Here is a 71,274-nt window from a genome sequence, read left to right as displayed (position 1 = left end):
GGAATTGGGTATCGGATTGCCGGGTATTTGATTAAGAGATATTTTATGTCCCGGACCCGACCCGGAAATTCGTAAAAAATAGACCAACCTGTAAAATTGAATATTTTCATTATAAATACCCGGTAATTTTTAATGGGGTCAGCAGGTTGAGTAATCTGAATCGGATATTTTTGAACACTCTTAAAATTAGTTTGGTTAAAACGGTTGGTCAACAAATTAGTTCGATCGAAGAAAGTTTAATTTTTTTAATATTCAATTAAAGTTAAATCAATTCAAAATCGGTTAATTAAGATTAACTGAAATAACCAGATATATTAAATAAATATTTTAAACTCAAACTCATTAAGAATTAATAACAAACTAATTTTTAACAACACTAAACTCATTAAATGTCAAGACCTAATTAAATTTAACCAAAATAAAAAATATCTCTATTTAATCTAATTTTAAAAAATTATAAAAAAAATTAGGCTAACTTGGCCACTAACCGAATTAACCGAACTTCATTCAGTTCGGTTAATGATTTTCAAAATAAAATTAACTCAATTAACAATCAAAGATGTTTTTTAGGTTAAATCATTTAATGAATATTTGGTTGATTTGATGATCGAATAGACCGTTTAGACATAATGGATATAATTTATTTAAAAAAAGAAAAATCAAAATAATTACTTAATAAAATAGGCATAGGCAGTATTTTAACATTATATAAATAAAATTTGCCTCAAATACTTGTAGTAATCTAAAAATTAAGGTTGAAATATGTTGTTATAGTGGTGACGGATTCACTAAAGAGAGTGTGGGCACATGCCTATTTGAAATTCGTTTTTTTCTTATGTATAATTATTTATTCTATTTATTGTGTTTGTCTTAAAAATTTATTTATATCTATTGATATAAAAATTTTATGTTATTAATATATATATATACATATATATTCTTTTTAAAATTATTTTAAAGATGTATGAATCTAATTTTAAAGATGTTCATATCGAATCTAAAATCGTCTCTTTATCCTCCAAAATCTGAACTACAATCCATTCCATAAAAAAGTAGTATCCTTACCTACAAATTCATTTTATGGATTAAATCCCACAGTTGAGCAAGTTGTCCATTGAATTTATGATAGTGCCCCACGACAAAACTGATGCTTTGTTACTCTTTTATCATTTCAGTATTGGGAATGTACAATAAAAATCCTAAACTTATCCCATTTTCTCCGCCTATCGATTCATTTAATTTGCACTCCACAGCAAGATGTCTACTTTAAAAACCAAAAACTTTGCATCAAACTTCAGCACTTGCTGATCTTCAATCTCCTCACAGCTGACAAGAACATCCTACACAACATACATTATAAGATCAGATTTCGTCTCTGCGGTTATTCGTGAAGCATTGGAATTTACAAACGCAGACAACTTTGTTTACTTACTCCCAAGGAACATCACCAACCATCATCCAATCCCCTTCCTTGTCTTCATACATTAGCACATGATATTTCTCATACTTATCTCCATCCACCTCTGCCTCTGCCCCTGCATTCAAAACTCCCCATTTCTGCTCAGGAAGATACAAATTTCAATAAAAAATAAAGGAATTAAACAGAAACTTACAGATAATGTTTGTATGGAACATGTACTCCAGAGCCCTTATCAGATCATGGTAACTCTCGTGAGCCAACAGGTCTAGTTTTCTCCCAATAGGAATCCCTTCCATGTAAACCTTAACAAAGAATGTTGAGCTGTTGCACTCGTATTCTTCTTCTACCACCGCCTTCATCGGCTCCCTGATATAGGATACAGCAGAGTCTTCATTAGCCCTGTATCTTATTGACTATAATAGCGTCTATTACATTCGCAAGACCAGATAAGTACCTTGCATAAGGAGGGGTAATCGAAATGCTAAGACCAAGGTGAAGATCGGTGCTAAGGTCCATCTGGGAGGAGGAAGAAGAAGAAGCGGTGCTTGAGAAAGCAAAGTGGTTGGTGCTGTCGATGGAAGATGAAGAACTGGAAGCCCTTGCCCGACCCATTTTGAGAGATGAAGACAAATGAGCCGCCACACTGGGTTTAAATAAGGGGGGGGGGGGGAAACAAGACTAGGATTTATAATTCTAATTGTAAATGTTGGAACAATACGAAGAGTGGGAAATTTTGTTGGGACAAACAAAGGAGACAAATCTTTCGTATCACTGCCTCTGGTTGGGTGATATGTTGTCAGGGCAGCCGACACATTTGTACACGTGTCTCGCCATAATCTTTAATAATGTTTTGGAAGCTTCATGTCAAATTAGGATTGGATTAGTGATAAATACTGTGATTAGGATTTGTTTGTTTATTATTCCATCATTTGCATTGCAGCTTTATTTTTTGTGATGCTTCTCTTCACTTTCCTCTTAATCAATTATCAATGTAATTAAGTATAGATTAATGTTTAAGAAAAAATGAATCTTAATCATTTATTCATACATTTAATCGAAGCCTTTACCTAAAACAATTTAAAATATGCAAATAAATAGTTGTAAAGAGTCAATTAATGTGGACAAGTGATGCAGGGATACATAAGCATCTGATTTAGACATAGGAAGTAAACGTAAGCTTGTAAACATATTATGTCCCGAATCAATGTTCAATGGATAGCAAAGGATGACTTGATAATGAGCTTTTCCTCTCTCTCTCTCTCTCTCTCTCTCTATATATATATATATATATATATATATATATATATATATATATATATATATATATATATATATATTCTCACAGACGTAGTATTCGAACCCAAAACCTCAAAAATTAATAATAATCTCTTACCCATTAAGATAATTTTTTTATGCACTCTATGTTGTTGCTATGCATACTAACACTTTGCATCTTTTAATTAGATTTGCATTTAGTATGTTTAATATTGAAACAAATCCCTACTTTTTAAAGTTTTGAACATGTGATTAGATATCAATAAAATACAAATTTCCTTTAATCAAATTCTCTAATATCACACGTGTCTTGTCTCTCCTTAAAACAAAGGGTAAAGTACACACATAACCACTTAAATATGAGTGAAATTTGTTTTAATCATCGATCTTTTAATTTTATCAATCATACCACTTAACTATTTAAATAATGTCAATTAAGCCAGCTACCCTTAACATTTGACATAATAACTGATGTGGTAGTTAAAACTTTGGTATAATTATACAGTTGGTCCTTTTTACTTACTTATTCTATCAATTTATTGAATTAAATTGAAACTAGGAGCAAATTGATTAAATTGTAAATAAAAATGACCAAATGTATAATTATACCAAATTTTTTAACTACCACGTTAGTTATTCCGTAAAATGTTAATGACATTTGACTTGATTGACAACATTTAAATAGTTAAGTGACTTGATTTATAAAATTTAAAAATTGATGGTCAAATTAGGATCCACTTATAGTTAAGTGAGCATGGTTGTAGTTTACCCTAAAACAAACCAATTTGCAAGAGAGAAGGAGATGACAAGGCAAAGACAAGGAAAGGAGAAAGATAAGTAATAAAGAAAGCAAAGCAAAGCAAAGCAAAAGGCAATGTCCCCCACCAGCCCTACCCTTATGTTGCTTCAAATGGTGACCCATGATCCCTCTTTTCTTACTCCTCCAAAACACGCTTTTTCCATAATGTCAAATTTGTTTATTCATCTCCCTTCCATGATGATCTCCATCATCGTGTCCAACTCCCCTATGCCTACGGGTTTTCTTTTTGTGGTCAGTCAAACTTAGGATTCGCATTTTTTATTTCCCTATACAGAAATGTCTCGAGGCCGGCATCATCCCTTTGCTTTATCCACTTTTTGTTCCCTCCATGTTGCCTTTGCCTATCATTTTCACCCGTGGCTTTTGCTTTTGAATTAATCTCTTCGTTTCTACATCTCAATAGGCATAGGTGCCTTTGGTTAAGGACAAGGGAACTAAGAAATCGGGGTATGCAGCACAAGGCTAAAACATCATGCCCCCACACTTATGTCCAAAGTGGATCATGTCTTTTGTCTCTGGCGGTTACTGGAAATCTACCACATTATATCTTTTACTCGTTTTTAAGCGGCTTGCATGGGCGTCGCCACATCTAAATGCAACACCCAATATTATAATAACCTTTGCAGAAGTTGTTGTGATGGGAAGCATAAAGAAGGTTAAAGAAACTTATCAATTACGGACAACAATTTGGTTTAGTGGACAAAACATTAGATTTTTTAGGTAAATAGGTTTGAACAGTGACGTTTACGAATAATACAAACTGAATTGAGAGGGTCACTCCCATAATAGACCTCAACAAAACTCAATCTAAAATAATCGGTCAATAGATGCATACTAATGATTAATTAAAAAGAGAGAGAAACTTATCAATTGAGAATACAAAATTATAAGGCATAATGGTAAAAAATGTATCTAACATCCAATTAAATAACTATTTTGATTTCTAGTCATACTTATAACATTTTGACCTCAACATTTTATTTTGGTACAAAAAAACTTTTTTGTAGGTGAAAATCGTTCGTCAACAATCTGTCAATACCAGTGATGAATTCAAAAATATTTTTTAGGGTGGAAACATATATAAATCACACAAAATTTTTGTATTGGTGGACACAAATAAAATTTTAAGATAGATGCAATCAGTAAAATAATTAATTAATTGAAAGAAATTTAAATTTTAGTGTAGGTATTCCACCCTAACGTAGGTGTGTATCTGCCACTGGTCAACGTTCCAAAATAGAATCTTTTTACCTTATGATAAATTTTTTAAGGTCCAAAATGATCTAAAAAATAATAAGGGATAAAGTTGTTATTTACTTAAATGTTATAAGTTTCTTTGCCTTAAAATAAAACATTAAATTCAAAATGCTAAAAAAATAAAATAGATACTAGAATAATTATTTATAAGTCAAAAGTTAAGGGCATTTTTTTAGTATTATTCCAAATTGTAATTTCAGTAGTTATATTAGAAGTTTAGGAGCATGTAATTATAAAGTTTCAGAGGTTCAAAATTGAATTATCAATTAAAATATAAATGAAATATTATTTTTGGTGCTGTCGTACTCCAAGCACCTACTCAATTCATCTCTACTTAGGTCGATAATAGACGCACATGCTGAAAATTATTATTCTGGGTTCCTGGAAAATAAAGAGTGGCTAAGGGAGTTGCCTGAGAAATGAAAGACAAGGATCTGTCAAACGGCATATTATTTCTTTGCGATAAGTGTAGCAAATGCAATTCGATGCCAAAAGAAATAAATACAAGTTAAGGACTTACCGTTGCTGTCGTAAATGACATGTTAATGGCAAAAGTTGGTGGACAAGAAGCAGAATCCGAAGAATATGTTGTGGCATCAAGGGGAAATATTAAATACAAAAATGAAATACAAGAGACAAACATGAAGCATTTTGTGCCAACATTATTTTAGCACACGCTTCTTATCAAAACCTTTCCAATCGATTCTTCACAAAACAATACTTGGTACCGATGAACAGTACCAAATGTATATATACGTGTCCAAATTGAAATCCAAATTTCTTTATGTTAATTGTTATTTTACATATAATCTTCACCCTAAAATTATCTAAGAGGTATCTATCTTCACTACTAGGTTCTAGATAGATACATCTTGATATTCTCATTATATGGTATTAGGAAACAGGCCGGTGTGCCTTTGCCTCGAAGGATTGCAGTGGACTCTAGAGAAAATTGTAACCATGACATTATCAGTGGTAGGGTGTTATTGGAAGTAGCATCAACAAGGTTGTGTTTGAGAAAGATTCTCCCTCACTTGGAACTGAAGAGAGGCAATGAATGCCTAAAATAGTTAGAGTTTAAGGCAAATGCATGTGCTTATGTTGCCTCTAATTGTAAGGAGGCCTGGTTTAGTGGGATAACATAGCAATTCATGGGTCGTTAACGTCAAGTTCGTGGCGGTCACCCTCGAGTGATGAAAAATTAAACAGCACTTAGTCCTGATTTTATCCCATCATCCCACATCCAATGTCAAAGTTGATCTTTCATGTCGATTGGATAATGCGAATGTGATGCAAGATCGATTATGTCTTAATTTATTATTTTTATTATTCTCTCCGTATCATTATTTTGGTCCAATATTGACTAAACACATCATTTTAGAAGATAAGTTTTTCTTTTTGGTTGCCCTTTTGATTTCAAGGGTTTGTCCTAATTAATCCGGATCGACCCACGTCGCAAACCTAGTTTTGGTGATGAGTCTCGCAACAGGAATTTATGTATACACAAGACATCGAACTCGAGACATGCTTAAGCGATATCAAGCGTAAAAGACAAACAAGCTTAACCAACCCCCATTGGTTAGAAGATATGTTTGACCACATGTTAAGTTATATAAAATGAGAAGAATAATAAAATTATTCTTAAAAATTGATTGATAGATTTGATAAATTTATTTTAATAAGCGTAAAATAGTGGGACATATAAGGGTGAAAGAATATTAAATGTTATTGTTTGTTTACTTTTCTAATATGATAATTTGAATGAGATAATTTTAAAAAGTAAAAAAAAAAGTTTAGTGTGACGGAAAGAGTATTATTTATGAAAATTAATCATGTGTATTGTGGAATTACTTTTTAATTTTGAAAGTTATATACATAATAATGTGTATGACAATGAGATGATGACCTTTCTTTCGTTCAAAGACAGAGATTATGCCCACTTCTTGTTTCAAAAAGCTGGTTTATTTAGAATCTTCAATATCCCAATCCTTGTGAACATCTTTAGCTTATATCTTGTCTCTTAAATTATTTTTTCCCGAGTTTAGTGGTTTATTAACTTTATTATTGAAATTATGGTTTATTTTAATTTTAACATATAATTTTTATTTTTTGGATAATTAAAATTTATTATCGTTCATTAAAATTGATCTCTAAACTTTTAAATATTTTATTTTCGTCCTTAAACTATGACTATCATTCTAAATTAATCTTTAAACTTTTAATTTTATCCCTAAAATAGAGCCTTATTTTTAAATTGATCCCCAAACTTATCGAACATTCCAATTTCATTCCAAACTATACATATATACTAATAACATTCTTTATTAATAAAATTTGTAGCCCAAGTTATGTTATTATATGTTTGAAAAAAACAAAATTTATGTTAAATTATGGTTTGAAAATTTAGGTTAAATTATACTAATAACATCTCGATTATAGGGTGTTGTTTTATTGAATCCCTTTACTATTAAAAGTTACAAAACGGTCACCCAAATAATTTTATAACTTTTAATAGTCGATGGAATCAACAAAACAACACCTAATAGTCAGGATCATTTAAATACTTTATCCTAAATTTAAAATGATAATAAATGATTGGCGGTGTTTTTTTTGTTTTTACAGTCACCCCAATTTATACGTGGCTATTTCTTTAGCAGCGAGTAATCGTATCCCATAAAGGTCCCAATCGCATATATATTCAAAACTGGCCTCTATATTTGCTTCGTTTTGGTTCCATCTTTTAATCATTGAAATGCCTTCCAACTTGTATGGGTCAAATATTGTAGGAATGCGACATGTCCTTTGTTATAGTGATTGAAGTTGATGAATTCTTTTGTTTAATGATAAAAGGCTGAAGTTTCAAGCTTAAATTTTATTGTAAGAGGAGAAAGAAAACGATACGAAAATAGAAATGGCGTGTGTATGAGGGGGCAAAGGTGGCGTGTGTATTTCTCGTGCTGATTGTACACTTTGTCATTCTTGTCGCTACCACGATACTTCATCTGGCAAGATCATCCTCACATTGCCATGATAGAACCTCCTTATGTAACACCCTCATATCGATACGGGCAATCCAATCCCACACATTAGAGCCACCGGAGCAATTCAGACTGAAAATCCTAGAAAATTTAAAAATTTTGTTAATCCATTTAAACTGTAAAATAATTTATAGATAGAATGAAAGTCCAGAAAAGTATTTATATATTAAAAATTGAATTCAACAATATTCAGTAATAAAACAAGTTTCAGACTCGAATATAAAAATATAATACAACCTAAATGCCCCTTAATTACGTGCACTGTACTCCTCAAGCAATGTCGGTGGAACTCCTTTACTGGTGTCAATAAAAGCACAATCTCAAACTTTTTAACCAGAAATGGTAAATAACAGAGTGAGCTTTGGGAAGCTCAGTAATACAGTACTACCAGAAGAATGCAATAGGCCATCGAGTATAAGGTAAAGCATAATTTTTCTTAACGATACAGACATCATCAGGTTCTAGCAACGAGCTCATATTTCATTAATTATTTCTTTAGGTAACAATTAGGAAATTAAAATCTAAAGGCAATGTTCAGAGAGACAGATTCAGGAGATTGAGATGAGGAGTCTAGTGTGTTCCAACAAAACCAGAGAAAGTGTACAGATTTTTTAAAACAGTAACAATTTAAAACATATTTTTAAGACCACAGTAATACCCTCCAACCGAACACCAATATGCAGTTCCCCAAAACTTCATCCATAAGGACCTACCCTAGGCCCATTGGGTGTAGGAGCATACTTAAGGAAGTATATTGGGGCCTGAAAGCCTACCCAAGAGAGTACCTTAGGGCCTAAAAGCCTACCCACGGGAGTACCTTGAAGCCTTAGAGCCTACCCAAGGAAATGCCTTGGGGCCTCAGAGCCTACCCAAGGTCACCTTAGGTCCGTAAGGAATTACCAACTTGATCAGAGTTGAACCTCCATACTCCATAATCCTACCCAGACAATATCCCAAGAATCGGTTCATATAGTAAACAGTAAATTCTATGATCCATAAATCAGGCATAATTATATTTTCCAGTGAAAACAGGTAACCAGAGAGCATATATATCATGTAGCCATAGTTTATAAATAGTAAATCAATAAATCAGTAATTTAGAATATCGAACAGTTAAAAGACTCAGTAAATCAGTGACTTCAGTAAATCACATTTCAGGACATAAAACAATTATATAGAACATAGGGAACACACTAAAGGATCCAATTATGTTTTGGAGGTACTTGGTAATTATCAAGCGGGGAAAACACGAAACTTCTGCAAACTGATCGAACTTTGGAAATGAGATCCGTTTTTAAAGAGTTCAATAACTAACAGATTAATCAGTCATTAGGAAAGTGATATATTATGATCATATAATATTCGGATATATAAAGGATATTCAGGAACTGTTACATCAGAATTTCTTAAGATTTAAAATTTCTTGGGTGATTCCATTAATAGGACTCATAAGGACATTTTAGTCTTTTGATTCCCGAGAAATTTTGGTAATTCAGTTTGATAATGGTAATGAGTGATTTACAATATTTCATATTTCAAGCATCTTATCAGGCTTCCAAGTTTGATCGAATTGTACCGATCCCAACACATGTGATACTTACCAAGTATGCAGGTAGAGTAACTTCACGACTATTCATTTCTTATTATTGACTACACTATAGAGTTGAACTGGTCACCTTTAGAACCATCATCTGACGGATCTTGAGGAGACGAACGGTTATTCAGGTTTTATTTATTTTATTCTCATATTGTAACAGTAGCAAGCATAGACGATATGCTTGGGACGTGTTTCAACCCTTAGGGGTGATACAACCTTTATTTATATTTTTATCAATATGTCCAAAATTTATCCAAAGGCATTCACTTATTCTATACCATGAAGGTATTTAGGTCATTTCGGTACTCGAGGTTAATTTAGTCATTTCAGGACTTGATGGTATTTTATTCATTTTGAAATATAAGGGTATTTCGATCATTTCAAGGTTTTAGAGATATTTCAATCATTTCAAGGTTTTAGGGATATTTCGATCATTTCATCATTTAGGGTATTTCAGTCCTTTCATTCAATCCAATCTTTCCATTTAATTCAAACTTGTCAATTGCTTCAGTCATTTTGAATAATCCTGACAATAAGAGTACTTTCAATAAGTTAGTCTTCAGGTGTTTGCTCATAAATCATAAATTTTAGGTCTAGTGCCTTCTCAGAGCTTACGAACTGATAATTATAAATTTTCTGAACAAAACATGAACTTAACAGTTAAATCAATAATTATCAGATTAAATACAAACTCTCAGGGTACTTTCTCAATTGAGGTCAATCTAGGTTACTTTTACCTCTCAAGGGCAATTCCATAATTTCTTATCTAGGTATTTTCGGTGTTTCAATTTTTAACAAGAGTAATCAAAATTTAAGGGTTATGAGGTTAAATGTTTCACTAGTTAATCACTGAACTTGGAATTGTTCATTATCAATCTTCTAATTTCTTATACAAGCCATCAGAGTTTCATTCAGTTACTTACTTTTTATCGTATTTGGATCGAGTTTAGAAATAATTAATTATACAAATGAGACCAAACATATTCATACATGCACTTAGCAACACCAACATGTACCGTAAAACATGCATAGGGTAGTAAATTATACCTCGATTCTCGAGCTACACCGGTCGAACATTTAAACTCTATTTGATCATTCTCAAACTTGAATCCAACGTCAAATAATATCTCGGATACATATCAAAAGAAATTATATCATAAATGGAGTTTAATTGTGAAAACGTATCGAATTGGGAGGTTAATTGGTGAAAAACAACTTATCGACTTCAAAATTGGTGAAACGAACCTCAAAACAGACTCAGGACGTCGAAAAATATTAAGATATGTGTTCCCGTAAGAAGTTAACAGGGGTCAACGGTCAACGCATGGTCAATGGCTCGACTAGGCTTAGCTTAGCTTGGTGTGGCTCTACTTAGCTAAGCTCAAACGGATCAGTCCAGACCGGTTCAGTCGGTCAACAGACTCCCCTGGTTGACATACGACGCCCACGCGCAGGGAGCTATGCGTGCGGCGACTCCGACCGTCGGTTCGACGTGAAATTTTCCAGTCTTGTAGATCGACACCTCGGGGGTCTCGTGCAAGTGATATTTTGCAACGAAGAGCATACCAATTTACGAACGGTCGAAACCTCTTCAACTTTCACTCCCCACGACGGCGATACGACGATGCTGAAGGACCAAAATGGCCGGGTTTTGATCGGACAACGACAGGGAGTCCAGTGCTGGGGGCGGTGAGACTAATGGAGTTCAAAAACGGCGGGAAATTAAAGAAAAACGACGATGGTCAGTAGGTTTCGACGAACGTTTTGAACACTAATTCACTAAGAACAACGACGGTCTTCAACGAACGGTTTGAAGGGGTTTGGTCGCGACTGGATGACGAACACTTTTGTGTTGGCGGTGCACGTCACCGATAGCCGGAGAGAAAACGGTGACGAGGGAGATGTGAACGGCGCTTTGATGGCTTGGGGGGCTTTTTAATATGATATAAGTTAGTTAAAATAGCATATTTGTTAATTTGAAAACCTAATTAGTGATTTAGCCTAATGGTTGAGATATCTATGATCATACCTATAGATCACGGTTTCAAGTCTTGATATCCTTGTGTTTTTGTTTTCCTGACTGGAGTTTCAAATTTCTAACAAAATGGGTAAATTACGCACAAGGCCACTGTTTTCTTTAGAGTTCATCCTTTTGGCTCAAAGTTCTTTCCCGAATGCAGCTTAGTCAAATATTCCATAGTTTCCAAACAAGTTGAATTTCGAACTCTAGTATTTCACACTTGAATCATTGAATTTAATTCGAGGTGATACACCTTATTTTCTTTCTTCTTCAACCTGAATCAACCAACCACAAAAACCTTTCCAACAACCGATCAAAGCAAAAATTAAAGTAAATTAAGCGCAACCAATCTATAAAATGAAATGTTATGCAATAACAATGTAATAATCTAAAACATGCAACTAAAACATTAAGTACATGCAATTAACCAAGTCTAAAGGAATGATAAATAACTCTTTTCGAGATTTAACAGTTTGTAAAAAACGCGTTTGAGTGGAAGGTTGAGAGTGAGATCGGTAGTGAATTTGTTGAGGAAAATGGGAGTAGGGGTTTGATCGAGTCCTTTCCGGGTGGATATGGGAGTAGGGGTTTGATCGAGTCCTTTCCGGGTGGATATGGGATTTGTATTGATCGAGTTTGATTAGGTTGGGCTTAGGTCAGTGATTAGGTCCGATTTTAGGCTAAGAAATCAAGTTCAAACAGAATAAGATGTTAATAATTATGTCAATTTTATTAATTGTCGTGTTATCTATCATCAAATTTTTAACGACAACATATTGATTTATATTTAACCGTGAGAGAAAATAATTGACTATAGGAAACAACTCTTGTGCTTGCATATGATAAGCTCACGATTCACTGATGAGGCATGTCCATACGAGAATCTCTTTTATTTATACACATGTTTTTAAAAAAGGAGAGATCCATATTAATTTATAATTTGATCTCTGTAGACATATGAACTGGGACAGCTTTACTCCAACACGAAAATCCAGAGATGGATCTAGATGGGACTGTGGTCACTAAAAGTTTTAAATTTTTATATATTTTAAATATTCTTTTATCTTTCATTGAAAATATATTTTCGACATTCTAAAATTTTATAAATTATCTCTTATTTAAAATTTAATAAGTTTATATCTCTTAACATAAAATTCTGCCTCCATACGAAAATGAATAAGAAGATGTTACATACTTATAAAATAATAATAATAATAATACAAGGAATCTTCCCATATGAATAAGGAATAGCATAAGCATAACTGTCAGAAGGGACATAGCATAACTTGACTTTACTCATCTTATTCTATATCTATATATGAGTAATCTATTTCGTTCTTAGTTCGATTCGAAAATAATATTATCTTATTTAATTATTATTTTACTGTTTTATTTATTGGATTAATATTTTGTCTAACAGTATGCTACTAAAAATATGAAACAAGAGATTTCAGAGGAATGTGTTGAATGATAAGATAAATACTAAGCACGTAGTCACCTTCAAGGCATTGTAAATACATGAAGACATCAGCTTTTGCAACTTTCTCAAAAATGGAGATTTCCGTGTCAAAGAAAGCAATTCCCATCATGAATTAATGAGAGGAGAAAAGATGGAAAATCCCAAACTGGAAAATTATTTGTGGGGAAACGTGTAGTTTACATCGCTGAGTGGGATTCATCACAATGGGGGAAAGACGTCCTTAATGTGCAGAACATGGCTAAAAGAATTTGATTCTTTCCATGTAATAATGAAAACCATTTCGAAGCTATCATCGACTCCACAGAATATTTTTCCAGAAAAGGAGCCTATCCTGTTTCCTTTAAGACTCTGAAAAAAAGAAACTATTACTTTTGTCTAAATTTCACCATTATGGGGTTATAATTTATAAATTTATACTTGCAATCTTTCGACATAATATAACAGAGATATCCCATGTTGAACTTATTGAGCGATCTCGGTAGATTCAAGTATTGTTTTCTCTAAAGATTTCGAGTTGGGATAACTATATAAGGGTATGTGTATATTATCAACGATTAAGAAAATTTATGAATAAATATTACTTTATAACCCCTCGAAATATTAAAAATAATGACCACCTTCTCTGAAAAAGTCATTTATTCTCAGACCTCTCAGTGGAGAGCTTCCTCTTATATTAATTCAACTCCCTGCTCAGCTGCCACTTCATTTTCGAGCCTCCTTGTATCAATATCCTCTTTTTCGCTCTCTTTTTCTTACAATTTTTCCTCTTACCAGAGTATTCCAAAAACACTGTAAATTCCTAGAATTTCGCCAAGGATTCAGCCACGTTGCTGTTTTCGAGACTTGGTCATTATAATTTGGCGTGGTCTGAAAATGGGGAGGCAGTCTTGCTGTTACAAGCAGAAGCTAAGGAAAGGCCTTTGGTCTCCCGAAGAAGATGAGAAGCTCTTGAGGCATATTACTAAGTACGGCCATGCTTGCTGGAGTTCTGTCCCTAAACAAGCTGGTAATTAATCTTAGAACCAAAAATTCAATTCCTTTTTTCATGTTTGTTTCTTCTTTAAACCATCATGAATTGGCAGGCCTGAAGAGGTGCGGAAAGAGTTGCAGATTGAGGTGGATTAATTACTTAAGGCCCGATTTAAAGAGAGGCACATTCTCTCAAGAAGAAGAGAATCTCATAATCGAACTTCATGCAGTTTTGGGGAATCGGTATTCTTTCTTTCTTTCTTATAACCCTTTTTTATATTCTTGGAAAATTTATACAGAAATCATTAAACATTCATTGTGTTATGTTTGGTTGGATCCGCAGGTGGTCCCAAATCTCCACACATTTACCGGGAAGAACCGACAATGAAATTAAGAATCTATGGAACTCTTGCTTAAAGAAGAAGCTTCGGCAGAGAGGCTTTGTCCCTGTCACTCATAAACATCTCTCGGAGGTTGAAAATGGAGAAGACAAGAGTGAACACACTAATAGCCTGGAAATGGCTTCAGGGGCATCTACTCCCAAACCTGGAACAGCTTTATATGAACAAAGACTTGTTCATCTGTTGGAGATGGAAGGATGTTCCAGCTCCATGACGATCAACTGTATTAACAATTTGATGGCATCTACTCCCAGCAAACACTTGTTTCTCGATAGATTCGCCATCACGAGCACCGACAGCCAGTCTTCTAATTTGGTGGGTCGTTTCCCGATTCAACAATTGAACCACGCATCATCGTCTAATGCAAGGCTCTTGTCTTCTTTAAACCCTACTCCCTGGTTCACTCAAACCAGCAAAGCTTTCGATATCGATTCCGATCTTTCTTCGACTTCCATGTCTACCCTTCTCCCACCATTGACAAGCTCATCGTTCCTCTCTTCCCCTATGTGTTTCAATCCTTCGATGGCTTCGTTTACCGTAAATAACAATTTCGCTTGGGGAATGGCGGATTGTAGCACATCAGAGAAAGAAGGAACTCCAATCAATCTAATGGAAAGCCAAGCCGAAGAAATGAAGTGTCCAGAATATCTCAATAACCCATTGTTAATGGCGGCCGCTATGCAAAATCAAACTCCGCAATCTGGGTTATACAATATGGAGATAAAATCAGAAACACCTTGCTCAACAGATAACAGTTTATCGAACAGTACGTGGCCTCATAATCAACAGCAGCAGCAACAACAAGAAGGAGATGGACATATTTAGCTTTGCATTTTATGGTGACAAACATCTGCAACATATCCAAATCTCTCTCTTTTGTAACATCTTTATCAACCTTTTTCTTTCGCCTTCCCCTTTAAATTTAGGTGACTTTCAGTAAATTGAATCCATTAATTAGTTAGTACCTTCAATTTACATTTTTCAATGGCTTCATTTTCAAGTCTCGAAAGGGAGTTATTGAAACCTTTCCCCACCCCACCACTTGACTTCACATTTTCCTTTGCTCACGTATTACACCCTCAAACCAATAAGATCGAGACATCAAAAGGGGTTACATAAATTGGAAATTAAATGTCAGTGCCTTTGAGATAAGGGTTATGCCACTTCATTCATTCGTAGGTGAAAATTGGGAGTTACTTAAATTCAATGTCCTACATGGTAAAGGGACGGTCAATCAAATAAGGGCCGTATAACTGGTTCTTATGTCTTGTAGCTCTTTTCTGACACTAACATTATCTTAAGAAACATTTTTTATAACGAATAAACTCTCAATTCAAGGGAAGCAGAAAAGTCAATCATGTGGTGAATGCAAATAAAAATAAAACTGGTTGACGAGGAACAAATGGATTTAGTAGGTTAGCATGCTAAATAGATTTGATCGCCAAATTTTGAATTTCACTTTGATATACCATATGGTTTGTTAGAGGTCTTATCTTATCTATAAGTTGTAGTTAGCTCAAAGGTTTTGATGCTTATGTGTATGGATGTCAATGGTCTTCTAGAGGCTCTGATAAGTAGATTTAATACTTGTATTGTAACCCCCTCAGACCGATGTGAGTAATCCGATTTGATCTGGAGTGTCACATTAGGGCCACCGGAGTGACCCACTGTAAAAATAGCGAAAAATTTAAAACTTTTATTAAAACATGTAACTTATAAAATGATTTATCAGTATACAGAAATAAAACAGATTTTCAGACTTGTATATAAAACAAAATACAATTACATGCCCCCTAATCACATGTACCATACTCTGCAAACAACGCCGGAAGAACTCCCTTACTGAAGTCGATAGCTGCACTTGTATAATTCTTTTAACTTGAAAAGGTGAGCAATAGAGTGAGCTTGGGAAAGCTCAGTAATACAGAACTATCAGATGATGCTGAAAAACGTGCAGATACAGATAAACATATATTTCCTTATCGATTCAGACATCTACAGATCTTTATGCTGAGCAGAGATCCTACGGATATTTTAGGTAGTAACAAATAGTAAGCGTTTAGTTTAGGGAAATATTTCAGATGTCTAGGTTCAGGAGATCAGAATAGGTTATCTAGTGTGTTTTCACAAAACCAGTGAAAAGATACAGATCTTTTTAAAACATATTTTTAAAATTCAAAAACCATAGTAATTCCCCCATCCGTCACGAACAAAATGTGTAGAGCACAAAGCCAATGAGCTTGCAAATATTCTTTCTCCAACAATACCCCCAAATAAAACATGTTCCATCCGTAAACGTATATATCAAAATCAAAACATAATTCAGGTCAAGTATCATATCAAAATTCATGTCAAGTATCGGATCAGAATCTAGGTCAAGTATCAGATCAGAATCCATCTCAGGTATCATAACAGAATTCAAATTGGAAATCAGATAAATTATTCAAGTGATTAGGGAACACACCAGAGTTTACAAATATTATTTAAAGGTACTGTATAATCTTGGCAGGCAGAGAAACACGGATCTTCGATATACCGATAGAATATCGAAATTTAGAATCACTATTAGAAGAGTTCAATAACTGACGGAATCATCAATTATTCAGAATGAGACTTGACCTGATAAGGAAGAAATGAAGGTTCAAGACATTTACAGTCTGTATCGATCTATCGGATTATCGAAATAACTCAAGCTGAACAACTCCCAGAACTAATGCCTGTCGACCGGTTCATTCTTTGTCCTTCATATATTTACTCTTTAATAACAACAATTAATGTCCATAAATCATCTTTGGAGTCATCGTTGAATGGTCTTCCAAGGGTCTTTATTTCATTTCCACACTTCAACGATATCATGAAATGTTGACGTACTTGATTTTTTGTTCATAATAGTAATTGTACACTATGTAAACTCATTAGAGTTTCTAGACTTATCCAAATCACTTACTAAATCCTCAGTCATTGAGGTTACCTAGTTCATTTAGCAGTCAAATCCATTCCATTTACTTCGGAGTTTTCCAGATTAAGTTGGACGTCTCTGAATTTCGGATACATGTTGTACTTCCGTTTATTTCAGCTTCGTGGTTGATTTGTCGAACAAATATCTAATTCTTGGTGTTGAATGCGATCTAGAGTTGAGCTGAGCTGAATACTTCCAAAATTATCATCAAGCCAAACTTGAGTAGACGAACACTCATTCAAGTAATATATATGTCGTTCATGTACTGATATATCATTAGGGTTGATCAGCTCACTTAAGTTGTTTTTCATAACTTTTAAGGGTAGTACAACACCCATGTTTATTTGGATTCCTTAATTAATCCAAGACATTTACTTAGTATAGGCCATAAGGATATTTTGGTTATTTTGGTGTTCAATTTTATTCCATTCATTACAGAGCTCGAGGATATCCCATCATTCCTAAGCTTGGTGATATTCTTGGGTCATTTCCATTACAGGGGTATTGTGGTCATTTTACAGATCTGGTGTATTTCAATCATTTCCTTCCATATGATCTTATTATTTAATTCAAACGTATCATCTTTTCCAGACCTTTCGAACAATTCTAACAAAAGGGCACCCTCGATAATTTATTCTTAACTCGGAGATTTTTAGGTCAATTGTCTTCTCAGAAGTTACCAACAGGTTATCAGGAATTTTCTGTACAAAAACATAATCTTAACAATTGAATCCGTAATTTATTGTGTTAAGTACGAATCCTCAAAGTATTTTCTGATTCAAGGTCAAATCGGACTATTATTACATCTCAAGGGCATTTTTGTAATTTCTTAATCAGATAACTTCGGTATTAACTCTTAACGAAAATAATTATAATTTAGAGATCTCATGCTTAATTGTTTTCCCGAACATTTTCTGATCTTGAAATGATTCCCTTAACATACTTCTAGCATCTTGCATAAACCCTCATGGTGTTAAAAACCAGTTATCCAAATCTTCTAAGCAAAACTAGCATTTCTTACGCATATCTGTAATTTTATCGGATCAATATGTCTTTTCAGAGTTATTAACCAACTTCCATGGATAATTCTTGTCATAATTTTACTCTACCGGAGTATTCTCATAATTTTCCATCCAAGTACCTTTGATGAAATAAATTATATGCTACAGATCCAAGCTGATTCCTTTATCACTAATCACAAAACTCATAATTTAATTCTAACAATCCCTCAATTTCTTATATAAGTTATCCGAGCCGTATTCATTTACCGAATTTTTACTGCATCCATATCGATTGTATGAAATAATTAAATACCCAAATGAGACCAAACATATTCATTCATGTATTTATCAATACCAACATGTTTCATAAAGCATGAAAAGGTAGTAATGTATTATCTCGATTTTCGTGCCATTTGTCGACCGTTTAAATTTCATTTGAACTCCCTCGATATTTACTTCAACTTCCAATATTTCCCTCACGATCCAGGCAATCAAAATTACTAACTCGTATCCAAATAATTTCCCTTGCCATAAAAACAACTTATTATAATCTAAATAATAATTTGAGGACTCAGTTGGTAAAACTAAAACCTAATGATGCCATCAAAATATTTAATTACTTAAATTAGTGACTAAATTGATATTGTAAAAACTATTATGCCATAACTATAACCACTTGAAAACTAATAGACAAGGTAAAGATCTTACCAAACTTGGATGATTCACCTTGTGATTTTCCACTTTTTTACTTTATCAATATTCTCAAAACCCACGTGCTCTCTGAACCAAATTTTCATTTCTTATTTTCCCACTTTGTTTCGTTCCCTTCTCCCGAAAGCTAACAAGCAAGCTGCTCATTCAACCGATCACTGACCACCGCTGATCGTTGATGACCACCACGCCGACCACCGTCATTAATCGCTATTCAAGACCTAAAGCACACCATTGGACTCGTCTAGCTTTCCTCATCACAGATATAGCCTTCGTTCACCAAGAATCATGATGAATGATAGTCGATTTAACAAAAATCATTTGGTTTCCTTAACTCCCTCCTTGCGATTGAAGAACTCGACCCATCTCCATCCCTCAATCCCATCACGCCATACGCTTGTAATCGTCGGACCAAATCATTTGGTTTCTCTCTTTTTTTCTAATTATTTCCAACAACTCAGTTTTAAACTAAGCCTTAACACTATTACACCAAAATATCATTCAATTTGTGGTTCCCATTTTCCATATTATAAAAATTAATAATAACAAACAATTTCACATCAAACAAATAATAGCTTTCACGTGAACTATAAAATGTCCCAAAATTAAAGAATAACAATTTACAATTAAGATTATTCAATTTTTTATTTTTTATTTTACAAAATGTCACTCTAATTTAATACTTTATAATTTTTAAATTTTAGCCCCTAAATTGAGGTGTGACTATATGATATTAAATGACTAGTTTATTATGTCAATGAGTATAGAAAATATCATAATTATATATTTAATTTACGATCATAATTATAAATATTTATTGTAATTTTAGATTTTTTATAAAACTATATGTTTCTATTAAAAAAAATAAGTGCATAATATTCTCTAATTTAAATAGTGTAAGGGAGATTTGTATAATATTTGGACATTGTATAAAAATTTTATAATTTAATTATTTTGAGTATGTTTTTTTTTGTTTGATAGAGTTATAACTTATATGTGTTTGTGGGCTGAATTCAGATTAAATTTATGCATGAAATTAACACATTTTATATTTATTTAAGTTCGTTCTTATTTAAAATATGTATCTAAAGTTTTTTTCCAAACGGATATATATTTATGTATTTTATATTTATCTAAGCTCGATGCAACCCAAAATATGTGTTTAATAATTTGTCCAAACTGATTTATATTTGTAAACAACTAAACTAATCGTTTTCTCGGACAACCCATATTGTTTTTATACTTATTATTTTATTTTAAATTTAATATTTAATGATCTTATATGATTTTCCTTTAATTAAATATTTTTGTCTTTTATGCGTGAATAATTTGCAATATTTTTATATTTATATTATAATATTATATATTATTATAAATTTCGTTTTTGTATTATAAAAATGATGTAATTGTAATATAAAGAAATAAAATAATGTATTAAAATTTAAAAAACCGGGTTAACCCGAGACTTTAGTATTGAAACCTGAGCTTAGTCATTATTTCTAGTTGATCTAATATTTTACTTAACGTTTTTCTTTGAGCTTAATACTTTTATCAAAGACCTTCTATATTTAGGAAAAACTGTTTTTTGACAAATAAAAACTTTTAATTTTGAAAGAATAAAAATATCTAATAAAATTATGTTAAGTTTACAATAAATGTCACGTATTGATATATATTACACCAATACGTACTATTAATATGAAATAAAGTAAAATTTATAAATGATTAGTAAATTTTAATAAAATAATTTTATTTGTCATTATATTTTTAAAAATTATAAAATAGACATTAAATTTTAATTTTTTTAAAAAAAAATGGATACCGACCTTTAAATATATTTAACGGGTAAATTAATGAAAATATATTATTTGGTTCCTCAATTATAATTAAATTTTAATTTTTTCTATTGATTTTCAATATTTTTAAGAAAAAAATTCAAAATGAAATAGGAAATTCAGATTTTTTAGAAATATATTAAAAACATTTGTTTTAAAGTTAAATTTTAAAAAAATTATAAGTTTTTGAAATTTTTTCCTTCATCAAACTATATAACTAATTATTTATTTTAATTGTGTTTTTTTAATATAATTTTTTAGATCCAAATAATTTAATTATAAAATAATGAAATCATTTTTTATAAAACGATATGATCCAAACATTTAATTTTTGTTTAAGAAATTTAAATACAATTTAAAAATAATGTTTCATAAAATTATAACATCACATGAATGAGAAAAATTAAATCTAGACTTAAATTAAAATAATCAAAACAATCCTTAACTTTTAATAATATATCAAATAATTTTTATAGTACAAATTCAATATTTATAATATTACACTAAAATATAACATTTAATTTATTTACATCTATTTTTTTTCAATTCATATAACCTAATAAAAAAGTTCAATTAAAATTAAGAGTAAAACAAAATTTTAGTTACAATTGACAGGTCATATAAGATATTTCTTATTATTTTAGAATGTCGTATCATCTCTTTAAGGGCGGCTACTAGCATTGCATCCATTTTGTAACAAAATCTAAAATTTAATATTCATAACATAACTTTTAAAAATTTAGTGTCTAAAAGAATCATTTTGATATAATTTAATGATTATTTATGAATTTTATCCTAAAAAGTGATGAATACCATTCATTCTAGAATTTCTAATAATTCGTTTTTTTTTACTTTGAGTTTGTTATTATATTCTTCCAAAACCATAAAATAATACATATTAATATAAATTATATTAGATATCATTGAACTTTAAGCATTATATCATTTATATTACTGAACTTTCAATGTTATCAATTATAGTATTAAATTTTAATTTTCGTTTAATTATATATTTGAATTGTTAAATTTTTAACGACATGATGACGTAGTTGACAGCTATTGACATAAATGTCACCCCAAAATGACATCTTTAATCGTATTATTTTGATGCTCGAGAAATTGAGAAAAAATCACAAATGCACCCAAAAAAAAAAGAGTTTGAATATGGAACTTCGGGAAAGAGTGATTAATCACGAAACCAACTTAAAATGGTGGTATACTTTTAGTCACAATATTATATAGATTAAACTGACGTTGAGATTAATTTAATTTATTTAATGATATATTTTTATAATAATTATAATATGACTTTATATATTAATTTTATTAACATAAATACATACACACACTCCTCTTGTTTTGGACGTGGGATTCCAAGAGTGTTGGGTAATATCAGAAAATAAAACAAACATCATTAATGATCTTTGTGGCAGCATGGGCCCCATCAAGAGTGAAACCTCATACGTGTCAATTGCTGAGTCCAAGAAATTTAATGTTCCATGGAGCCAAGCAACTTCCACCAGCCCTTGACTTCAACAATGTTACGGGAATGCCAAACACAGCTCCATCATTGTTGGATACAAATAATATTTTTTTAAATAAAATATAAAATATATTATAAATATTATCAAAAACATATAATTAAATAAATTAAATTATTCTTAAATTCAATTTACTAAATTCAGAGATTCCAAATTAAACTCTCTCATGTATATTTGTGATTTTTTTTATCAAATTATTTTTGACACTAAAACAGTTTAACCTAAAATAATATCATTTTGATGTGGTATCTACGTCAACAATTATCAATCATATCATCATGTCGTTAAGAAGCTCAATGATATAATTGAAATAGAAATCAAAATTCAGTTTTATAATAAATAAAATTAAATGTTCAATAACATAACTGATACAATAACTAAAATTCATTTATATTTATATATATAATTTATCTTAAAAATTTTCTATTTTAAAAAATTCCTGGCAACACATGAGTAAATAACAACCACACGAAGAATAATAAAATGAAAGAAATCTCTCTGTACGGCAATTATTATGAAAACGAAGTCTTGAGGCCGTTCACTTGCTCAAACCGACAAATTTTTGTTATATAATTTTTCTAAGATGGCAACTCAACCCGAATCCGACGGGTTCTGATCCGATTCGACCCGATCGGGTCGGATTTTTTTAAAAAATTTTGGGTTCGGGTCGGGTCGGGTTTTTTTAAAATGTACTGTTCGGGTCGGGTCGGGTTTAGGGTGAAAAAAAATCTGACTCGACCCGACCTGAAAAATATATATACTTTTATCCTATATATTTAGGGATAATTACAATAATGTCCCTCTATATATAATTTTTTTCAATTAAGTCACTGTTTTCATTGAATAAATTTTTTTTTATTATTATTTCGGGTCGGGTCGGGTCGGGTTTCTAAGTCATATATTCAGGTCGGGTCGGGTCGGGTGAAACCTTAATTTCGTCGGGTCGAGTCGGGTCACGGGTGAAAAACCCTTTCTTCTCGGGTCGGGTCGGGTGGCCCAAAAACCCGACCCGACCCGACCCATTGCCATCCCTAAATTTTCCTAACAGCTCTACGTGAGGCTTAACATTTGTTATAAAATATTCTCACCTTTTTGGCCTTTTCAATTCTTCCAATGGAATCAGATAGCATCTTTCAGTGTGCTCAAACAACCAAGACGGAGGCGCCTTTTTGGCTTTCAAGTAAACTTTCACTTCCTTTTCGATCCAACAACTCTTCTTCATATTTTATATTTGTTGTAATTTTTTCTCCATTAAAATATATATTTTGCAATGTTTATTACTGTTGAGTTTGACTTGAATTTGGAACTTGTTTCTATATCTAAAGCTTTCTGGGTTTCAATTTGTAAAAGCATTTTGCGTTGGGTCTTAAAGTAACCATTATCCCGAATAAACCATCACTTTCTACTTATAAGCTTGTTATACCACTAACAAACCTACTCCACTTCGCACACTGTCGAATAACTCCTACGGGGAAGCCCAGACATAAGACAGAAAAGTTCCAACGACTTACATCATTAAGAAGGATCAATCTTTTGACATATTCTTACTAGAACTCACATGATACATCAGAGTTAGAATCAACTGATAGTCAATTATATATGTAAAGATTGTCTTTCTTATTAATCCACGGGTAATTATTTTGACCCTAAACCTAATACTCACATTAGATACTAGAGTATATAAAAGACATAATGTGATAAAAATATTTTTTAACATTTGATAAATTAATTATTTTGACTCTTATTTTTTTTTCTTCTTTTTGAAGCACTTTAACCCACAACATATTATTTTGAGGCAAAATACCCTTGGTTAAATGAAACCGCTAGTAAACCTTTTGCTGACTAGACAAAGACCATGTGGAATGAAAGTAGGAAGCCCTCACAAAGAAACATCTCCGGATATAAGACAAAAATGCTCCAATGACTTACATAGGGATAGGCATAGGTTAGATTTCCGGTCAATCCGACCAGATCCAATAAATATACACTCTTCATTCGGCCCCAACCTGACCTGTCTTTTTGAGATAAAATTCGAATCGATCCAAAATAATATATTTATAAAAAAACATTACTTTTATTCAATAAAAAATAGGGATTTAATTGAAAAAATAATATATATAAAGGGGTATTATTGTAATTATCCCTAAATATATAAGATTAAACTATATTTTTCGAGTCGAGTATTTTTCACCTTAAAACTGTATTCGACTCGACCCGAGCATAACCTCTGAAAATATCTGATCCAATCTAACCTGAACCAAATTTTTTTCTAAAAAATTCTGACCTAATAGTGTCGGGTCGAAACCCGTCGGGTTCGAGTCCCGTGCCCATCCCTAGACTTACACCACTGGAAAGCATCAATCTTTTGATGTAACCTTTGATAGGTCTCACGTGATATGTCAAAGTCAAAATTAACTAACAACCAACTACGTAAGTCAAGATTGTCTATTCTATTAACCTAAGGGTAGTCATTTTGACCCTAAACCTAACACCCGCACTAGATACGAATAATATATAAAAGGTACAATGACAAAATAGCCCCTAACATTTGAAAAAGTAATCATTTTGATCCCTATTTTTTCTGAAGCACTTTGACCCCTAATATTTTCTGGTTGGATGAAAATCGTTAGTTAACTTTTTGCTGGCTAGAAAAGACTATATAGATTTAAATGTTGACATGAAAAATATATTAATTGAAGAATGTGGCTGCAGAAGTACTCGATCCAAGGTCAATTCATTTATATTTTATACTTTTGCCAACAAAAAAATTTAAAGTTATCTTATGTCCTCTTCCTCTGCTAAGTAGTACTATTTAATCTCTGTTAGATTTTTTGTTGTTGTAACATACAACCCAAAGCCTAGAAGACCACATTGTTCTTGAGAATTTTACAATTTTATCATGCATATAATTGTCCCTTATGATTTTATGTTTTAAAATGTTATTTCATAGCTTCAACATGGGAAAATGGAAGCATTTATGCGCCTTACGATGAAGCTTTAACGCTAAAGGTATGATAAAAAAAATCACTGTAATTATTTTAAATTCTTGGTTTATAAAGTATGATATGGTAATTCAATACCTTCTTTTTAATTTTTACCTTTCATCTCTTCTATGTAGTCTTTAGGCATCTATTTCTATGTAGGCCTCGAACACTGAAAACCGAATTTAACTTGTTCTGCATATGAAATTTGTTCTGCCACTGTATCTTACAAGATGTGAATAAAAATTGCAGAATAAGTCACTAGAGGTTGAGCCATATTTAAATGGACACAGTATATATCTTATTGGTCAGTTCCTTTTGTCCATGTCCTTCAAGTTTATGTTGTCAAAGTTTTACTTTCTTCAGTTGCTAAACTTTATGAAGATGAATGTGCAGGATTGACGGGCTCTGGAAAAACTACTGTGGGAAAAATTTTGTCTCATGTGCTCGGTTATTCGTTTTATGACAGGTTTGTATTGTGAATTGTTTCTGGAAACATTCCTCTTGAGCTTCCTAGTTCTTCTGTGTGGCAGATTGTTCTCTATAGTTTGTACTTTGTAGTGTGGAATTAGTGGTCTTTGTCACAAGAGCTAAGGATTTATTTGAGATCATGCATCAACTGAATATTATAGGAATTGGTTGTCTCACAAAAATCTTTGTTCTACAATTTTCTGTGACGTATTAATAGAGCAGGAGATGAATGGAATGTCTGTAACTGAAATATTTAAGCATCATGGGGAGAGTTTCTTCAGAAAAAAGGAGGTAAGTCAGCAAACTCCCTCTGTGTATGCACGCATGCTTTCGTTTCTTCAATGTATGTTATTTGACTCATTACTTGTGTGGATGGTCATGTAGAAAAGTAAGCCATAATTTTTCCTTCAATTGCAGGAGGACCAAATTTCTGAAAGAAAAGCATTAGACAAAATGCTATCTGATTTTGTCTCTATTATCACTTAGTCTAAGATCATTGTTTATGATTGATTGGAGAACCAATTTGGTCATCATACCTGTTTGTTCTCAGATAGTAGATATCTTTATCAGTCAATTCACGTGGTACATTATAATATATTGTGCATTTTTCCAATTGAATTGAATCTTTTTGTATTCGTCATCTTGTGTACAAGACTGAGGTATTGCAGAGGCTCTCTTCAAAGAAACAACTTGTTGTTTCTACTGGTGGAGGTGCAGTTGTACAGGATGAGAACTGGTAAACAGGAATTAAGTTATAATTTATATTCCTCTCTCCTTTGATTCAATTTTCTGTTGCATCAACCATAAAAGTCTGGAACTCTTTTATTTGCTTTGTCTGGGATTTTATGCAGAAGAAGGGGATTATTGTCTGGTTAGATGTACCTTTGGAAACCTTGGCACGGAGGATTGCTGCAGTAGGTACCCATTCTCGTCCACTTTTGCATTATGAACATGGTGATCCATATACAAAGGTAGTCTTCTGCTGATGTTATTTGTTTTCCATGCGTGGACTTGGTGCACACGGTCTAGCAAGTTTTTGACATTCTGACCCTTTTACAGGCTTTGAAACGTCTGTCTTACCTTTTGGAACAGAGGGGTAAAAATTATGCTAAAGCAAATGCCCGGGTTTCCTTGGAAGGTATGTTTAGTTAAACCTGTCTCATACTCAGTGCTGTATGTTATGCTTGGACGAGATTGTGTGAAGCCTCTGTTAGCTGCTTATTGGAAGCAGGGGAGTGTAAAGTTAGGAAATTATATTAGAAATTTAAGGAGTGTAAAATTATATCAGTAGAAAAATATAAAGAAAATATCAAAACTATATGGAAACTTGAAATTTTCCTTGTATGAGTTGTATCGTCATTTTTGATATTTCAAGCTCATGCTCTTGCTGGTCAGTCCTTATGTTTACCTCCGTATGATTTTTTCGCTTAAACTAGTGTTTGAAAATTACAGAAATCGCAGGCAAACTAGGTTGTAGAGATGCATCTGATCTTACTCCAATAGAGATTGCAATCGAGGTCATTTCTCTCTCTTTCCTATATATTTCTCTTACAATCTGATTAAGATGTTGGCTAAATAGGACTATTGTTGTGTCAGGAATTGGAACAAATTGAAGAGTATCTAAAGGAGGAAGGTGGCATGGCCACCGCAGGATTTTAATTTTGAACACTCAATAAATATGGTGATTGAATTCCGTTTTATTTGTAGCATAACATGCCCGATTTTTCTATAATTATATGTATATATATAAAATCTTAAATGCATTTCCTCTGCTTGATCTTTGAAATTCACATTTGTCTTATAATTTTGGTTCCATGTTAATAGGACGGAAGTAAAGGAAGAATGAGTAGAAGTAGCGACAGAAGAGTTTTCAACTTCTGATGCTTTGTAAGATTGCCTCTATTTGCCATGTAAATGTTGAAAAGTCAACATTTGTAGGCTAATTTCGGTGGAAATTGTTGGGAAACTTTCGGTGGAAATTGTTGCATTTATTGCACCGAATTCAAACTGAAATTTGTTGAAAAAATGAAAGGGAAAATATAAATTTTAGTCATTGTAATTTATGGTATTTACAAATTAGTTCTTAAGCTTCAACTATAAATACCCTAGCTCATTTAGCTTCAAAATCATCCCAAAGCATTCTAGCTTTCTTCTAATACTAGAGAGAATTTAGAGAGTTTCTTTAGAGTTGTTTTATCCTATTTATCAAGAGAGAATTATCATTGTTTTCTCCTTGGTAGATCGAGAGAAGTTGTAATTCCTATTTTCTCATAGTGAAATTCTTCTACTGTTGTCCGTGGTTTTTACCCTATATTATTTAGGGGTATTCCACGTAAATTTTGTGTATCTTTTATCTTCATTTTTATTTTCTCAAATTATCAGCTGCGATTTTGCTCTATCCGATAGCCGTCTTCCGCAACAATTGGTATCCGAGCCAGATTAAAGTGTGTAATATCTGCTTATTGTCTTTGTGGTTGTCACCAAAAGGTGGATCCTCCAACATAAGAAAGTAAGAAGTTATTACCCATTCTTTGAAGGTTCCAGAGAACTATTCACGATAGTGAAATAGTGGGAGCTATCCGTAAAAGAAGCTATGACAACGAAATTTGATATTGAAAAATTCAATGGGAGAAATTTCTCATTGTCGAAATTGAAGATGAAGGACATCCTGAGGAAAGACGATTGTCTACCAGCTATCAGTGAAAGGCCGGTGGATTTCACAGATGACAACAAATGTATCGAAATGGACGGGAATGCTATGGCAAACTTTCATCTAGCATTAGCAGATGAAGTATTGTCAAGCATCGAGGAAAAGAAGACAGCTAAGGAGATATGAGATCATCTATCCAAATTGTACGAGGCCTCATCGCTACACAATAAAATTTTCCTTAAGAGAAAATTGTACACTCTACGTATGCCATAATCTACTTCAGTGACGGAGCACTTAAATACACTGAACACATTATTTTCTCAGCTTACATCCTTAAGCTGTAAAATAGGAGAACAAGAATGTGTTGAACTTCTACTTCAAAGTCTACCGGATTCGTATGATCAACTCATCATCAACTTGACAAACAATAATGTCACTAGTCTAGTCTTTGATTATGTTGCAGCTACTGTTCTACAAGAAGAAAATTGACGTAAGAACAAGGAATACAGACAAGTAAATATGCAACAAGCAGAAGCATTGACAACGATGACAACGATGAGAGGGAGATCAACAGTATGTGGCCAAAGCAGCAGTCACAAACATGGTAGATCGAAGTCGATGAGCAAGAAGAATTTAAAGTGCTACAACTGTGGAAAGAAGGGTCACTTGAAGAAGGATTGTTGGAGTCTAAATAAAAACTCCAACCCACAAGGCAATACCGCAAACACTTCAGATGATGGAGATGCTCTATGTTGTGAAGCGTCAACCACCGTGGAAGGCATAAAAATATTTGCAGATATATGGCTCATTGATTCGGGAGCAACATATCACATGACCTCAAGAAGAAAATGATTCCATCATTATGAACCTGTCTCAGGAGGATCTGCGTATAGTTGCAATGATCATGCCTTAGAGATCATTGGCGTGGGAACCATCAAATTGAAGATGTATGATGGAACAATTAAAGTTGTTCGAGATGTGCGGCACGTGAAAGACCTGAAGAAAAATTTATTATCCTATGGATTGTTGGATAATAATGCAAGCAAGATTGAAACAGGGAAATGAATCATGAAGGTGTTCCGTGGAGCGCTTGTGGTGCTGAAAGGTGAAAAGATTGTTGCAAACTTGTACATGCTGAAGGGAGAGACTTTGGTAGAAGCAGAAGCCTCTGTTGCCTCATGTAGTTCAGATTCGACAATGTTATGGCATCAGAAACTTGGACACATGTCAGAACAAGGAATGAAAGTCCTTGTGGAGCAAAAGCTACTTCCAGGCTTAACAAAGGTATCACTTACCTTGTGTGAGCATTGCATAACAAGTAAGCATCACTGGTTGAAATTCAACACGTCAAATTCTAGAGGCAAAAGTGTTCTAGAATTGGTTCACTCTGACGTATGTCAAGCACCGGTTACATCCCTAGGCGGGGCAAAATACTTTGTCTCATTTATTGATGACTACTCTAGGAGATGCTGGGTGTACCCTATTAATAAGAAGTCATATGTGTTTTCAACTTTCAAAAACTTCAAAGCGCGGGTGAAACTTGATTCTGGAAATAAGATCAAGTGTTTAAGAACAGATAATGGAGGAGAATACATAAGCGAAGAATTTGATGACTTTTGCAGGAAATAAGACATCAAAAGACAGTTCATAGTGGCGAACACTCCTCAACAAAATGGAGTGGCAGAGCGGATGAACATAACCTTGTTAGAAAAAACAATAGCAATGTTGAGAGATGCAGGCCTAGAAAAATCATTCTGGGCAGAAGCAGTCAATACCGCTTGTTATTTTGTGAATCGAGCTCCATCAACTATAATAGAGCTGAAGACACAATGGAGACGTGGACTGGTAAACTAGCTGATTATTCAAACCTCCATGTATTTGGAAGTATTGTGTACATGATGTACAACTCCCAATAAATTTTAAAGCTGGATCCAAAATCCAGGAAATGCAAATTCTTGGGGTATGTTGATGGTGTAAAGGGGTATCGCTGTGGGATCCCACTACCCGTAAAGTGATCATCAGTAGAGATGTTATCTTTTTAGAAGATAAACTACAAAGAAAAGAAGATGATGATAGCGCTGAAAAGTCAGAGACTATACAGATAGATGTGAAAAAGGAGGTTAAACAAGGAGATTCTTCTAAAGCAGAACCAACACATGATGAACAAGAACCAGAGAGTACTGAAGCTCCAATAACTCGTCAATCAGATCGTGTGAGAAGACGTCCCAATTGGCACTCAGATTATGTTATAGAAAGAAATATTGCATACTGCCTTTTAACAGAGGACGGTGAGCCATCAACATATCAGGAGGCAATAAACAGCTCAGATGCTTCACTGTGGATGATGACGATGCAAGAAAAAATTGAAGCCCTTCATAAAAATAATACATGAGACCTTGTGCCACTACCACAAGGAAGGAAGCCAATTGGTAACAAATGGGTCTTTAAAATCAAGCGAAATGGTGACGATCAAGTTGAGAGGTATCGTGCAAGACTGGTGGTCAAAGGATATGCTCAAAAAGAAGGTATTGATTTCAATGAAATATTTTCTCCTGTGGTTCGACTAACAACAGTTCGAGTAGTTTTGGCAATGTGTGCCACATTGAACTTACATCTAGAGCAACTAGATGTTAAAACAACTTTTCTTCATAGAAATCTTGAAGAAGAGATTTATATACTTCAGCCTTAAGGTTTTGAAGAAAAAGAAAAGAAGAACTTGGTTTGCAGGTTGAACAAATCTCTATACGATCTAAAGCAGGCGCCGAGGTGTTGATATAAGAGATTTGATTCCTTCATTATATGTCTTGGATGCAACAAACTTAATTCAGACCCTTGTGCTTATTTCAAGAGGTCTGGTGATAATGATTTTGTTATAATACTATTGTATGTGGATGACATGTTGGTTGCAGGACCCAACAAAGATCATATTGAAGAATTGAAGGCACAACTGGCTAGGGAATTTGAAATGAAGGACTTGAGATTAGCAAACAAGATTCTAGGGATGCAAATTCACCGAGACAGAAATAATAAGAAGATTTGGCTTTCACAAAAGAATTACTTGAAGAATATCTTGTCACGATTCAACATGCAAGATTGTAAGTCAATTTCTACCCCTCTTCGCATTAACTTCAAATTATCCTCCAGAATGAGTCATAGCAGTGAAGAAGAGAGGATGGAGATGTCTCGAGTATCGTATGCATCAGCAGTGGGAAGTTTAATGTTCGCTATGATATGCACAAGACCAGACATTGCACAAGCAGTGGGAGTGGTTAGTCGGTACATGACGAATCCATGCAAAGAGCATTGGAATACAGTAAAGAGGATCCCGAGATACATCAAAGGGACCTCAAATGTTGCATTATGTTATGGAGGATCAAACTTACTTATCAATGGGTATGTCGATTCTGACTATGCAAGGGATTTGGATAAAAGCAAATCTACAATATGATACGTGTTTAAAGTTGCTGATGGAGTTGTAAGTTGGGTTTCTAAGTTACAATCAGTTGTGGCTACATCCACAACATAAGCAGAATATGTAGCAGCTACACAAGCCAGTAAAGAAGCAATTTGGTTGAAGATGTTATTGGAGGAGCTTGGGCACAATCAAGAGTATGTCTATCTGTTTTGTGATAGTTAAAGTGCCTTGCATCTAGCAAGGAATCCAGCATTTCATTCAAGAACAAAACACATACGAGTGCAGTACCACTTCATTCGAGAAAAGGTAGAAGAAGGGATGGTAGATATGCAGAAAATCCATACCAAAGAGAACATAGCAGATTTCTTGACAAAGGCGATCAATGCTGAAAAATTTACTTGGTGTCGATCCTCTTGTGGTCTTTCAGAGACGTAAGCAACATGAAGGTACAAGGTAGAAAGAATGGTGTGAAGATATGATTGTTCCAATCAAATCTTCAAGTGGGAGATTGTTGAAAAGTCAACATTTGTAGGCTAATTTCGGTGGAAATTGTTGGGAAACTTTCGATGAAAGTGGTGCATTTATTGCACCGAATTCAAGCTGGAATTTGTTGAAAAAATGAAAGGGAAAAATACAAATTTTAGTCATTGTAATTTAGGGTATTTACAAATTAGTCCTTAAGCTTCAACTATAAATACCCTAGCTCATTTAGCTTCAAAACCATCTCAAAACATTCTAGCTTTCTTCCAATACTAGAGAGAATTTAGAGAGTTTCTTGAGAGTTATTTTCTCTTATTTATCAAGAGAGAATTATCATTGTTTTCTCCTTGGTAGATCGAGAGAAGTTGTAATTCCTATTTTCTTATAGTGAAATTCTTCTACCGTTGTCTGTGGTTTTTACCCTTTATTATTTAGGGGTTTTCCACGTAAATTTTGTGCATCTTTTATCTTCATTTTTATTTTCTCAAATTATCAATTGCGATTCTGCTCTATCCGATAGTCGTATTCGCAACAGTAAATGATATGGAGATTCTACAAGTATTGCCTTTCTACAATACTTGCTTCAAAGATTTTATAATGTGTAATTTGACTTAAAAATTACCCTAGTGAAGACTGAAATTTTAGCGTGCTGCTTGTATAGCCCAGTGTAAATTCAGAATCCTTTCTCGTTTTCGAAGATATTAGATACATATAAGAGTGTTCCCACATCATATTCCTAAGGGAAATTTAGCTAGAGATCCGTAACAAGGATAATAAAGTTCCCTGGCACACTTTGATCTGGTTCCCACAGCACATTCCTAAGCATAGTCTGATAGCTTGGATGGCGATTTTAGATAGACTACCCACTCGTGATCGTCTTATTCACAAGGAGATTAATACCAATGGGATTTGTGTTTTGTGTAATGAAATGATGGAGAGTCGGAATCATTTGTTCTTTTATTGTTCCATTGCCTCTGTTCTGCGAGGAAAAATTCTGCTCCTAAACAGGCTTAACAAAACATTCTCATCTTGGGAGGACGTGGTAACTTGGGCTTGTAACACATGGAAAGGTAAATCTCTCATCTCTACTATCCTTAAACTTGCTTGGTGTGCTAACATTTATGTTTTGTGGGAGGAATGTAACCGAAGAATTTTTAAGGGATGCTCCAGAACTGCTGAAGAACTTCTCAACAACGTCAAAGACTTTGTTGGCATTAAGCTTAGGGGAAAAAACATTAATAGGCTAGATTATGTAAACTCCAACCTTTGTACTTCTTGCGGTATCTATTAACCGATTGCTCTTTTTTGTATTCAAGTAATTGTGTTCAGCGATTGGAAATTGTTTTGTAGTTGACATTGATTCTTTGGGTAATAAAATTATTAATTTATCCAAAAAAAGTGTTCAAACAGTTGATTCGGCTACTGAACCAATTAAATTTCTCAAAACTGAATTTATTGATTTTTTTCTTTAACCATTAATCGAATTAATTTTTTTAAATCATTAATCAAACTGAATAAAGTCCGGTTAATTTATGTCGGTGACGCAGTAAGCGTTACAACATTTACCCGAAATAGGAGTTAATTTGTGACGTGGGATTTCAGTTGCACGTTTTTCTTTTACTTTTAATGGATGAATTTCACTGGCATTTGTATTCTCCATTTGGTTGAGAGGAGACCAACCATTTTATGTCGCAAGGCCAGTCTCTATATAACATCTACTTTCTCCATTTGGATGGGATGTGGCTAACTTTCTTAAGCCTTCAAATTATATATACACTATATTACTTTCTTTTAGTCTTCCAAAACCATTCCCCGACAGCAACAACTAAATTTAAATGCCAAAAAGATATACATGTCTAATGCAGATCTGTTATCATTTTTTAAAGGATGAAGCACGTACGTGTGTACAGTAGTTTCCCTACCCTATATCAATGTTTAAAATACGGTTTGATTTCATCGTTTAGCCAACAATAAAAAATGATATCGCATTGGTCCCTGATCTCAAAATTTTATTTATTTTAAATAAGCATATATTAAATCTATTGTCCCAATGCTTTTGTCCAAGCCAAATACAGTAATACACATCTTAAAGATGCATAATGGAGCATTTATGAATAAGAAAAAGGAAGCTTGAGTCTATATTGTATGCTGTTGCAATGTCTCTCCAGTACGACGGAGGAGCTACCGTCTCTCAAGGTGAATTTGCATATGTTCCTTCTTCTCAATCTTCTTCTTTCATTTGGATTAGTTTTATAAGAGTTTCTCTCTGAGATTAGGAGTTTTAAAGGGTGGAACCTTGGAAAGTAGAAAGATTTTAAATTTTGATGGTAATATTGTGGGTTTCAGTTGAGAAGACAATGACGGTGATGGTTTTGTTTTGTCAGATGAGAAGACAGATTCGATAAGCGAAGACGGTGTGTTTGTTGAAATAAAAAAGCTTGGAGGGAACTCTCGTAGGATTCGGTCGAAAATCGGAATAGAAGCCAGTCTGGATACGGTTTGGAAAATTTTGACTGACTATGAGAAGTTGGCTGATGTTATTCCAGGTCTCGCTGTCAGCAGAGTTGTGGAATAGAATGACAAGTTTGCTCGACTTTTTCAGGTAAATTATTCATCCATCCCTTCCGACCTGGGTCTTTTTGATCCGATTATATTTACTTTATATGCCTTAAACAGATTGGACCGCAAAGTTTGCCATTGGGTTTGAAATTTAATGCAAAAGGAGTTATAGATTGTTACGAGAAAGATGTTGAGATTTTGCCAAATGGGAAAAAGCGTGAAATTCAGTTCAAGATGGTTGAAGGTGATTTCACAAACTTTGAAGGAACATGGTTGATTGAACAGGTAAGAACCAGTTACTGAAATTTTATTAATTCCAGTAAATTATCTAATGATAGGCTGTTCAGTTCAATAGAAGAAAAGGTGAAGATGATGATGAAGAAGAATGGCCGAAGATGTGGTTGCCGGTTCGTCTAGTTGAAGGAAGGCTTTCTAAAGAGATAAAGACCAACCTTTTGTGTATACGTGAAGAAGCCAAGAGGGAGAGAGCTATGACTGCTTTCACTTCTCTTTAACGTTCTTTCTTCTTTTGTTATTCCGGTAGTCTTCTCCGTTGAACTATCCCAAGATCGATTTCCATAATGTAATAATGATTCTGGTTGAGGTTTTTTTTAGTCTAGATTAAATTTTGTGAAATTTTAATTTTTTTTTTTAAATTGAAGTTTAATTTCGACTAGAATGCTGTTTTGATTATCGAATGTGATATTTTATATTTAAATGAAAATTCATGTGCTCCATAACTTTTAACACACTTCATGATGGAGAATTTGATTAATGGTGATTTAAGGCTGCCTAAAGGAATTCGTTTCTCCCAGCTGATGAGACAATTGATTCTAAACACGAACTATATGCAATAGTTCGGATTCAGCTCTGAAAGTCCTTACTTTGGGCTTCATTTGACGACCAAAAAGAAAAAAAACAAAACTTGCTTAACCTTTTTCAAGCCCATTTTGGTTAAGGTACTTATCGAGCGAGTCGATCACGAGTTAGACAATGTTTGCCTTGTGCTCATTAAAAAAAATTTGTTGTTCGACTCATTGTTCGTTAAACTCGTTAAAATTTTACTCGACTCTTGCTCGTTAAAAAAACTTGTTGCTCGACTCGTTACTCGTTAAACACACAAATTTTTACCTTATTTTTAACTATAGGTAGAATGTACTAATACTATATAGAATTAAATATAAACATAAATTAATAAATTTAATCAAAAATTATGAAAAGGATGTATGAAGTAATTTTAAAGACTAAACTCCATAGCAACAATCCATAAATATACTAAAATAATAATTAGGGTTTAATTTTGGGTATAGTAATATAAAATTATTAATTAATAATTTAGTATTTTTTTAATGTTTATTAGAAAATTAATAGATTAGTAATTTATCCTTTTTTTTAGTACAGAAAGAGGAACTGCATATCGCAACTAACTACAACCTAAGGGTTCTCTTGCCTAGGACTGTAAATGAGACGAGATAGATCGCGAGCTACTCGAGATCGACTCGATCAAGACTCGATAAATACTCGGATCGAATGGACTCGAGCTCGAGCTCGACTCGAGTTCTTAACGAGCCGAAACGAGCTACTCGATATTCGACTCGAAAAGCTCGTGAGTAGCTCGAAAATACTTAAAGGCGATGACGTGGACAATTTATTTAAGTTTTTTAGTCCACGTAGGATTTAAATACTTAATAGACTTAAACCCACTTTTCCTTCTCCAGGATCCAAATCCTCTCAAATCCCTCATTTCTTCCTCCAAAACACTCCTCTCTTTCCTCTTCTCTCTTGTCTTTCAAACCCTTCTTTTCCTCTCTGTCCCCTCTCCTTTCCTCCTCTAAGCTCCATGTAACATCCCGAAATCCGGGTCAGTGACTAAAATGAGAATTTTTGAAATTTGGTGATAAAAGTAAAATAGTTTAATGACTTATTGGAATATAGTTGAAGGTTGTTTGGTAATTATTGAATGAATTAAAGGGCAAATTGGTCATTTGATAAGAAAGATATTTTCCCCCTTTTATAAGAATGAATCACGTGGGGGAAAAGAAAGAGTTATCTGGGAAACTCTCTTATTCTTCTTCTTCCTCCCGTATCTCCAAGCTCAAAGGTAAGTTTGTGATTTCTTGATTATTTGTTAATTTAAAGGTTGGGTTATGATCACTAGATGATAATTAAGCTTAAGGAAAGTTTAATTTGTTCTTAAACAACAAGATGAAAGATATATGAGAGATTAAAGATTGTGAGTTCTTGAATGAAATCTTGGAATAGAGTTCATTACTCATATTGGAAGACAAATTTGACTTGTCATCCACTTAATTAAGGGATATGAAGTGATGGAATTGAATTTAGAACAAGTAGAAAATTTAGTATGATTCTTGGATTTCATATGGAAGATAGAATTTTGAGTTTAAAGAAGTGATTATGGAGTAGAAGTGAGTTTAAGTATGTATATAAAAGTTAGGAATATTAAAGGAGGTGAAAGATGAAGAATTAAGTTGAAAGATAGTGGATTCGTGCTTAAAATGTAAATTATGGGTTGTGTGCATCGATGCATCTTCAATGTGCATCGATGCACTCTCAAATAAATGAACATCGAATGCAATCAGTGCATCGATGCATAAGGAGTGCATCGATGCACCTGCTTAAAATACAAACATCGAATAGGATTTATGCACCGATGCATGAATAGTGCATCGATGCACCTGTCAAGGGATGAATCGATGCATGGTGTAGTGCATCGATGCATGCCTTCATTAAAAGATAAAAATAGCTTTCTTATTAGCCTAAGGAATGATAGTTTAGAATATATCAATTAGTATACTGATATGTATTAATGTATTAATATGTAGATTTAGAACGTGATCTCGTTCCGGAATAATTGAAGGATTAGAATCGAGTCAAGCAAGGCTAAGGTGAGTACATATTAGAAGTATGGTACAAGGGAATAAGACTTGTGATAAGTCTAATTCCTATGTTGACTTTCATAGCACAATAGTTATGAACATGCATACATGATAATTATTATGATAAATGCATAAAGTATATATGTTCATATGATTTGATAAATGATATATGTGAAAAGACCCAAATGCACATGTGATATGATAAGTGATATGAGCTATGTGATCACAAGAGAAATGACATGAACACGTGAACACATGAAACATAAAAATAATGCCCATGGTATACGATATGAAAGCTATAGGTATAGTTGGCATGCCAAGAGTCGAGGGTTCTATGTGGTCCTTCGGGACATATATGTATCCTTTGGAATATTTACAGTGTCTTTTGAGACAGATCTGATCCACTGAAATATGTATATGGTTCTTAAGGAGTGGTCATTCGGGACAAATACAGTCATAGGTCCTTCGAGATAAATACAGTCATAGGTCCTTCGGGACAAATTTCATAGCCTTAGTGGGACCCATACGAGCTGTGGTAACAGCATAGTGCACAACCTCAATGTACTCGAATATATTGAGTTCTCAAAAATGTACATGGGCCTATAAAAGGTTATCAAAGGTAATTACATTGTTATAGTTATATGTTATCATATTATTATTGTTTACATTGAATTGTATACGACATGATTGAATGGATAGATTACATGTTCATATTCATACTGAATGCATTATTGTTATATTTATATATCTCACTAAGTCTATGACTTAGCGTGTAAGTGATTTACACGTAGGTATCAAGAATTAGGAAGAGTGGAAATAGGGTTGCAAGAACAACAACACTGCTAGAAGATCATATCAGAAGTAACGGATAAAGTATGTCTTTTGTCGTGTATATGGTTGGCATGTAAGAAAAGTGTCTGTTATAAATGTTCTGATCAGTTTTGTCTTGTTTTGGTTAACTTGTGTAAAGTAACAATGTTATTTTAATGAAAGTTTTAAATTTCCTTGATTTTTCATCAATAGTCAAAGTTTGAAAAGTCAATATGACACCTCGGACTCGTATCCGGGTCGGATATGGGTTGAGGGTGTTACATTTAATGGTATCAGAGCTACAGTTTAGTTGATTCTCGGCATAAACCGGAGTCTAGAGTGTCTTATAAAGTATTCATGCCAACAAAATAGTGAAAACTTCTGATCTGATATAATAGTAAGTATGTTGTTTTGCTAATAAAACAATATGGTTATGTTCTTATAGATGTCCGGACATGGTAGCTCTAGAAGTGAAGCGGGAGATGATAGGCCCACTGAAAGTAGTAATTCACCTGCCCTGGCCAGGCAAGGTGAAGAACATGCACCTTCTGGAGTGCCTGTAACTGATCAAGATGTGTTCTTTAGAACATTAGATGCAGTATTGACACGATTCCAACCTCCTGGTACTTCAACTCCGAGAATGAATGTTGCAAAGGAGTTGAAAGGTTTAGGAGCTCCAGAGTTTAAAGGTGAAGCTGAGGAAGGTCCTGTTGTTGCGGACCTTTGGCTTAATGATGTAAAAATTATGTTAGAAGGTCTCCACTGTTCTAATGTAGAGAAGTTAGATGGAGTGATCTCCTTGCTTCGTGGGCAAGCGAGAGTCTGGTGGACAAACGTCACTCTGAGAATGGCAAGTGATGAAGTGACCTGGTCTTTGTTCTTAAAAGAGTTAAAAACAAATATATAGGAGACCATTTTATCAGGCAAATGAAACAAGAATTTTTGAACTTGAAGCAATTGGACCGCACTGTATATGAGTATGAGTGCGAATTTAATAAATTAAGTCGCTTTGCAGCAGAGTTAGTGCCTACAAGAAAGATGCTTACGAGTGGTTTGTTGAGGTCTTACGCCCAAGTTTAAAAGAGATGATGATAATGTTGAACTTATCCTCGTTTCAAGAGGTAGTAAATCGTGCTAAAGCCTTAGAGAGAGCTCAAAATGAAAGGTTTGGGAATCAAAGAACCCAATCATCTAAAAGAACTGGGGTTTCATCAAGTTTTGCACCCCCTAAGAGAAGTAGAGATTTTGATTTCCGATCTCAAGCACAATCAGAGTCGATGGCATCCGTTGCAAGGGAATCAAATCAGATAAGAGCTAGACAGACTCAATCTGTAGGGTCTGGTGATGGACGAGCACAACAGAGTCAAATTAGACAATGTGAAATTTGTGGAAGAAGCCATAGCGGAACGTGTAGGGTAATTACTAGAGCTTGTTTCTGATGTGGTTAAGTGGGACATTTCATGAGAGATTGTCCATTGGGGACAAGAGAACCAGTACAGTCGGAGCGATCTGCTTCGATATCTCAAAGGAGAAGAGGTAGAGGAAGAGGTAGAGGAAGAGGTAGAAGTCAACCTGAATCCTCTACTCAACAGAAAATACGCTCCAATGCTCGAGTGTATAATATGAATACTAATGAAGATTTTGATGATCCAGAGATTATAACATGTACTTTTTATTATGTAATAGATATGTTATGATATTGATTGATCTGGACTTGCATATTTATATATTAGTAGTGAATTGATGTGAGAATGGAGAATTCAATTAGAAGTTATTTATAGTGATGTGGAAGTGACAAATTTATTAGGGTACAGTGTTGGGATAAATAATATATGTTGAGAATGTTCCATTAGAATTTAGAGAATTGAATTCCCTGTTAAATTGATGGAATTATTATTCAAATGATTTGAAGTAAGATTGGAAATTGTAGAATTAGAAGATCTTTATCGTAAGATTGGAAATTGTAGAATTAGAGGATCTTTATCGTTCTGAAATAAAGTAGTTTATTTACTTCAGTGACAAGATAAGGTAGAAGGAATGGGTGTTATTAGGGGAATATTAAAAGAATAAGTGATGGATACTATTATTTTGGGAAAATTGGAAAATATGTGCATCGGTAATCAGTTTATAAGACAAAGGTAAATAGAATGTTTGAATACAAACCAAGGAAATTGTATTATGGATAAGTGAGAATGAAGGTTTGATAAGTTAAGGAAATGGAGGACGAATTATTTTTGATTGGGAAGAATGTATAATATATGAATGGTTTGATGGTGGGGTATGTTTTATTGGAAGAAAATGAGTTAAATAATAAAGTGGTATAATAGTGATGTATAAAGGAGTAATAGATAGAGAAATTAAATGAAAAGGGTGTAAAGTGTGAATTATAAGTGGATATGAAAGTAAGAAAATGGTAGACGGTGTTATGAAAAGATTGTTTGATTCTGTAAAATGTATGTTGAATCAAATTTGAAAGAGAGTTAAGGTTGTGCTTTGGTCAAATGATGATGGAATAAGAGTTTGAGTTATTGTTATAAAGTAATTAGAGATTAATGAAGAAATAGATTGATTTATGATATGAAGTGATGAGAATGGAGGCAAAAGTAAGTCATTGGTTGGAAATTGATTTTCAACGGTCAAAAGTAGGTGTATAACCAAATAAGAGAAAAGATCGAAATGGATTGAGTTACTTGGAAATTGAAGGCAAATCATTAGTTGCAATTGTGTAAGGAATAAAGTGGAGACAATAGCACGAGAACATTAAAAGATATATTCTTGTTAATATGTTCAGTGAAAATTCGAGGACAAATTTTCTTTAAAGGAGGGGAGATTTGTAACATCCCGAAATCCGGGTCAGTGACTAAAATGAGAATTTTTGAAATTTGGTGATAAAAGTAAAATAGTTTAATGACTTATTGGAATATAGTTGAAGGTTGTTTGGTAATTATTGAATGAATTAAAGGGCAAATTGGTCATTTGATAAGAAAGATATTTTTCACCTTTTATAAGAATGAATCACGTGGGGGAAAGAAAGAGTTATCTAGGAAACTCTCTTCTTCTTCTTCTTCCTCCCGTATCTCCAAGCTCAAAGGTAAGTTTGTGATTTCTTGATTATTTGTTTATTTAAAGGTTGGGTTATGATCACTAGATGATAATTAAGCTTAAGGAAAGTTTAATTTGTTCTTAAACAACAAGATGAAAGATATATGAGAGATTAAAGATTGTGAGTTCTTGAATGAAATCTTGGAATAGAGTTCATTACTCATATTGGAAGACAAATTTGACTTGTCATCCACTTAATTAAGGGATATGAAGTGATGGAATTGAATTTAGAACAAGTAGAAAATTTAGTATGATTCTTGGATTTCATATGGAAGATAGAATTTTGAGTTTAAAAAAGTGATTATGGAGTAGAAGTGAGTTTAAGTATGTATATGAAAGTTAGGAATATTAAAGGAGGTGAAAGATGAAGAATTAAGCTGAAAGAGAGTGAATTCATGCTTAAAATGTAAATTATGGGTTGTGTGCATCGATGCATCTTCAATGTGCATCGATGCACTCTCAAATAAATAAACATCGAATGCAATCAGTGCATCGATGCATAAGGAGTGCATCGATGCACCTGCTTAAAATACAAACATCGAATAGGATTTATGCACCGATGTATGAATAGTGCATCGATGCACCTGTCAAGGGATGCATCGATGTATGGTGTAGTGCATCGATGCATGCCTTCATTAAAAGATAAAAATAGCTTTCTTATTAGCCTAAGGAATGATAGTTTAGAATATATCAATTAGTATACTGATATGTATCAATGTATTAATATGTAGATTTAGAACGTGATCTCGTTCCGGAACAATTGAAAGATTAGAATCGAGTCAAGCAAGGCTAAGGTGAGTACATATTAGAAGTATGGTACAAGGGAATAAGACTTGTGATAAGTCTAATTCCTATGTTTATTTTCATAGCACAATAGTTATGAACATGCATACATGATAATTAATGTGATAAATGCATAAAGTATATATGTTCATATGATTTGATAAATTATATATGTGAAAAGACCCAAATGCACATGTGATATGATAAGTGATATGAGCTATGTGATCACAAGAGAAATGACATGAACACGTGAACACATGAAACATAAGAATAATGCCCATGGTATACGATATGAGAGCTATAGGTATAGTTGGCATGCCAAGAGTCGAGGGTTCTATGTGGTCCTTCGGGACATATATGTATCCTTTGGAACATTTACAGTGTCTTTTGAGACAGATCTGATCCACTGGAATATGTATATGGTTCTTAAGGAGTGGTCATTCGGGACAAATACAGTCATAGGTCCTTCGGGACAAATTTCATAGCCCTTAGTGGGACCCATACAAGATGTGGTGATAGCATAGTGCATAACCTCAATGTACTCGAATACCTTGCGTTCTCAAAAATGTAAATGGGCTTATAAAAGGTTATCAAAGGTAATTACATTGTTATAGTTATATGTTATCATATTATTATTGTTTACTTTGAATTGTATACGAAAAGATTGAATGGATAGATTGCATGTTCATATTCATACTGAATGCATTATTGTTATATTTATATATCTCATTAAGTCTATGACTTAGCGTGTAAGTGATTTACACGTAGGTACTAAGAATCAGGAAGAGTGGAAATAGGGTTGCAAGAACAGCATCACTGCTAGAAGATCAGATCAGAAGTAACGGATAAAGTATGTCTTTTGTCGTGTATATGGTTGGCATGTAAGAAAAGTGTCTGTTACAAATGCTCTGATCAGTTTTGTCTTGTTTTGGTTAACTTGTGTAAAGTAACAATGTTATTTTAATGAAAGTTTTAAATTTCCTTGATTTTTCGTCAATAGTCAAAGTTTGAAAAGTCAATGTGACACCTCAGACTCGTATCCGGGTTGGGTACGGGTTGAGGGTGTTACACTCCCGTTTCCTTCCCTTTCTCTCTCATTCAACCGCCCGGATTCCACCTTCAACTCCCTCATTGATTTCCTCACTTCTATCCCCACCACAATTGACGAAGCTTCCTTCCCTTTGTGCCCTTCTCGGGCTTTGAATATCGCCACCTCCTTGCGCCAGCTCGTTCATGACTACGCCTGGGGTTTGGTTTTTTGGAGAGTGGGATTAGGAGTTTAGGGTGGGGATTTTTTTCTTCGGATTCTATTGTTTTAGGTTCTGTTGTTGTTCCTTTTGGTTTGATTTATCCTAATATTGTTTTTCGTCGAACATTTTTCATGTCGATGCATATGGTAGAAGGAAAGCGCAATTAAGTCTTGAGATATTAGATGCCAATGGGAAGCCATTAGAATGTAAGTGTTGTGAGCTTGAGTTTGTTGATTTCGAAAACTGTTCGAGTAATCAACAATTGAGAGCTGATGGTGATAACTATAGGAATAACTCCTCATTGGATCAGTATTTGGATGGAGTAACGAAAGTACATGTTAGAGTGCTGAGGAGGTATGATGAGTGTGAGAAATTAGAGGGTCACTTATTGAATCCGATCATCATTTGTGAATCCTTGAGAAAATCTAGAAAATATCGAAAAAATGATTTGGGTGAGTTTTATGCTGATAGAGTTCTTCAAATACTTGCAAGGGATATGGGTGAATCATTGGTGAGAAAACCTGTTGGGATTTGGCAAATCTTCTTGAGTTTTCTTTATAGGGAAGGTTACTGGGCATTAGTATCTCTTTCAGATGGTGATTCCAGTTTACATGGCAGAATCCTTAAGCCATTCACTGTTTTAGGAATAATAAAACACAAAACTATAAAACTACACTGTTTTAGGAATACAAATAGTCATTGGCAAAACTACGTCGTTTTAATAAACCGGCCATGTCATCTCCGTCACGGCATTGGAACGCCATGTCATCGTGTCGTTAACGGATTAACGACGGAGTGGTAAAATTGAAGTGAAACATAAACTTCCGTGCTAAAATTGGCAAAATTGAAACGTCAGTGGCATTTTCGATCCCGAGCATAAAGATGAGTGGTATTTGACATAGATTACCCATAATTTTTTATGATAATTACTAAAAAATTATTAAAAATGTTAACGAACTATTCGCAAACTTATCGAGTCAAGTTGGACTTTGTTCGACTCAACTCATTAACATCTCAAGTCGAGTCAACCCGAATCGAGTTTTGAGCGAATTTTAATTGAATCAAGTTCGAACTACTTACGAGATACTCAACTCATTAATCACCCCTATTTCTGGTAGCATACTTAGGATTTTATATATAGCACGTTTGTTGCAGGAAAGACACGTGGTAACTGTAGATTTACCTTACAAACCACTTCATGCTGGTAATTATAAAGTAAAACCACTTCAGCTGAATATGTGAAACATTGACCAATGTCCGTCAATATCAGTTTCTAATTCATTGTGGTGTCGGAAGTCTTTCGAAGATGGAATTCACTTTTCATTAAAGTTAAGATTCAACTAAATACGTTATCCAAAGGTTACAGTTGCTAGAACAAAAATTAAGCATGCATGAGCTAACCGCTAATGATCTTGTAAGGGCATGTAAGGTAAGCTAAGGCCGATAGGACAATTCAACCACTGCAACAACTGCTACTACGTACACCAACTTTTTTTTTTTTTGCTAAGAATATAAGGTTTATGCTTGTAGTAGGTACCGGTGTGACACTTATCGTGTTCTTCCTTCTGTTCTGGTTGTCAATGAATATATGTTTTATTAACAGTTCAATCTGTCTTGTTTTATCATTTTCATAGAGAAAGATTGCAATCTGGGGTCAAAGATGGTGAAGTTTTGTCTGCAATTACTAATTGCTTTGCTTCCAAGTTGAAGCACCTTATTTTCCAGACTTTATCCTCACATCTATTATATGTACACGTTTTGTTTTCCATATATAAAGTAGATAGCTCCTTTCTCTTTCAACAAATTGAAACAAAAAACATTTCTCTGCTTTTTCTCTTATCTATCAAATTGTCTACTTTCTTCTTGTAATTATCTTCATGGCTGCCATGGTTTCTGCATATCTCTTCGTCTTTCTTTCCCTCTTTGGCATGGTTGCATCTGATCCCGATCTTCTCCAGGATATCTGCGTAGCTAACAAAGCTGCAGGTACGTTCACGTACAAAAACTGTGTATAGATAAGTGTTGTTTTCTTTTCATTTTCTTTCTTTAAATTACATACATAAACCTGTAGGGGTAAAGGTGAATGGTTTTACATGCAAAGACGAAGCAAACGTTACGGAAGCTGATTTCTTCTTTAGCGGGTTAGCCAATCCTGGAGTTATCAACAACTCGGTGGGATCAGTGGTAACCGGAGCCAATGTTGAGAAAATTCCAGGGCTTAACACACTTGGAGTGTCACTTGCCCGCGTCAACTATCAACCTGGCGGCCTTAACCCACCACACACTCACCCACGCGCCACTGAGATCATCTTTGTCCTTGATGGTGAATTGGATGTAGGGTTCATCACTACATCAAACAAGTTGATCTCCAAATCCGTCAAGAAAGGCGACGTTTTTGCCTTCCCCAAGGCAGAAGAACAACGGTGAGAAGCCGGCTTCTGTAATTGCAGGGTTCAACAGTCAGCCGCCCGGGACTCAGTCGATTGCCGCTACATTGTTTACTTCAACACCACCGGTGCCGGACAATGTCTTGACCAAGGCCTTCCAAATCGGCACCAAAGAAGTCGACAAAATAAAAAATAAGCTTGCCCCCAAGAAAAGCTAAGCTAAATGAGGCCCTTAGATTTTGAGATCCAGGATGCTAGCTAAAGCAAAATCATCAAATCCTGCTTCTCCATGAGTAACTTCGTATGAATAATTATTCGATTTTCAAATAAAAAAAATGGATCAAACCTATCGTTTTATAAGTAATAATAATTGAAGATGAGTGTAGATATTTGTAATTAAAAATATTGTATTTATTTGGATTTGAATAAAGAACTTCAAGAACAAATGATTGGACCACCTAAATTACTTCATTAGTATCAAACGCGTTGGTAAATCAAAGCGACAAGAAGTAATTATGTATGATGTATGGGGTGATGGTCTACGGTAATTTATACAATAATTATAAGATTAAGGTGTTACATGCCGCTTAACAAAACACATCATGAACTTAAGTCACTTCACAAAATAACCAACTATATGCATATGCCACCATTAGGAAATTAGAGCAGAGACCAGTACAAAATGTAGGATAGAAACTTGTAATCCTTAAACACGATCATAAAAATATTACGAAAATTGAGTACCTAAAGTGATAAAAACAAAGATGAAATCGTATAGTTTAGTGAAGTAGTTAACTAAAGTGCAAAATAAGGATGACAATAACACATAATATGTATGAATTTAATGCTTATAATGACAAATAACTATCACATCTAGATTTAACTTGCATGGTATAATACAAGATGTTCATGATCATATCATATAAGTATTGCATTGCAAAGTAGCATAGATATATATATTCATTAGTTTAGTTCATCGGAGTATAAGTGGTTATAGATATGTGAACCATCTACTTTTTGTCAATTAACTGATAATGGTCATCCTCCTCTTCATAAAACATTCACAAACTTTCATCCTCTTCGTAAATGGATTGTAATCAAATCCCGATGCAAACTCTATAGACTCTATAACATTTCAATTGTACCCACTACCCATACTTAATTTATTATCCAAACACTTGCTTAACCTAACTCATCATACTTAAATTTTACCTCAATTTACCAAATACCAAAAGTGAGCTCATAGCTCCTCGAAGCATAGCTTAGCTTAAATCATTCTTGCCCAAAATACAGAAAATAGTCACATGTAATTTACCATAACATACTCATAATTATGTCACAAAATATTTAAGCCTACCTAGAGACAAACTACACTCGCTCAATACTCCGAAGTTACATAATGTCTCGAATCACTAATCCGAGCTAAGTTTATTTCCTTCTTAACTGATGTTTCTCCGGTTAAGATTTAACCTAATATAGAATTAAACACGAAGTTCATTGAAGTAAACATGGGAAACACATAATATCAAAAAAAAAATAATTGACATAACCCTAAACTCAATGGATTGGGCTCTCTACTTCAAAGCACTAAAAATCATGAAAATTTTACTATAAAATTTAGAATCACTAGTATTTCAAAGGAGAACCCTAATTATACAAACCCTCAAATTTATTAATCTCTTTTATCTTTTATATGATAAAATATTTTATTTTGATACTTGCATATTTTATAGGGTGAAATACACAAATTATCCCTCGACTATAAGGTGATGCTTTATTGAGTCCTCCAATCATTTGAAATTATAAAATGGTCTTCCAACTATATAGTGTTGCTTTGTTGAGTCTCTCGTCTATTAAAAATTACAAAATGGTCACTCAACTATTTATATGTTTCAAACTCATCCTTTTTTGTTAAAAAATTAACGCAGATTGAGCTGAACGTTAATCTGTTAATTGTGATATAATAAAATCTGATTCCAGAATCTCAAACGACTATCATATCTCAATTATCATGTTAGTGTCTAGCTTAGAAGGCTGTCAATTTTATAACAAAAAATGACTTTGGAACATATAAATAGTCGGGTGATCATTTTGTAACTTTTAATAGTCGAGAGACTCAACAAAGTAACACTCTATAGTCTGAAGATTATTTTATAACTTGTAATAATCGAGAGACTTAATAAAATAATATCCTATAGTCGAAGAGCATTTGTATATTTTAGCCTATTTTATAGAGTAATCTAATTTAACTAATTAAATATTCATTATATGATTTGAATTGAAATTAGTTTGATCAACAAAATTTTAACAATATTAAGTGCCTTTTATAAATTCAAAATAAATTATTCTAATTTTAATTTTTTATCAGTACGAGATAATTATAAGATAATATTTATTTGAAATACTTTTAATTAATAAATAATAAATATAGATACATTCTATATATTATAAAACTCGAGATATCTAGAAAAAATAACAATTTTTTTAATTATTATATCGTTAAATGAGTTCATCTAATTTCAATTTTTAATTATTCAAACAATAAAATTGAAATATCTGATTTTTCAAATTAAAAGAATATTGAAATTCACAAATAAGCAAATAGCAGATTAAGTGGGCGCCCATACTGATCCGCGAAAGAAGCATTTCACTGATGCTGCTGGGCGGAAAAAACGAACAGTGCCCTGATAAGATAACCTTCTCCGACCTTTCTTCTTCTTCTTCTTCTCCACCAACCGCCTCCACACTACCCTCCGCCAAGTCTTCCTTTTTCTTTTTCCAGAATCTCCTTTCGGTATAGGCAGGTAAAACCCAGATTTTTCCTCCAATTCTTCCATTATCATTCAAAAGAAAACCGACCCATATCTCTCTCTTTTAGCTGCATTCGGATATGGGTCTAGTATTTTAGCATGTTATCCATCTTTAGGGTTTATTTCTTCAGGTCTTTTTTGTTGTTGTTGTGAATTTTGTACAGATGGGTACCCCTTTGCCTCGTGAATGGCTCGGCCTTCAACAATTCCCCGCTGCTACACAATCAAAATTGTTCAAGTTGTTGGGAGAATTGAAACAAGAGGTTTTTCATGGACCCTTTTTTATCCCTTTCATTTTACGTTGACTTAATAACATATTTACTAATGATTGTTTTTGTTGTTGCGAAAAATTGTAGAATGTCAACGCTTTGACCATCCTTGTTATGGGTAAAGGCGGTGTAGGAAAGTCTTCCACTATCAATTCTCTTATAGGAGAGCAGGTTGTTCGAGTCACTGCTTTCCAGGTAAGTATTGTCTTTTTTTTTTCATTTGGGTTCATGTGTGGATTCTTATGTGTTGTTTTAGATTTCTTAAGTTTCAGTCGTCATTTTGTTTTGGTTGTTTTGCAGGCAGAGGGGTTGAGACCCGTGATGGTTTCACGCTCCTGGGCAGGGTTTACATTGAATGTGATTGATACACCTGGACTCGTGGAGGCTGGATATGTCAATCATCAAGCTCTTGAGTTGATCAAAGGGTCAGTACTATAATTGAGCATTCATAGTTATCTTCTTATTTGTTAGTTGATGAATTAAACTAATTCAGTATTTCCCGTTAAATGCTAGTGATATTTTCTTGTTAGATTTACTCCTACTACATGGTATGGCTCATTTTGGTTTAGAGAAAAATCTTGTAAATATCATGCAGGTTTCTTTTGAATAAGACCATAGATGTTTTGCTTTATGTTGACCGACTGGATGCATATAGAGTGAACGACTTGGATAAGCAGATCATTAGGGCTATCACCAACAGTTTTGGCAAAGAAATTTGGCGCAAAAGTTTGCTTGTGCTCACTCATGCACAGCTTTGTCCACCAGATGGATTGAATTATGAATTTTTCTCCTCTAAAAGATCAGAAGGTGTGCTAAAGGCAATTCGTATTGGAGCTCGGATTAGGAAAAAGGATCTTGAGGTATGTAAGTTTATTTATGTAGGAGACATGTCCGATTGTCTGAACAATGATGTTGAACAGGTTAACGTGAAGAGATAAGCTTATTTGTTGTCATAAAAATTGCATAAAGTACTGACTAAAATGTTTTTCTCTTCTAATTTGTTAAAGTAGAGATTTGGATGATTCCACACACTGGAGGAACATTGGTTTTTGGTAGTTTAGAGAGATTAGAGGAGCTCTGAGCTGGTTATCTGCTCCTAGAACTTGTCTTTGATCTACTACGGATATTGTAATCCACAAACGACCAAAATTTCTCATTGAGATAGAAGCGATTAAGCTCTTTTGAACTCTGAACCTAGCAGTTTGTTCAGTTTCTGATTGTTGACATTTCCTTTAGAAATAAATTACTTACCAGTTACCACTAACCTTCTCCACTTCTTTAGCTCAAGCTGTCCTAATCTTCTTTCTCATGCAGCTCCCTAATCTTCTTCTCATGAAGAGATAAATTTATCTGTCATGTTAACATTGTTGCTACCGTGATGGCCATGCATGCTCCTTGTTGTTTGTCAGTTATAAGTTCTGAAAGTCAGGTTGTCATTGGTTCCTCAAATAGGGGAAATGGTACTTGTTAGTTAGGATACAAAGAGTAATACGTGTGAGTGGTTTCAATACCAGCCTTTAATGACAATTTACTCCCATTGCAGCAGTTTGGACTTTGGAATAGTTCGTTTCTGGTTGGTGGGCTATAATCATATAGATGTTAATGTAACCTGAAAGTCACACTTAAAACGAGGGTACTCCGTACTACAATATTTCATTTTAAACTAGGAAATGCTGCATAGGGAAATTCGTTCTTCAAACATTAGGGAAAGCTTCAAGAAAAGGGGAAAACCAATTTATAACCAGACTGCGTTATCTGAGAAGAATATTTTAGATTGTAAATTTATTTTAATTATTTACTATTTCTTTTCTGATGATATGCTTAGAGTGTTGCGTCTATGCTGTCAGATATTTCTATGGTTTTGATGGTTGTAGGATTCTGCCATTCCCGTTGTTCTGGTTGAAAACACTGGGAGATGCAATAAAAATGACAGAGACGAAAAGGTTTGATCTTTTCTTTTTCCGTCTTCTTGTCTCAATTGATTGCCCTTCATATTCACAAGTGCCTTGATCACTTATATTGTTTCAATGCAGATTCTTCCTAACGGTGAAGCTTGGATTCCAAATTTAGTAAAAGCCATCACAGGTGTTGCAACAAACAAGAGTCTAGCAATTGTAGTTAGCAAGAAGTTGGTTGATGGGTCTGACGCAAATGATAAAGGAAAATTGTGGATTCCTGTTTTTCTTGGGGTTCAGGTAAAGTTTCTGCAGCTCATAGATTTCTCTTTGGGCTTAGCTCGAAACATAAATAAATATTTCGTAACGCATGAGTTTCCTTTTTTGGTCTAGTGGTTTATTATCAAATGGATTCAAGGAGCAATAAAAAGGGATATTGCATCCGGCAATGGACCTTTATGAATGGGATATCTGGGCAACGCCAAGTTTCTATCGAGTTATAATGAAACTCAATTAGTGAAGATTAGTTTGTACGGTAAGAAAACTCAATTAGTTATAATAAAATTTATGGATGAATATTCCTTCAATGAATTAATTAATTTAGCTAAATAACAAAATACTTTACTTTCATGGTCCATGTACGATAAGAAAGTTCATCTGCCTACACATTTTCATTTTCACATTGGGTGCATATCTGAAACAAAAAATGGTTCACACAAACAAAAATCAAACGAGTGTATCACAGGTAATACGGAAAATAACCAAACACGCCTGATTTGTTTGCATCGTTGAGTGGGTGATAAATGTTTAACTAATATAATATTATAACTTTATTCTATTTTATTTTATTTTAAATAATCTAAGTTGATTACAAGGAAATAATTTTTTAGAATCTTTTTTAATCATGAACCATGCATATACACTCTGGTTGTTCCAACTCAAGAATTCTAGGGAGAACAATGCTCCCTTTAAGCACCCACTTGATAGGTTCAAAGAAAAAAGAGAGAATACTTTTAGGGGCAATTTGTAAATTAAATGTTACGTTAAGATAATGTCACGTATATAGTGTTATGTTTTGATTTAATTTTGGCTACTCATTATCAAAAAATTAATAGTAAGTCACCATAAGATAATGTTATGTATTCATTGAATAATTTTAAAAAATGCCATGTCAATAATTCTATGAATTTTTTAACAACAAATGACCAAAAACTATAATAACGTTAAGTATGAATTTGAAAAAAAATAATAGTTAAATGATCAAAATGGAATTAACGTGATAGCTGAGATACTAAATTTGTAATTTACCCTACATGTTTAGCACGCTATCACTTTTGTTCTATTTTGCTATGCAAACTATTATCTTTTTCAAAATGATGCTTAACATTTAATTTTAGTTTCATTTTGATCACTTATTAAAAAATTAACGAGGATATCAATGTGATCATCATGAGATAATCTTATATCATCATTAAAAAATAAAAATATCACGTTAATAGTTATGTTAATTTTTTAATGGTAAATGGTCAAAATGAAACTAAATGTAACTTTATGTATGATCTTGAAAACAATAGTTAGATGACTAAAATAAAAAATAAAGCGATAATTAGGGGTACTAAATGTGTAGTTTACGCAAAATAAAACGATCCTTGCTGAAGGACCTGAGCAAGGTATTTACGGAGAGAGCACTGGAACCCCGTTCTTTCTAATAAACCGAACAAAACACCACTCTCCTACCCTCTTCCCCTTCCCCTCGACTGCCATCAATCATTTCTCCATCAACTTCTATATAAAAAAAAGAAGAAAAAAAATCTTGGCCATATGAATCAAGACATTAGAGTTCATCCTCCATCAAACTCAGTCCACAACCCAAAGCTAAGGCCAACCCTTATATCTTACTTCAATAAACCCACCCTTCTCAAAATCTTCGTTTTCTGCTTCTTCCCTTTCATCATATCATCCTTTCTCCTAGCTTACTTCAACAACAATCTAAGTGGCAATAATTCTGAAATGGTATTGTGAAAATTTGGGATCTTTTTCTTCTTTCAGACTTTGGGTTTTGTTTCTCTTTCAATTTACTTTATTGTAACTTTTTTCCCCTTTTGTGTGTGAAAGATGTTGCCAGGATATCATAATGACTCTGATGTTGCTAATGTGGATTCAAGTGAAACTGTTTATGTTCCCTTTAAAGACACTGGTTATGTTTGTTCAACAATGGAAGAGCCTTGCGTTTCTTGTACCACATTCAACATCCTAGCTCCCATTTACAAGAGATTGGACCAGCAGGTGATTTCTTCTTTCTTTTCCCATTTAATTTCACTGCTTTCTCTCTTTGCCTCTCCCTCGCTATTATTGATGTCTTAATGTTTGTAAATTTTGCTCATTTCATTATCTTTTTGGTGATTGTGGAAAAGAATCAGAGTGTACGAGAGAGTGATTTTAGAGCATTTTGGTTGGCTAGAAATAAGAATATCCTAAATTGGTTGCTTTACGAAAGGTCGTCCATTATCTGTCTCCAGGTGGGTTTCATATACCCTTTTCTTCTACTGCCTCCTCTTATGACATAAGCCTTTATTTAATGACTATTTTGTTTTTCAATGATTAGGAATTTTGGGTTGGAAATGAAGAGTTAGCGCATATGTATGAAGAAAGGCTTGGTTCTGCTGGCTATGATACCTTCAAGCTTGCAAGAAGCAACAACCGAGGAGATGGTACACTCAATTAATTTATTTGTTTTCATACTGGAGGCCAATTTTAAGATTTTGTTTATAGATTAGATAGTTATGGATGTTCTTATGGGATGCTGTACCAAGTTCAAGTATATTAAGCTTAACTCAAGTCAAAATCAGTAGAGAATTTGATACCTTGACAGACAATTGTGTAATATTAGTTGTAGTTTGATGCAGCTGAGTGTTGTTTTGTTTGGAAGTTTGTTTTCTACTTGTTCACTTTCACTTTCCAAATCTTCCATTTTGATCGGCTCCTATAAAATAGGGTAAACAAAAGAATGAGCATTTCTCACCTATTAAGGCTGAACTAGTTCCATTATAGTCGCATATTTTCCTTTTTCTCTATGGTTTCAGTTGCCAGCTACATGGGAAAGGGATGATCATACCTCTTGGGCTGTTTACAGTCCTTATAATGTATGTAGATCATCCTGCCAGATTTAAATTCAATTACTTTAGTTCTTGATGTTTTGGTTGGTATGATTCAATTTGAATTTTTAGTGCTTTCTAGTCTCAGGCTTGAGAACTTTTATTAATGTTACTTCCACAGGTTTGTTGACTGCTATACACAAGGAATACTTCAAGGTTTTAAACCATGGGGAGTTGTTCTTCGATGACTTAGGTGATCGTGTTGCTCAACTGTTACATGTTCAATTGATTGTACCTTTCTCAAGAAATCAGAATGACAGTGTTGATCAAGAAATTATCATTGTGAACACCCACCTTTTATTTCCTCATGATTCTAGTTTATCGATTGTAAGACTGCACCAGGTAGATGTTATCGTCTTATGAAATATGTCTGTACCAGTCCACTTTCTTTTTCAGTTCTTTTTGATGTTAACAGAGTTGACTTATCTATAGCTTTGATATTCTTCTCATAGGTTTACCAAATACTACAATATCTGGAAACATATCAGAGAGAAAACAAACTCAGCCAGATTCCTGTAATACTCTGTGGGTAAGCATTATCTTTGGTTTTATCACTTACTGATCTCCCCAGTAAAAGGCATTTGTTTTATTTTCCGTGGTCTCATTTTCCCCCCTTTAATGCTATTGATTTTGCAGTGACTGGAATGGAAGCAAGCGTGGACATGTCTACAAGTTCCTCAGGTCCCAGGGATTTGTATCATCTTATGATATTGCACACAAATATACAGACAGCGATGCGGATGCTCATAGGGTTAGTATATTAGATTTCATATTTTATTGCAGAACCTCTTTATCAATATACCACTATGTTTTTTTGAATCCGCAATGCTTACTGATTAAATATGTCGGCTTTCATTGTTGTGTCTCTGGTATCCCACAGTGGGTTAGCCATCGAAATCATAGGGGAAACATCTGTGGTGTCGATTTCATATGGCTTTATAATCCCCATAAATCACGAAAACCTTTGAAAATAAGTTGGGCTGAAGCAGCTTTTGGTATAATAAAGGTAAGTTCTGCATTTTTCATTTTAACTGTTAGTTTATAGTTTACAAATTCTGGCTTCGTAACTCAAATTATTGCTTACTTACTGCAGTAGTCAAATTTAAACGCCATTAGACAATTACATCAGGGCTGGCATATCTTATACTTTGCTCAAATTCTGATAACCTCCTTATGCATTATAACTACTTTTAAAATCTGTGACTTGCGCTTTCGCTTATTGACGAAATTGTTAAGTGACTTGGGCTTTCACTTATTGACGAAATTGTTAAGTGACTGGGGCTTTCACTTATTGACGAAATTGTTAAATGACTGGTTCGGGAATCTGATAACCATCTCTCTGATTCTTAGCTTACACTTGTGTAACTTATGATGAGTAGGAGCATGATGGGAAATGTATGTGTTTTACCTTTTCTTTTGCAAATGAATTTCACCAATTACCATGGATCTGCATCTAAAATTTATTTCCCATCATCTTGGTGACAGTATCAACTTAAAAAGGTTTCGTTGTCTGAAAATGATGCCTTTACCTTTATAAGGGATGACAATAACAGCAACCACACAACATATTCAGCTTTCTGTGATGCACTTAGACAGGTACTTCTCATTCACCTCCTTAATATAGTACCCTGGTACATAATGTGAGTGGTAAAATTCTCACCTTTTCCGAACCATCTACAGGTGAATTTGACTGGTCTTTCTTACGGATTATGCTTCCAGGAGATGAAAGATCTCTGGGTCCAAGCAGACACCAATGGAAATGGTGTTCTAGACTATGAAGAATTTAAGGTGTGCTGCATCCCTAATTTATCACTTTGTTTCGAAGTTAGCATCGACACATATTGTCTCGTCACTGCAATTAGTTTTGGCAACATATCTGATGTAACCTTTTATCTCAAAAATAGTTTAAAGTAGATGTAATATTTAAGGGAACTTTTCTCCATAAAACCAAATTTCATTCTGTATGTTGAAGTCATCTTGTAGAAAAAAAGCATGTCCTTAACCCGTTGTTTATAGAAACGTTCAGTAATTGGTTGATATGTTTGCAGAGAATTTGGGATGCTACATGGTTGCAACAGATGGATGAAGAGTGCAGCTTAGCAGACTTGAATGAAGGCATTGCAGAAGAAGAAGCTATCGGTTTTGCTGTAAAGAAAGCAGTTCTCTTCCCCCGTGAAGTGGAGAAAGGGATATGGCCTGAAAACTACTCTCTTTCTGATCATGCCCGACTCACCGCGGTATTCTCACCAGTGAGATTACGGTGTTCGAAGCAAAACTTGTAGAGTAAATATGTCGATAGCACAGCAGAACACAAATGTTGTTACACATTAAAAAAAAAGCTTTAAAGTTTTGGAATTTCATTCCTGGAAAGCTTTTAACTTTTTTTACACCTGTTTAGCCACACATGGCGTACAAGCACCAAGAGAACAAAATAGAAATGTGTCAAGCAGATGTTTTTGCTCTTTTGTCAAAGAGATTTGATTTAGACAAGTGGGGAACACATCAAACAAGCAATTGAAAACCTTAAGAAGCTGAATGGACGGTGGCAATGTCAAAAAGGAGCAGTGAGGATAATGTTGGCCAAAACTTAGGGGACAAGTTCAGAACTGTGGAAGATCCCACATAAATATCATTGTAGATATCTAAACTCTACATTACAAAGTTGGTAAATCTAAATTGTGTACATTTTGGGGATCCAACTTAATATTTTTTTAGTAAATTATGTTTTTTATCACTCAATTTTGGGGATCCAACTTATTTATTTTTAATAAATTACGTTTTTTATCATTCAATTTTAATCTTATTTCTATTTTCATTCTTTAACTTTAATTTTTTTTTTATATTTGATAACTTAATTTTGGAAATTGAATTTTGTGTGTCTACTATTATTTATGTAGCAACATAATATTGGGATTTATTTTATTAATATTAATTTTTATGTTTTTTCTATTGAATTGGATTTTTCATTAAATTGGACTATTTGCTGGCTAATCACTTTGTTGCATGTCATTCTCATTTCTCATTCTAATGCTATCATGTCAAATCAATCATTAATCGAATACTTACTAATGCTTTAGTCATTACTTACCCTTTTACTTGAACCTTTGGCACATGCACCTTTCATACCATACCTAATTTCCCAAGAACCACTATTGAGGCCACACCCATGAACGATGGAAAGTACGATAGTCGGAATCTAGATTGATTTTGGTAAAGGGATAGAAAAAGGGACGAAGAAATGTAAGAGAACTTAAAATGAAGAAAAAAAAGATAAGAAAATAATTTTTTTACAAGGATCCAAAACGTCATTTGGATGTAAATTTGACTTTTTGTAGAGATCTAATCGTTTTGGTGTTAAGTGACCAAAAAAATAATTTTTAAAAGTTGAATGATCATATTAAGAAATTTAAAGTTGAGTGACCAAAGCAGGAATAAGACAAAGTTGATTGATGAAAATCGTAGTTAACCCTATTGTTTCCCAAAACTTCTTGAGGAAGGAGTTATTGTTTATTAAAGGTTTTTCCCCCTTCCGACTAAGATTTTCATGGGATCACCTTCCTTGATCCTTCTTATTGAGATGGACGGGAATTAGTGTTATTTTTTTAATTTCTTGGAATCGTCTTCTTGTTGAATTACCCGTATTGTTTCTTCTCAATTATCTGATGAGATGAACTACTGTAGCTGCAACGAAATCGTTGGATACAGGTTCCACCCAACTGATAAAGAACTCATCGATCATTACCTATGGAATAAGGCACTCGATCGTGATTCTGCTGTCCAAGCTATTGGTGAAGTCATCGGCGACCTCAGCGACTGGGAGCCTGGAGAATTACCCGGTAAGTTTCAACTTAGTCCATCGTCTTCTTTTTTTTCCAGATTCTGCTCACTTTATTGAGTTTGGGCTTTGTTTTACAGGGTTTTCAGCAAGAAGATCTAACGATCGAACTTGGTATCTATTTTCTCGAAGAAACCATTGTAAACGAGTCAAGAGGACAACCAAGCTTGGATACTGGAAATTAACGGGTAAACATAGGAGTATAAAGGCTAAAGTTGGAATTGGTACCAAGAAGACTTTGGTTTTCTATGAGGGTCGTGTTCCTCAAGGAAAATGGACACCTTGGGTCATCCATGAATACACTTTGCCTGATACTCTGCCTAACCAGGTTTATTTTTGTGTATCTAATTCTGAATCCTTGTAGTCGTTTCAAATTTCTCTTTTGGTTATAGGATGTTTATGGGTTAGCATCTAAAAGATCTATCTTTGTTTATACTCAGTTCATTTATAGGATTGAATACTCTTGAAGTTTTTACCTCTAGAGAATTCGATTTTGAAGAATTGTTGTTGTTTTTCCAAACTGGATAATATAATTTCTTGAAATTCATAGTCGAACCCAATTTGTTGCATTGTTTCTCTTTGTACCATGAATTGCGTGCTTTGGTCTAATCTTAATTTTGAAAGTTGATTATGTTGCGAGTTATTTACACTAAGTAACTGTTGTGTCCTCTTTGTACAGAAGGGGTATTTTCTCTGTAAATTGAAGAAAAAAGATGATGCAAAGACTTGCATTTCAAGTGCTGAAGAAGGTCAGCCAAGTAATGCTGCGGAAGACAAACCTTTTGATGTAAGACATGCACCTTCTTATGTAGCTTTTCAACATACATTTGATTAGTATGGAAATGGTGTAAGTTCGATGAACTAATTGCTTCCTTTTTGTAAATCAGAATCCATCGGTTATCGATGTTGACGAGTTGCTGGCACAGATAAATGACTCCATTGAGGTTGAACATGACAATGGTTCTGTGCAGAAATCACAGATGAATGGCGAGCATGTGCCGGTGTCTTTATGTAATGCTACTTACATAGGTGACGATTTTGATGGGGTTCACAATCAATCTAGCACCAATGAACAAAATGATGAGATATATGTAATATCCTCTTCATTGCAAACCCGTGTGTACGAGGAGACTATGATTTCTCATGATGATTTCTCATTCTTTTGCGGCTGTGATGAGAATGATCATGAGATTCAACATCAATCTAGCACCAACAAACAACCTAGCACCGCTGAACAAGACGATGAGATTCAACGTCAACAATCTGGCATTGATGAACAAGTTGATGAGATTCAACATCAACAATCTGGCATTGATGAACAAGATGATGAGATTCAACATCAACCTGGCATTGATGAACGATATGATGAGTTCTTTAATTCTGTTTTAGTCGATGATGATGAACTTTTTTGTTTGTGTGAGAACGATGACTTTATCCTTGGCTGAAACATATCCCTTTTAGAGTTATCTAGCAAACAAATATAGCATATATGATGGCAGATAAAATGATGTCATAGAAACTAAGTCTCAAGCACAAGTTCATAGGATTGTGTCCTCGGAGTACAAAAGTTGTAATAATATAGAGATGCAATATGTATATATTTGTAATTTTGTCATGCGTATGTGTATCCATAAATTATAAATTAAGATATATGATTTTGATTTTTGTCTTATTTGCTGGTGGTTTGAATCGTACATTATACATCATACGAATTATTGTCACTAAAACTTTAGGTTCATATATAAATCAGACAGCATACATATACCAGAAACTTGGAACATGTGTGCCAGAAACTTGGAACGTTGATTTTAAAGAATCTCATTTCTTGTAAAACGTTGGATCTGATAATATCAACGATCAAAGATGTCAGCAATAGTCCGACCAATGAGGTTGACGTGATTTGTTGTATATATTTCTTAGTAATGTAGTGTTGCAATTATATACAACCATTGTTATCTAACATTTTAGATTCTAAGTTTCGAAACTCACCCAGGACCTGAGGGATAAAAATAAATCTTTTAACCACTAAAATCGTTTATTTCACTAAAATCGTTTATTTCATGTGAGATTCACTTTTAATTTTCACTAATCACAAGTAACAATGATCTTGTAGTTGTTATCATATGGATTCAGAAATAAAAGGTAATTTCGCTCTCTTTCTTTCTCTAACAAAAGAAGGTTTTCTTTTTCATTTCTCACCAGACCTAGAAGACCCCTTCTCTCTTCCATTCCGAAGCATTCATATATGCTCTCAAAATATCTCAGCATTGGTGTTACAATACTATAGTCAACGGTTCTCTTCCTACACTAAAAGGGGTGAATTGTCGATCACTATGAACCATCATCTCTCGTATTGTATATGAATATTGGTGTGTTAAGCGTGAACACACTTTCGATTTTCAAATTATTCTTGACAGCTAATCCATTCAACAATCTCCAAGATTCATAATAAATCATATAAGTTATTCTAAAATCTGATATATATATATATATATATATATATATATATATATATATATATATATATTCTCCGCCATGAATTATATCGTTCTTATTTTTTAGGTGTTTAGATCCTTACTTAAATCAAGATAGAAATCTCATCAGAATTAGTATTGTTCGTTATTACACGATCCACTGACTCCATTATTATTTCCTACTTGTCTCCTTGTATTTTTATTACTTTATTAAAGATGAAAAGAAAAGGCGTGTGCATGCAATTTGGTGGAAGTGTTGGTGCATCTCAAGATGCATTATGCGGACTCATGTGTCACGGGCCGAAGAAAAGGCGTGTGCATGCAATTTGGTGGAAGTGTTGGTGCATCTCAAGATGCATCATGCGGACCCATGTGTCATGGGGCCGAATCAAGGTTCAAGACCCATGCAAACATAGGTGCCGGATGGGTTTTGAACACCACATTGAAACCAAAAAAATCCCTTCAAAGTCGAATTGTATCCAATTCATCAAGTAAATATAAACCTTGTCGGATTATAATTCAAGAATAAAAGATAGAGTTTGAGTTGTATTAGGACTTGACATTGTGGACAAGTTTTTCAATCTTAATAGATGGAGTAAATGAAGTTTAAAGATAGACTTTGAGTTGTATTAGGACTTGACATTGTGGACAAGATTTTCAATCTTAATCCATGGAGTAAATGAAGTTTATGTTTGATTAGGATACCATTAATTGTGAAGGGACCTAAGTATAAATAGAGGTTCTCCCCACTTTAGTTGTCACCATCAAGTTAAAGAGGGGGGGGGGGAAACACGAATATTTGACTTAACTCTTTTCGCCTTCTCATCTTGAACCTTCTCTTATTATGCTTTCACTCATTCAATATGTTATACCCTTCTAAGCTAACTAAGTGCATTTAAGCATTATTCATCCAGACTGAAGGCTAACTTAGGCATAGAACTCAAGTTCATGTGTCTAAGGCAACACAATTTGCTAGTTTCAACTATAGCCCAGTGACAAGTGGTATCATAGTCAAGATTGTAAGTAAATCTGTTTTACAAAGCCACACCAAGAACGTGAGGTTGTCGCACATGAGGGTATGAAGACTAGTGATGATTGCAAAAGAGGGAATGCTCGAAGGACATATTGTCATCGTTGGAAGGGAGGATCATCCAACTTGAGAGATCCACATAAGATAAGAAAACCCTTGACACACATAGGACATGACTCTAAGGGAGAGGAGGTTAAAGAGGAGAGATGTAATGCGTGCTCAACAAAACGATGGACAAGGTGAACCAAAGGAGCGATATTATGAAAGCCAAGATATTAACCCTAAAAAAAGAAGCGCTAGAATTCAAGGGAGAACTACTTTTGTGCAAGGAGAGTAGTAGAATGTTGGTTATTGCACACAAACCGAAGGTTGGCTCCCAAGAATTAAAGGAAATTAAAGGGACAAAATCGGCCCAGATGTAAAGAACTTTTTATGGGGGATGGAGTAGTATTTTTGAGCTATGGGCATCGAAAAAGATATTGATAAGGTAAATATTGCTAATATTTATTTAACTAATATTACACTATTATTGGTGGAGGCATATATGCTCCGATGAGAAATGTGGAGGTACTTCCATTACAACATGAGAATTTCAAGCGGAGTTTAAACAATATTTTTTTTCTTCAGAATATGCTGAAGATGAAACTCAATTAAAATTAAAGTGCCTTAGATATGATGGGTCAAGCCAATATATGCGTCAATTTAAAAAGCTCTTGCTAAAAGTCCTAGATATGAGCAACAAAGACGCCCTCTACACCTTCATGGATGCCTTGTAACATTGGGCTAAAACTGAGGTATAACTTAGAGGTGTCAAATAGCTTTTTAAAATTATAACTACCGTGGAGTCATTTATCGAGTCTGTTAGGGACAAATTTACCAGGCTCAAATCTTTCATGCCCCAAAGCGACGAGGAAAATGAGGAAAAGTAATAAAGTGTTGTCTTATCATTTTTGTGCAGGCTAAAGGTCAAGGAAAAAGCTCAGCTAACAGGGGACTTCTCCAAATATGGGTTGAAAACACCTTTGACTTCAAAACAAGAGTCCTAATCAGCAGAAAACGTGTAAGAGTATTTTTCTTTTTACTAGTTCTAATAAATTTATACATTCCTGTTATCATTCCTTTTCACACGAGATTTTAATCCAATAAGCGATCAAAAATAATTAATAATCATTTGAAACAATAAATAAATGTAATCAGTGGGGCTGTCATTCTCATTCAACTGCTGTTGATCATATGCTTTTATCTAGTATGATGCAATTTCCCCCCATGAATGAAGGGAAAATAGCAATGTACTTGAGTTTATTGGACCCAATTCGGGGTATTTCTTGGGGCATCACGAAGGAATTAGAATGTAATAGTATTGATTGTTATAAATACGGAGGAAGAGGTTAGCTGTTGATTTTAACGTCTTACCTATGAGTAGGGATAGAGAAAAAAAGAAGAAAACCGAAGATTTAACATAGCGCTTTTGATAAAAAAAATCAGTTATCATAATCATAATCTTCTTTATTTTAAAATTATAATAAGAAACAAGAGCTGTTTCCAACAGTTAACCAATCTAGTAATACCAGAATTACATTGAATATTTTGCAGAAAACGTGAAAGATAAAGGAAATAAAATTTAAAAAAGTTTAACGAAATCATAGTAAGAGACGTGGTATTAGGTCATTTGTCCTGCTTCAATGTTTCTAAGATGTACTCGTTATAAAGGTCCCTGCACCATAGCAACATAAAACCCTGTGTCAGAGATAGAACTCAAAGAGCAACACTGACCAATAACTATAGACCATCATCTTTAGGCATACATTGAATGCTGGATGGCTTCAATAGCAGTGTCTGCAGGTAAAATATCATTGACTGCAACCTCCTTGTTCTCATTTTTCTTGTCTGTTCAATGTTAAGAAATCAGTATTCCCTCACGTTAGGAAGCAAAATTTAATTTTGTGATGCAGTGAGTTCATAATTTATGATTGAAAAGCATACAGTCCTCGAAGAAACGGCGTATCTCAGTAAGGCGGTGAGGGGGAAGTTGTTTGATATCAGTGAAATGTTTGTACTCTGGATCATCAACACAAACTGCAATGATCTTATCATCTTTCTCCCCCTGAGTGACAAATAATGAAGCAGTTATCACACAAACTGAAGGGAACCAGTATCAGAAAGGTTATACTTGTTTAGACTTCAATGAAATACCTGGTCAATCATGGGCATAAGTCCAAGGGGTCTGGCTCTCAAAAAACATCCAGGAAGAACTGGCTCCTATTTGAACAAATGGCATAATCTCAGTACTTGAAGACAACTGTTAGCTTGCAGCTAAAAGATGCAACAATCAAGTTGCAGTGCTAAATTTGGCACATTGCAGTTAATTCAACAATCAAGTTATAGGGCTAAATTTTATGGTTGAGCATCATAGTCCACCAACATATAAGCTGGAGATAGGCATTTTCACCTGCATGATAACCAAAATATCCATAGGATCATTGTCTTCACATAGTGTGCGAGGGATGAAACCGTAGTTGTGAGGATAGACGACTGAGGAATACAAAATCCGATCAACCTGAGATTCATTAAGACAGTAAATAAACTCATTAAGAAGGGGAAAGCCTTGGCCTATAAGGTGTTCCTCTATTCTATAGCAAATGGAGGATCTTCACACCTTATCACATAGTGTGCGAGGGATGAAACCGTAGTTGTGAGGATAGACGACTGAGGATCAAAATCCGATCAACCTGAGATTCATTAAGACAGTAAATAAACTCATTAAGAAGGGGAAAGCCTTGGCCTATAAGGTGTTCCTCTATTCTATAGCAAATGGAGGATCTTCACACCTTAATCATTCCGGTCTTTTTGTCAAGTTCATATTTGACCTTACTACCTTTTGATATCTCAACAACCTGTACAGTTGAACCCCCCCCCCACAAAACAAAACAAAAATTCTACAGTTTGATTATTCATTCAGACAATATAAATGAATGAACAAGTCGAGGCATACACAATTGACAACGGTTGGAGCTTCAGATCCTGCAGCAGACAATATTTTTAAAACATGTAAGTTACCCTGTTTGATTATTCACTCAGAGAACGATGCGATGTAAGCTAAAAACATGGAATCTGATTATTCAGGCATTGGATAGGTACCACTCTCAAGATCATGCCAAGAATGTGCAGCAACTGATCTCTTTGACAGAGACGAAAGGATCCTCTCATTTAGACGGGGTGGTCCACGTGGAACTTCACTCGTTTCGTCGCTCATCTGTTTTGATATTTTTTCCCAAAAGAATAAATCGCATCATCATTCAATCAAATAGAGAAAACAATGGAAAGGGTTTCATTTATGATAATGAAAAAAGCAGAAAGTGAAAAGGAAAGTACCTTTGGTTCTGGGATAGAGAGTGTGGATACGGAAAAGGAAGTGAAATGGATACAGTGGTTCATGTATGGGTAAATACTTATAGCATGGAGGGCCTGAAAATTTGTCCAAGAAGAGAGAAAAGAGGTTGGTCAAGATGCTTTAAGGCAGTGCCTCGTGTCTGCTGTTGAGAAAAAGTAGGTCGGATTTAAAGCTTAGCCCACCTCCTCGGCTTCTGTAATTCTTTTTCCTCTAACTAGGCTGTATTACCGGTACACATACGTATTTTAAAAGTATTTTAGAAATGATAGGAAAAAAAGTTGATTTAGGGGCTGTTTGTTTGCCTTTTAATGAAATTATTCAGCAGCGTTGAATGCGAAACTATTCAGCGCTAAATGTTGAACCGTTCAGTATTTATCGCGTTTATTTTGCACTTCTAAATGATTCAGTGCTGACTGATTTAGCAAAACAGTGCTGAATGATTCAGCACAGAAGTACATTCTGAATGATTCAAAGACATTATCAAACAGCATGTCACATTCAGAGCTATTTCATACAGAGCTTCTAAATCATTCAGCATTTGAATCATTCTGCGCTTAATCATTCTGAAGTAAACAAACAACCCCTTAATCATTGTTGATTAAAAACTTCGTCGTATAAGGCCAGTATATAATATGTTGATGCACCAATTATGTATTCAATGTAAAATTATTATTAGCATGAACCAATGAATCTCGACGATTAAAGATTTATTGTTATTTTTTGAGACATCATTTTTCATTAATGATGAAGATATAATATAGGCACGAACGTTGATTATCCTTGCAAACAATATATATATATCCTTAACTGTAATTTTGAAATTTTAAGATTAAATTATAAAAAATATAATTTATTTAAGAGTCAAATTAAAACTAATTTTTTTAATAAATTTTAAATATGTTCCTAGTTTTACTTAGAGGGGAGAAAAAGTAGACTTTATAGAAAAAAAAAGATGAGGGTTCTTAATAAGTTTAGAATCTATGACCTAAATAAATATGAGGAAATAAAGATGAGTAACTTAATCGACCGACGAAATTAAAACCAAACTTAAGGAAGCTGAAATGAGTATTACAAAACAGTTTTTAATATTTTTTAGAATTGATCATTTTTAATATTTCTTTTGGGTCTTGGTTTAAGGTTTATAAATAATCATTCTCCTCACAATAATACTATGGGAATTGGTTTTAGAATCAATATGAATAGTAATTTGGAGATAGTATAAAAGTAGATTGTTGAAATCAAACCAAGTCTTAAAAGAGTCGTTTAGCGAATCCATTTATAAATCTAATAATACCTTGTTGCAAGTGATAATGGGATTCAGTTTTCTTACAAGAAAAAGAAACCAACAAGCAAACGAAACACAACACAACATCCTAAAGCTTGGGTCACTTTTTAAATGCTTCAAGGCAAAGTCAAGAAGGACACTACTTGGAGATATCAAGCCTTGACCGGATACTTGTGAATTTCATCTTTCCACGGGTTACCCCTTGTCTCACTCAACGGAGTCGACGTAAGAGCTCTCCAAACAGCGCCGTTACACTTGAACCCCGACCCGAATGCAATCTGCCACACCCGGTCACCACCCGCGATCCGACCCTTGGCCTCCGTGTAAGCCAACTCATACCACGGTGAGCTGCTCGAAGTGTTTCCAAATCTATGTAATGTCATCCTTGATGGTTCCATGTGCCAATCCGTTAGCTGCAAATTCTTCTGTACTTCTTCCAGTACCGCCCTTCCACCAGCATGGATACAAAAATGCTGAAGAGCAAGATTAAAATCGGGTATGTAGGGCTTAACTTTTGCTTTAAAAACCTTCTTTAAAACAAGGGTAACAAAGAACATGAACTGCTCTGTGAAGGGTAAGACCAGGGGACCCAGAGTGGTGATATTGGTTTTCAATGTGTCGCCGGCCACAGCCATTAAGTCACAGCCCAATGAAACCAACAGTTCCTTTCTCATCCTCTCTTTGGTAAACGCAGCTGTAATGTTTATCGTCGGCGCCTTTATGGGTTCGAACCAAGTGAAGGAGCTCGTACTTGGAAATCGCCCTGTCTCGTGGCTTGTTCGACAGAGCGGCTCCACGCATGCGGAATATGCAATTGCATAGCAACATGGACCTATCGTTCCCGAAACACCAATTTACAGTAATATTTTCAGTGCTTACCACCACTGCATACGTGTTGGGATTGGCTCGAAGGAGGTTTTTAGCGAGCTCGACGGATATAAGGCCAGCACTGCACTCCATCCCACCGAGATTGTAGGACTTGATATCTGTACGTAGCTTGTAATGGTTGATTATCATGGCTGAGAGAGACGGTGTGGGGTTAAATATGCTACAATTCACGATAAGGATGTCGATATCCTTGGCTGAGATATTCAGTTTCAGACCGAGCCTCTCCCATGCACGAATTTGGAAGTCTAGAGGTTATCCCTCTTGGGAAGTACGTCTCATCGCCTAAACCAGACCGGGTCGATATCCTTCTTTGAAACTGAAGCATATCGTCCGTGGAAGCTCCGGTTTCTTCAGTCATCTTCAGGAATGAGTCAATTGACAATTTACGATCATCTTCAGATTTATAACAAGCGAAGTCGACGAGATAAACCGGCCTGGACCGGTTCGCAAAGTAAAGACCAAATAGGAAGAAAAGGGCAAGTGAAGCAGCTAGTCCGGTGGCAGCATCAATGCTCTCAAGTCGAAGGGCTTGATCGGTCCATAACTCGTAAATCCAGTCTAGTTTCAGACCGTAGAGCTGAACCAAAGTGACAATGATAAATGGTAGGATAAGAACGGTGGCGGGGTTACGTGAATAACCATGGCCCAAGCCTAACTTTACGTACTAGAGCTTCACAGATTGCAGGAAATCAGACAACCTTGCTGGATTTTGATGACGGTGGAGGAGTCTTCGAATACCATTTCCGCCGTCAGCCGCTCTTTACTCAGCTCTATGCTTTCCCTGTCCATATTATTTTCTTTTCGGGGGACTTAATGAATATGGGATTTGTTGTGTTTTTGGTAAGAATTAAAGTTAGCTGTGAAACCTTTAGAATGGGGAAGCTAAGCCAGAGTTAAAATAATGACAACTACAATAAAAGGATTAACGGTGGAATTAATGGATTACTCAACCACCGTGGCAAACTAGGAATATCCAATGGGATTTATTAGACTGCTTTGTTGAGAAATCATAAAATCAATTAACAATATTTGGGATGAAAATTATTAAAGGTAATTATACATTTAGTACCTAAACTATTAATTTTATTTCATTTTAGTACCTAAACTTTAATTTATTTAATCATACATAACATTTACTTTTATTTCGTTTTGGTACCTGATAGTTAAAAACTTAACGGAACTATTACATCATGTCACTTTTTATGGGTAAATTACATCATTCATCACTCAACTATCTCCTCACTCCTATTGTAGTCGTTTTAGTACCTCATCATTAAAAACTTTGATGAACTATTAAGTTTTTAATTACGAGATACTAAAACGAAACAAAAAGTAAACGCTAGGTATGATTTTGAAATAAATGAAACTTTAGATACTAAAACGAAATAATATTGATAATTTAAGTACTAAACATGTAGTTTATCTTTTATTTTTTAGGTGCTCAAAATGCAATCCAATACAATCATGTCTCCCCATGACCTTCCATTTCAAATTATTTCTTTAAGTTCTCTATCATCGCATATGTTTTTTAGGAGTCCTAATGATTTTAAATCGTCAATATATATAACAATTATTACAAATCCTGATCCAAACCTCTTAAAAAATACAGAGAAAAAATATTCTTATATTATTCCTTCGATATATATTCACTAAGATGATTATATCACATGTACTCAGGTTGTTTTAATTCATAAATGGATCTACTTAATTTGATTGAGTAATGTTCTTAAGAACCTGAATTAACGATTTCTTACCGCTTAAAATCTTCTAAAAGTCTCATGTAAATATCACTATCAAGTATACCATACAAGTAGGTTTGACAACATCCATTAGACGAATAATAAGTTCTTCTTTTATTGTTAGATTAATCAAAAATCCCAAAATAGTTGTATTCACCTTAGAAGAATATGTCTTTGTATAATAAATATTGAGTCTTTGTGAGAATCCTTGTACAACGAAAGGTACTTTATATCTCACAACTCTTTTATCTTTCTCACAAAAACTCATGTATATCTATGAGTATTCGTGTTTAATTGAATTTGAGTTTTTATCTTGAATCCTTTGCACTTTCAGAATTCGTGTCAAAGTCGAGATTAAAAGAGTTTGACTCAAATGCAATGTGAAATAAATTAATTAAGAAATACTTAGAAAAAATAAGATATTTTATTTTATTAAAAGTAGAAAAATTATTTTCTTTTATGTAGAAAACCTACTTTGAGTAAATTTTTATTAAAGAAATTTACATTGTAACGAAATAGATATCCTTATAAATAGATATCAATGGTTTGTGTTAAAGTTTTATTTCTTCAAATTATCTTGTATTATTCTTTCTTTAATATTAGTGAAAGTTCTTTTCTTCTGCACGTAGATTTATAAATTGCCTTCATTTTTTGTGACATGTGTCTATATTTTGAAATATTTGTTTTACGACTTATATTGTTTTGCTACTAATGTTAGATTTACTGTGATACTAATTATGACATATTTTATTTTATTCAGTCACTTATAGTTTTATATTTACTAGTTTGGATTTTATCGTTATAAACTATGTTTTTTAAGATGTTATTTATAATATGGATTTAAATTATCGAAGAACAATCTGGAAAATTTTAATGTAATTCACTAGATCTGGTCATAACGCATAGGTCGGGTCTAGGAGATTACAGAATTTTTAATTTTACAAATTATAACACTAAACTTTGATTTCCATTTTGACTATGCTGCAGAGCCTTTAAATCATTAACAACATGATAACATAGCGGACCACTATTGAGGTGGACACCACATTAAAACGACATCATTTTGTGTGACTATTTGAATGCTCAAAATAGACCAAAACAATGTCGTTTTGATGGAAAAAAATTAAAATTAAACTACTCTTCATAAGAATCAATCCAAGACGCCTTAAAATATAAAGCTTAAGCTTGACAGGTAAGAGAAATTAAATTTTTATGATATCATTAACACAAATAATATATATCTTAAATTACAATTAAGATCAATTCTAAAATCTTAAATAATTCAGGGACTGAATCTAAATTTTCTCATTATATTTTCCTCTCTTTCTGAAGTTTAGATATATGGAAACTTTCTGTAGTAAATTTAACCAAAAAAAAGTTAAATTCCAGTAAATTAACAAATCTCTGAGCATTTTTAACTCCTTAAATTTACCAATCTAACCTTGTTTGTAATAATCTCCATAAACCTTTTCCTGAAAAGGTTAGCAGGACCACAAGACCATCAATGCTGTTGGTGGCGAAAGATGTTCAAGGTACTGGGCAATTTATTTTTTACCTATAGTCACAACAGTAAAACTCAAAATTGTGTCTTCTATTGGTTAACAAAATAAACTGACTAGTTTAGCTGTAAAAGTGTATTCGATATCGATCTTGACCCGATTTTTATTAGGGGTAAACTACTCAAAATGACCATTTAGTTATATGATTGGAGTTGATATGATCATTATACTTTTAATTTTGGTAATATGAACACGTAACTATTCAAATGATTTCAATCAAACCATTCGTCGTTAAAATTTAATGGAGCAGGTGATGAGGCAGTTAATAAATGTAGTATAATTACATATTTAATCCTCATAAATTATATATTCTATTAATTCAATCCTAATTTTAAATGAAATCCTTCAATAATATATGTATTAACGTGTTACTTAAGGATTGTTAAAAAAAACGTGTTACTTAAGAATGTCCTATACCACATATTTTTATTTCATCACCCTATAGGAAAACTAATCAATTACGGTTTTGTTAGAACCAAGTTGTCCACATCGGTAGCAGCTGCTGAGATAATGAGGCTTTCGGTACACACAACGCAGCAAATACAAGTCATTTTCCTGACAAACACTGACCCCAATCTATTAAATCCACCCGATAACCAAACTATAAAAATTGAAAGGGCATGCTTTGTTTGTTTCAAACCCTTAAACCATGAACTAATTCATTCATACAGATGAATCTGGACATCCACCACCTGTTTGCTGATATTCCTCAACTGATTGATTACTTTAATTAAGCAGCTAAATGACAACATCATTTCTTGCTACTGGTCTAGTATTGTAACTGATTTTGAGATCTTCTAGTTATTTCTAGGGTAAATGATACGTTTAGTATTCC

At 33.8% G+C, this 71,274-nt stretch overlaps 7 protein-coding genes and 3 pseudogenes across 7 annotated transcripts in view; 7 read left to right on the top strand and 3 right to left on the bottom strand.

Moving 5' to 3' along the window:
• The window catches only part of LOC120161182 (auxin-responsive protein IAA30-like), a 15,622-nt gene extending 13,551 nt beyond the window's left edge, over positions 1-2,071 (bottom strand). Inside the window, exons 1-4 of the mRNA XM_039171445.1 lie at positions 1,875-2,071; positions 1,614-1,786; positions 1,433-1,535; positions 1,294-1,340 (exon numbers count right to left, since the gene is read on the bottom strand). Of these exons, the coding sequence (XP_039027376.1) occupies positions 1,295-1,340; positions 1,433-1,535; positions 1,614-1,786; positions 1,875-2,032 (480 nt within the window). The 5' untranslated portion in view covers positions 2,033-2,071 and the 3' untranslated portion in view covers position 1,294. The remainder of the gene's footprint in view (positions 1-1,293; positions 1,341-1,432; positions 1,536-1,613; positions 1,787-1,874) is intronic.
• Positions 2,072-13,578: 11,507 nt separating this feature from the next.
• Positions 13,579-15,256, top strand: LOC120161181 (transcription factor MYB61-like). The gene is made up of 3 exons (XM_039171444.1): positions 13,579-13,913; positions 13,990-14,119; positions 14,220-15,256. Exons 1-3 carry the CDS (start codon positions 13,781-13,783, stop codon positions 15,100-15,102), a joined length of 1,146 nt encoding a protein of 381 aa, XP_039027375.1. The 5' UTR covers positions 13,579-13,780; the 3' UTR covers positions 15,103-15,256.
• Positions 15,257-25,246: 9,990 nt separating this feature from the next.
• Positions 25,247-27,499, top strand: LOC120161084 (shikimate kinase 1, chloroplastic-like; the record flags this gene model as incomplete). The annotated part of the gene is made up of 9 exons (XM_039171368.1): positions 25,247-25,333; positions 25,558-25,612; positions 25,702-25,774; positions 25,980-26,067; positions 26,430-26,512; positions 26,615-26,747; positions 26,836-26,914; positions 27,229-27,293; positions 27,373-27,499. Coding segments are annotated over 9 exons (726 nt in total), but the record flags the coding sequence as incomplete, so codon positions are not given.
• Positions 27,500-34,477: 6,978 nt separating this feature from the next.
• On the top strand, positions 34,478-35,395 carry LOC120161082 (annotated as a pseudogene).
• Positions 35,396-45,530: 10,135 nt separating this feature from the next.
• Positions 45,531-46,509, top strand: LOC120161011 (annotated as a pseudogene).
• Positions 46,510-48,725: 2,216 nt separating this feature from the next.
• Positions 48,726-51,641, top strand: LOC120161349 (translocase of chloroplast 33, chloroplastic-like). Its single transcript, XM_039171621.1, has 8 exons — positions 48,726-48,913; positions 49,084-49,182; positions 49,276-49,383; positions 49,489-49,613; positions 49,784-50,048; positions 51,063-51,131; positions 51,222-51,383; positions 51,477-51,641. The coding sequence occupies exons 2-8, from the start codon at positions 49,084-49,086 to the stop codon at positions 51,543-51,545; spliced, it is 897 nt and encodes a 298-aa protein (XP_039027552.1). The 5' UTR covers positions 48,726-48,913; the 3' UTR covers positions 51,546-51,641.
• A 1,149-nt stretch (positions 51,642-52,790) lies between these two features.
• LOC120161347 (uncharacterized calcium-binding protein At1g02270-like) lies at positions 52,791-56,567 on the top strand. The gene is made up of 11 exons (XM_039171618.1): positions 52,791-53,096; positions 53,199-53,369; positions 53,498-53,602; positions 53,689-53,794; positions 54,360-54,580; positions 54,691-54,767; positions 54,875-54,989; positions 55,119-55,244; positions 55,724-55,834; positions 55,919-56,026; positions 56,287-56,567. Exons 1-11 carry the CDS (start codon positions 52,905-52,907, stop codon positions 56,518-56,520), a joined length of 1,566 nt encoding a protein of 521 aa, XP_039027549.1. The 5' UTR covers positions 52,791-52,904; the 3' UTR covers positions 56,521-56,567.
• A 1,216-nt stretch (positions 56,568-57,783) lies between these two features.
• Positions 57,784-59,652, top strand: LOC120161348 (protein NTM1-like 9). The gene is made up of 4 exons (XM_039171620.1): positions 57,784-58,074; positions 58,154-58,401; positions 58,753-58,860; positions 58,961-59,652. Exons 1-4 carry the CDS (start codon positions 57,906-57,908, stop codon positions 59,516-59,518), a joined length of 1,083 nt encoding a protein of 360 aa, XP_039027551.1. The 5' UTR covers positions 57,784-57,905; the 3' UTR covers positions 59,519-59,652.
• A 3,500-nt stretch (positions 59,653-63,152) lies between these two features.
• LOC120161148 (soluble inorganic pyrophosphatase 1-like) lies at positions 63,153-65,010 on the bottom strand. Its single transcript, XM_039171407.1, has 9 exons — positions 64,950-65,010; positions 64,716-64,830; positions 64,570-64,598; positions 64,406-64,471; positions 64,027-64,134; positions 63,771-63,836; positions 63,561-63,681; positions 63,383-63,464; positions 63,153-63,291 (listed from the first exon to the last, which is right to left on the bottom strand). Exons 2-9 carry the CDS (start codon positions 64,828-64,830, stop codon positions 63,243-63,245), a joined length of 636 nt encoding a protein of 211 aa, XP_039027338.1. The 5' UTR covers positions 64,950-65,010; the 3' UTR covers positions 63,153-63,242.
• Positions 65,011-66,232: 1,222 nt separating this feature from the next.
• Positions 66,233-68,047, bottom strand: LOC120161147 (annotated as a pseudogene).
• Positions 68,048-71,274: the final 3,227 nt, after the last annotated feature.

This window comes from Hibiscus syriacus, unplaced genomic scaffold (assembly GCF_006381635.1).
Source record: "Hibiscus syriacus cultivar Baekdansim isolate YM2019G1 unplaced genomic scaffold, ASM638163v2 tig00111398_pilon, whole genome shotgun sequence".
Lineage (NCBI taxonomy): Eukaryota > Viridiplantae > Streptophyta > Magnoliopsida > Malvales > Malvaceae > Hibiscus > Hibiscus syriacus.
Note: the sequence above shows the minus strand (reverse complement) of the source record. Positions and strands in the feature narration are given on the sequence as shown.

What these genes read in the sequence shown, in the direction of transcription:
- LOC120161181 (XM_039171444.1), top strand. Translation starts at nt 13,781, where the DNA reads ATGGGGAGGCAGTCTTGCTGTTACAAGCAGAAGCTAAGGAAAGGCCTT. An exon ending in TTCTGTCCCTAAACAAGCTG is followed by an intron (nt 13,914 to 13,989) that starts GTAATTAATCTT and finishes ATGAATTGGCAG; the next exon opens with GCCTGAAGAGGTGCGGAAAG. An exon ending in CATGCAGTTTTGGGGAATCG is followed by an intron (nt 14,120 to 14,219) that starts GTATTCTTTCTT and finishes TTGGATCCGCAG; the next exon opens with GTGGTCCCAAATCTCCACAC.
- LOC120161349 (XM_039171621.1), top strand. Translation starts at nt 49,084, where the DNA reads ATGGGTACCCCTTTGCCTCGTGAATGGCTCGGCCTTCAACAATTCCCC. An exon ending in TTAGGAAAAAGGATCTTGAG is followed by an intron (nt 50,049 to 51,062) that starts GTATGTAAGTTT and finishes TGATGGTTGTAG; the next exon opens with GATTCTGCCATTCCCGTTGT. An exon ending in CTGTTTTTCTTGGGGTTCAG is followed by an intron (nt 51,384 to 51,476) that starts GTAAAGTTTCTG and finishes TTTTTGGTCTAG; the next exon opens with TGGTTTATTATCAAATGGAT.
- LOC120161347 (XM_039171618.1), top strand. Translation starts at nt 52,905, where the DNA reads ATGAATCAAGACATTAGAGTTCATCCTCCATCAAACTCAGTCCACAAC. An exon ending in CGATTGTAAGACTGCACCAG is followed by an intron (nt 54,581 to 54,690) that starts GTAGATGTTATC and finishes TTCTTCTCATAG; the next exon opens with GTTTACCAAATACTACAATA. An exon ending in GCGATGCGGATGCTCATAGG is followed by an intron (nt 54,990 to 55,118) that starts GTTAGTATATTA and finishes GGTATCCCACAG; the next exon opens with TGGGTTAGCCATCGAAATCA.
- LOC120161348 (XM_039171620.1), top strand. Translation starts at nt 57,906, where the DNA reads ATGAACTACTGTAGCTGCAACGAAATCGTTGGATACAGGTTCCACCCA. An exon ending in GGAGCCTGGAGAATTACCCG is followed by an intron (nt 58,075 to 58,153) that starts GTAAGTTTCAAC and finishes TTTGTTTTACAG; the next exon opens with GGTTTTCAGCAAGAAGATCT. An exon ending in CTGATACTCTGCCTAACCAG is followed by an intron (nt 58,402 to 58,752) that starts GTTTATTTTTGT and finishes CTCTTTGTACAG; the next exon opens with AAGGGGTATTTTCTCTGTAA.
- LOC120161148 (XM_039171407.1), bottom strand. Translation starts at nt 64,830, where the DNA reads ATGAGCGACGAAACGAGTGAAGTTCCACGTGGACCACCCCGTCTAAAT. An exon ending in TTGGCATGATCTTGAGAGTG is followed by an intron (nt 64,599 to 64,715) that starts GTACCTATCCAA and finishes TGTCTGCTGCAG; the next exon opens with GATCTGAAGCTCCAACCGTT. An exon ending in ACGCCGTTTCTTCGAGGACT is followed by an intron (nt 63,465 to 63,560) that starts GTATGCTTTTCA and finishes AACATTGAACAG; the next exon opens with ACAAGAAAAATGAGAACAAG.